The following is a 72,089-nucleotide window of genomic DNA, read 5'->3' on the forward strand; positions in this document are numbered from 1 at the left end:
CCTAAAATATGATGCTGTTTAAGTGATGCACTCAAGATGCCAGTGAATTTGGAAAACTCAACAGTGACCACAGGACTGGAAAAGGTCAGTTTCCATTCCAATCCCAAAAAGGGGCAATGTCAAGGAATGTTGAAACCACCTCACAACTGCTCCCATTTCACATTTTAGCTATGTAATGCTCAAAATCCTTCAAGCTAGGCTTCAACAGTACCCAAATTAAGAACTTCAAGATGTACAAGATGGATTAGGAAAGTCAGAGGAGCCATAGATCAAATTGCCAACATCTGTTGTCACCCTGATTATTCAACTTATGTGCAGAGTACATTGTACAGAATGCCAGCCTAGATGAGGCACATGCTGGAATCAAGATTGCTGGGGGAAATATCAATAACCTAAGATATACAGATGATACAACTCTAATGGCAGAGGGTGAAGGGGAATTAAAGAGCCTCTTGATGAAGGTGAAAAAGGAGAGTGAAAAGCTGGCTTAAAATTCAGCATTTAAAAAATTAAGATCATGGCATCCCATCTCATCACTTCATGGCAAATAGATGGGGAAAAAGTGGAAACAGTGACAGATTTTATTTCCTTGCCCTCCAAAATCACTGTGGATGGTGACTGCAGCCATGAAATTAAAAGATGCTTACTTTGGAGAAGAGAAAAGCTGAGACAAAACTCTACAGTATATAAAAAAGCAGAAACATCACTTTTTGACCAAATTTTTTATTGTCAAAGCTATGATTTTTCCAATAGTCATGTACAGCTGTGAAAGTTGGACTGTAAAGTAGGCTGAGTGCCAAAGAATTGAGTTTTGAGCTGTGATGAAGACTCTAGAGAGTCCCTTGTACTTCAAGGGGATCAAACTAGTCAATCCAAAAGAAATCAATCCTAAATATTCATTGGAAGGACTGATACTGAAGCTGAAGTTCCAATACTTTGGCCACCTAATGCAAAGAGCTGACTCTTTGGAAAAGCCCCTGATGCTCGTGATAGCTTACAATGAAAGGTGTTGGATTCATGCTCGCCAAAAGATTTAGCTTCGGGATCAGGGACCAGGCTTGATAACTCAGAGTTTCCGTGGGGCAGAGTTTTATTACAGTGACAAAGGACAGAGAAAGCTTCTGACATAGATATCAGAAGAGGGACAGAGAATGCCCCCCGGCTAGTCTGATCAAGGCCCTATATATTTTCACCAGTAAAGTGAAAGTGAAGTTGCTCGGTCGTGTCCGACTCTTTGCGCCCTCATGGACTGTAGCCCCCCAGGCTCCTCTGTCCATGGGATTTTCCAGGCAAGAATACTAGAGTGGGTTGTCATTTCCTTCTCCAGGGGATCTTCCCAACCCAGGGATCGAACCCAGGTCTCCTGCATTGCAGGCAGACGCTTTATCCTCTCACCCACCAGGGAAGCCCCTAATTTTTACCAGACCCATTCCCAAATATATGGCTTAAATTAACAAGATTAGAACTAATAATATGAAGGTCTTACCGAACCCACTCCCACATAAAATAACAGGATTAGTCAGAAGGTTCTAGTTAAGGAGTAACATGTCCTTGAGCAAGATGAATTGTTTTGTTGTGTAATCATTAGCTGTGTCCTCAAAGAAAACTAGTCTTAAAGATTGTTGTCATAGAAACTCAGAGTTTAAGAAAAAAAAATCTTATGTGAATAAGACAACAGTGTAGGAAAAAATGTTTGTCCTTTCTCTCCCTCAAAGCCTTGGACCCTTTTCTCCTCCTCGAGAGCCATGGATCCCTTACTCCTTGAGGGCCCTGGACTCCTTATCAACCTACCTAAGAATTAACTCTCTCACTGGGAAGACGGAGGACAGGAAGAGAAAGGGACAACAGAGGATGAGATGTTTTGATGGCATCACCAACTCAGTGGACATAAGTTTGAGCAAGCTCTGATAGATAGTGAAGGACAGGGAAGCCTGGCATATTCCATGGAGTCACAAATGGTCACAAGTGCCTCATGCACTTCCTGACATACAAAACTGTTTTCAAGGAAATAGTTCTGTAAAATAAAGATTAGTGTTTCTAGCACAATTCCCTTTACATTCAAAGCATTTTATCCAGCTATCTGCATTTGTAATGCTGGTGAGTTTTTCTGTGTAAGACCCAACTGTAATACCTTTCAATATTGTATCACCAGCAACTAAACTAAAAGAGTGCAAATTGATATTTAGCTAGTTTTCACTAGACATATTTCTTCCCTTTTCAATAGGATTGAAATCAATATACATAGTGATAAAATAGGCATCATAAGCATATTAAATTGTCAAATGATTTAGGTTCTAGAGTACATTGAGAAGTTCATCTCTTGATTTACTTAATCACTACTGTCCATTTGTAAATATGTATTTCTTTTATGAATACATTTTCTACCCAAGTACTTGTGTGCTGCTTCTTGGTGTAGTTACAAAACCCTTTACTGATAAAAGCAAATGAGGATTATTTCTTTAATCATACTACCAAATCAAAGAGAAGACATTTAGAGCATTTTTCCCCTAAAATATGGCAGAAAGCAAAATTATTTTGCAAAAAGATTTAATTCTTATACATTGAAAGGAGGGAGGCCGAGCATGAAGTCAATTTTATTAGTGTACAGAAAATGTTATTTTCATTTTTACAACTTTTATGTGCTATTTACTATGTGTTGTGATGTACAAGTCGAAAGTTTTCTACAAACAGACCTTCATCAGAGAGCTTAACTATTCAACCACACCTTCCTATGGGAGATGTTGAATTGAATTTTGCAATAATTTTTTTTTTTTCATTTAACAAATATATATTGTGTTCTCATTAGGTAATAGGTACAAGGCTATGTGAAGCAGTTACAGGGTTACATAGGAAAATCTTAAACTTAAGGAGCTCATAGTCTTAGACAGATTGGGACTAGTTTATAAATTTCAAGGCTCAAAGCAAAACAAACAAAAAAAAATGCTGAGACCTTTGTTTAAAAAACAGGAAAGAGGTAACATTAAATGTAATAAAATATAAGGTGTCTTTCTTGACCCATTTTTTTTTAATTAGTTATTTCTTATGTCCTTATTTCCAGTGGCTCACTGACCTAACCCCCAAGGGATATCCTACAGTCAGGAGCTTGTGATCTATTCAAGCACTGTTTGATTTCTGGACCAGCAATGAACAAATCACTCTCTAAATGCACAGTGATATGCCAGCCTAGGGTGGAGACTTCCCAACTGAGACACTCTAGAGCCATACACCTGACCCAGAGTTGCCAGCCTCACCTGGAGCACAGTGTTGCAGTCATCACTGAATAGAAGGAGGAGAAGAAGATGGAGTGGGGCCCAGGGAACAAGCCCAGGGAAAGAGGTGGCAGAGGAATGGGGACAGAGAACCCATTCAGTGGAGGTAGAAGGCAATAGGAGTCCAGGTACCTGTTAGCCAAGGCTCCAAACCCTTCCCCACAACACACACACACACACACACACACACACTCACTCCATTTTCCTATTAGACTTCATTATAAAACATAAATTCAAGATACAATTATTAAAATTTTCAGAGTAATAATTGTATATCATTGAAACCCAGATGTGGAAACCTTCTGAGAATTGAGCATTATGCAGCTTCATCAGTCATATTCTTGTGAAGCAAGCAAGAAAGCATAAACTTTAAAATGTAATTAAAATGTATTGTGATTAGTGAATGGCAGAGTATCATGGAGACCCAGAATAGGAACATGCATCTCAAAAGGGGTATGCCTTTGTGTTTGCGTATCCAGATGGGCAGTCAGGAAAATTTTCTTAAGTGTGACTCCTGAGCTGAATCTTAAAAATGAAAAAGAATGGGCCAACTGAAGAAGTAAGATAAAACTATTTCAAGTAGAAAGAGAAAAATCAGCAAAGACATAGATTCAGTAAAATATTGTGTTTTCAACTTGAAACAGTTCAGTATTTCTGGATAGAAACTGAAGCAGAGAAATAAAGAAAATGAGAAGGTAGAAGAAAGCTGGTCAATGTTGGATTGAATGTGTCCACTTAAGGAGCTTAGATGTAATTGTGTATAAAATTGAGTCACCAAAGTTATGAAATATGGAAGTATCATGGCCAAAATAATAGCATGCGTTTCATCTGATGACAGTCTGATGAAAGAATACAAACTAGGACTGGACAGACCTTTCTCAATGCTGTTTTAATGAAATATAGAATCAGTCTAAAGTGGGGTAAAGAAGAGGGAGTAAATTAGATTCGTATTAAATAACTAAGATGTCCATAATGTAACAGATGTAACTCAGATTAACCTGAATAGAGTGATTAACAGTGATTAAGTTTGCTTAAGTGTGTTTCTGTTTGTGTGTATTGTCATTTGTCCAAGTCTGAAGTTAAGAGTTATGATATAAATAAGTTTTGCATTTATATATTCCACTTATTTATTTAGAATAAAAATTTGAAATATTCCTTATCTAACCCAAACTTTTGCATTGGTGAACTTGATAATATTATCATTGCTACTTAATATTTATGATAAACTTCACAAGTGATTTGGAGATAAGACCATGAACCATATTTGAACAGACTAGCTTGGTTGTACCATGTGAAGTCAAAGAGCTCTCCAACATATGGTAGGACTGTTTGGGACTGTTTCTTGCTCGGTTGTAGACCTGTCCTAAAAATGACTGGAGAATGGTATGTTATTTCATCCATGTTTGAGTCTTAAGAAGTCTCTGGCTTTTTTTTTTTTTTTTTAAGTTTGTCTGTTAATATTTTTATCCTAGCATTGAAATACTGAGTTCATGAACTCATAAAAAAATGAAAATGGTAACATTAAGTATTATTATTGAATCCTAATTCTGTGTCTCACTCTATGGTAGGCACTTCCTAAGCCTCATCTTCTTAATCCTTGACCTCAAATCCTTGGGTTATACAGAGCAAACCTAAACCTAAGTAAGTTTGTAACAGGTTCAAGGCCACAGATCCCAGAAGTACCTGCTGTAGGATTCTGCCTTCAGAATACCTACCTATAAACTCTACTAAGGCCTCAAGGACAAAGTGGATAGCCTGTTTGTTTGTTTTTTTTTTTTTTTTTCAAGAAATGAATCTTAAAATCACTTATTGTGCTCATATGTGGTTCAGCCTAACACTCCTTGGTTATGAGTTCCCAAAGTTTAATAGAAATAAAATGGCCTTTTGCCCTGAGTGTCTCTTCCACACATTTCTTTCAGGAACCTGAAGTATCTGGAAAACGGGTTGGAATTTGACCATTCAAAATCACAGAATTTATTTATTTATTTATTTTTCTGAAACAGCAAGAACAGAAGATTCCAAGGTCATTAAAATTTTACTGACAAATTTGGAAAACTACTCATTTATGAATCATTGTCTTGTTTTTTTGGGTCCTTGAGATTCCAATGTGTGTATTAGGGGGAAAGGAGGTTCCCTGTAAGAAAAAGCAATTATCAGATACCAATGGAGTGCCCTCCATTAAACTCAATTCTAAAACTATCTACCCAGAGATAGCATCAATTTCTATAGGCTGAGAACTCAGTCCTACAAGACTACCTGCCCCTCTGACCCCCACTTCCACTGCCAGTGACAAACCCAGGTATTTATTACCAGTGCTTCTGACTGGCAAGCTACAGATTGGAAGTTCTAAGACCTTGGGTTAGATTAATTTGCTAGAGTGGCTCACAAAACTTAGAGAAATATTTTACTTACTAGATCAGCAGTTTATTATAAATGTATCTAACTCAAGAACAGTCAGATGATAGAGATGAATGGGGCATGGTATATGGGACAGAGTACGAAACTTCTATGTTCTAAGTATGCCACTCTCCCCAAATCACCACGTGTTTAGCAACCCAGAAGCTCTCTAAACCCAGTACTTTTGGATTTCTATTGACACTTCATTACACAGGAATCATTGATTACATCATTGTCCATGAGGAATAAATTCAACCTCCAGCTCTGCTCTTTCTGAAAGGTCAGAGTGGGTGAGACTGGAAAGTTCAACCCTCTAATCATTTGACTGGTACTCCTGGTAACCAACCTTCATCCGTGGGTGCTGTTCAAAAGTCACCTCATTAACACATCCAAAAGCAACTTAGTAACTGTATCACTTAAGAAATTTCAGTTTAGTCCCAAGAAGGAACAAAGACTAGCAATATATGTCTTACTAAGAATCATGATATCATATCTATACTTGGTAGCTCAGATGGTAAAGTGTCTGCCTACAATGTGGGAGACCTGAGTTCGATCCCTGGGTTGGGAAGATCCCCTGGAGAAGGAATAGATATCATTTATCAAGGCACTTTAAAAACACATAAGTTTTATAAGAATTTACCCTTTAAATTATCTTTTTTACATAAGAAATATGGGACTCAGTCAGAATTACAAATATTTTAATAATGCTAATATAGAGGGGAAGCATAAAGAAAATGGTTGTACACCTTAGGAAGGAAGAAATTAAAACATGACTAAGTCACCTGAACTCTTGTCTCTAAGAATTTCGTTTCTAGTAAATATATTCACAAATATTTATCATCTGTAAATTCCTGAATTTACTAATTTAAATTTGAGGTATAAGAAGCTATATTATATTAATTGTTTCACTTTTTCAGTGTATCAAGATTCTTCAAATGGATTGCATAATTTTAGAAATAGGTACCATTTTTTCCTCCAGGAAACAATTATTAATATTCTGTAATATTTATGAAGTTGGAAAATATAAATATAAGCACCATTTAAATTATATAGCTGAACAATTTCTTAGTACAAACTGGGTATCAATCAACTGGGAGAGAATAAATTCTGTAGTAGTAATGGATGGTGGTGGTTATATTTTTTATATATATTTTATATGTGTGGAACTTGGATCCAGGAAGGATTTTGCATGTCAGTGATGTTGCAGCTAGTTAATTTGAAATGCATTATTTATAGAAACATGGTCTACTTTTACGCATAGAAAATGCTGTAGCTCCTATTCTTAACATCCTTGATATTAATGCTTATAAAAAGAATGGAAACAGACAATATAAAGTGAGTAATTCTGAAAGAATCAAGCACAATTCTATCCGTATTTCAGTATTTCTAGTAATAGAACTTATATTGTAGTTCCTTTTTTCCAGCTACTTATAACTTTTCTACCCAAGGGAGGCATTACATTAAAACTTAGGAAGCAATAAATTAGAAAATCTATTTTTATTTTATATGTTTTCTTCAGCAATATAGGTTAAAAAAAAAAGAAAGGAAAAAAAAAAAAAAACCTACTAATATTAAGAGACCCAGAGAAGAAAATTTCTATCCAAGGTAGTATGCTAGTTAAGCATATATCATACAAACCAGGATAAACTAACAGAAAAAACACTGGATTCTCAGCATGATTTCTGAAATATGACCTTGTATTCAAATCCATTGATATACCTAAATGCATTTAGATAGGAAATCTAAAGCAGATTCAGAGTGTGTAGTATTAAACCAGAGGGATTTGAATCACAGAATCTTAGACTATTGGAAAGAGTGCTGATACCCTTGAATGCTACAAAGCAGAGATCCTGGGTCATATTTTTGGCTTTGCCCCTTTCTTGTTGATGTATTTATTCAGATCACTTCACTTCTTTTTGCCTCTCCTTCCTATATGTAAAATTAGAAAATGATCTCTTGATTTCACTGGTCTCTTCAATGCTATAAATATTTATCAATTCATTCATTGTAACTCACATTCTACATGGGTCTTATATCCTCCTTCCCATTTGAGATCCAGATATGATTGGCCTAAATGGAAATTTTCATGCTCTGGAATTCCAGAATTGGCCCTAAGCATTTTGAAGTGGCTTGAAATATGGTAAAAGTGATTCATATTCTCATGATTTCTTTACTTCATTGGTTTATATGCTTTCTTGCCATGCAATATATACAGAATCTGACCAGAATACTGTCAATCAGGACTTGAAAATGAGTCACCCTTTCAACTGAGGAAAAATAAAGCAAAACAAACCACCACCTGCAACACACGCAAAAATACACACACCACTTTAACCCAAGACACGCAGTTGTTTGTTAAATGTTATTGAAGATTTGGAAAAAGATAGGAAGGAGAATGTGATATCAGAGCAATATAAACACATTCAAATTAAGTATTAGCAAACCTGTTTCATTAAGTTCCTGTGGCCACTGAGGGCTTATGTGTGGTAAGTCGCTTACATGGTAAGAATTACTTACATGGTAAGTTGCTTCATTGGTGCATAACTCTTTGCAACCCTATGGACTGTAGTCTGTCAGGCTCTTCTGTCCATAAGATTCTACAGACAAGAATATCAGAATGGGTTGCCATGACCTCCTCCAAAGTATCTTCCTGACACAGGGATCAAACATGCATCTCTTGCATCTCCTGCTTTGGCATGCATGTTCTTTAGCCCTAGCATCACCTGGGAAGCTCCTGAGGACTTCTAATACCTATTTAAACCTCTGTAGTCTGAAATTCTGGAGATGGAAATGGCAACCCACTCCAGTACTCTTGCCTGGGAAATTCCATGGACAGAGGGGCCTGGTAGGCTACAGTTCATGGAGTCGCAAAGAGTCGGACACAACTGAGTGACTTCACTTTCACTTTTCACTTTCATGCATTGGAGAAGGAAATGGCAACCCACTCCAGTGTTCTTGCCTGGAGAATCCCAGGGACGAGGGAGCCTGGTGGGCTGCCATCTATGGGGTTGCACAGAGTCAGACACGACTGAAGTGACTTAGCAGCAGCAGCAGCTTGAAATTCACTGGATTGTTTCATGCTTCTATTTTCCCTTCTTGTCAGTTCTTCTTTATCTTTCTCATGGGAACACCAAATCTCTCATTTTATCCTGCTGATAACTGTGACTTTTCTTGGCGCCAACACACACCCACCTCATGGTCCACCTTCCTTATTTTTACCCCATTATAGAAAGTTGCCGCTAGGTTTAAATGCTTGTACTTTCTTTAACACTAGTACAAAATTTACCAAACATTATGCTGGATATGGGTCATATCATTTACAAAGTAGAAATAATTAATATTTGACCATGTCAAACACTTGGAAGAAGTAGATAGGTGATTAACCACACTTTTACTCACGCTGAGTGAAGAGAATATGGTAGAGTTATTAAAAGTTTTTCTCTTAGGAACCAGCACATTGGAAAATGTATTACTGGAAAGTATGTATGACTTAAAGGTAATTATTAAAACTAATAAATACTTTTATATGGAAAATGTGACTGACGTTTGTAAACTTTCAAGCTGCATTCCACAACAGATGTATTCCTAATTTCAACCCTACCTAAATGATATGCTTGTTAGAACTAAACTTCACTGTGCATGATCACCTTAGGATCCTTTGGTTCTTTCACTTTCTATGCAGTTGTTTTTTAAGAACTTCAGGCAGTAAATTCACGTAGAAATAAAGGTATTTGTTAGGATATAGGGACAAAGCTCTAGCTACTAGAAGAATCAATGGTTGAGAAATAGATGACTGACTGCCCAGTTATCTCTTTGGTACAGACTCTGAGTGACTGAACTAGATATCAGGAAGAGGCAGAAAAATGAAGTGGCACCCATTTTCCTTTCAGTCTAGCAGACGTTTTATGGTGGGAAACCCTGTGTTCATCACTGAGAATTCTGACTCCAATACCATTGTCCTGTAGTTAGTGAAAATACCACTCATAATCAGGCATTATGTTGGTTTTCAGCCTTCCCTTTTGGAGTTATCAATTTTAATTGATTTCTTATTTTTAATAGTTTAATAAGAATTTGAGAGACAATGCCACAATTTTCTAGCTGGATGATGTTTTAGACTCAAAATGGCTTTAAACATTATAAAGATTATATGTTATGTTAATAGTGACATCAATAGTGTAGGGATAGCTTTTGAAATATAACAATCATCATAATAACTTAAAAGGATAATGACAACAAAATAACTTTATTATCTGAGAAATATTTTTGAGATTCATTTCCAAGCCCCAACAGGAAAGAAGATGAGTCTTTATTAAGCTTACTAGTGACACTATATGTTATAGTGTAAGAGAAAAGTTATTTGGTTTTCTGAGTGAACTCCGGGAGTTGGTGATGGACAGGGAGACCTGGCGTGCTGCGATTCATGGGGTCGCAAAGAGTCGGACACGAATGAGTGACTGAACTGAATTGAATGGTTTTTAAATTATTGCTAGGATCTGAATATGTTTCCTTAAGATTCATATATGTTGAAATCCTAATACTCAAAAATGATAATATGTGGCATCTTTGAGGGTGATTAAGTTATGAAGACAGAGTTCTGATGATTGGAACTATTGCCCTTATGAAGGAGACCCCAGAGAGTTAGCTTATCTTTCTGTCATTTGTAAATACGGTGAAAACTGAGAACCAGAAGTGGTCCCTAATGCAAGCATGCTGGTGACTTGATACTGGATTTCCACCCTGAAAAAACTTTCAAAAATAAATGTTTTTGTTTATATGCCACCCAATCTATGATACTTCTGTTATAACAGCCCAAACGGGTAAGATGTGTTATTAGATTATTAATGAATTCATGCATTCACTCATCATCAGTTCATTCATTCAACCTGAGTTCACCATTTGCTTCTAGGTGAAATGTTGCAAAATTGTCAAACAATGTCATGTAAGTGTTGTACTTTTTGTCTTTTTAAGCTACAAAAAGTCTATCTAAAAATTAGTGAAATATTGAAGGGGACTGATCCCATTCCTTGACCTTTATGATGTAATGTTGGCACCACTTATAATTATGAAATTAATGCTACTACATAGTGATAATTATAATATGAGTTAGAGTGCTTTTGCACTAATTTATAGGTTATTCCCATAAAGAAGACCAAGCGCCAAAGAATTGATGTTTTTGAATTGTGATACTGGAGAAGGCTCTTCAGATTTCCTTGGACAGCAAGATGAAACCAGTCAGTCCTAAAGAAATAAACCCTGAATATTCACTGGGATGACTGATGCTGTAGCTGAAGTTCCAGTTCTTAGGCCACCTGACGCAAAGAGCCAACTCATTGGAAAAGACCCTGATGCTGGGAAAGATTGACGGCAAGAGGAGAAGGGGGTGACAGAGGATGAGATGTTTGGATGGCATCAATGACTCAAAGGACATAAGCTTGAGCAAACTCAGGGAGTTACTGAAGGAAAGGGAAGCCTGGCATGCTGCAGCCCATGGGGACACAAAGAGTCAGACATGACTTAGCAACTGAACAATGTGCCTATTTTACTTAATACTTACCTATATGACACTCGGATTTTGTAATTCTTATTTCTGAAATGATGACTTTCATTTTCATATAAGATTCCTAGTCCTAAAGTTCATTTACATTTCTTATTTGAATCTATAAATAAATAATTTTATAAGGTTGCTCCTTGCTTAAAAATCCTTCAGTAATTTCCAGGTTAAAAAAAGCAGCACTTTTAGAAAGCACTATCAAGTGACTAAACAATGTGGATACCCTAATATATGGAGAAATATGCCAACATGATACAAACCTCTCAAACATTTTGAGAGAATCAAACACATGTTTAAATCAGAACTTAGTAGTGTCTAGGACATTGCATTAAGCACAGATATACTACAGTATTCCAGATGTCCAACTTCCCTTTAATGTCATCATTCATAGGTTCTTGTTTTGCAACTAAACCAAAAACATGCTTCCACAGAAGTCTAATTTAGTGACCATAGATTCCTTTGTCAGTAATCAAATTACTCTTGAATACAGCATCTGTTTTCATAAGAAGTAGTGATAGCCTCACATAATTAATGCACAAGTGTTAGACACTCAGTCATGTCTGACTGTTTGCAACCCCTTTGTAACCCTTCAGGTATCTCCATCCATGGGATTTTCCAAGCAAGAATATGGGAGTGAACTACCATTTCCTTCTCCAAGGGATCTTCCTGCCTCAAGGATCAAACCCAGGACTCCCTCATTGAAGGCAAAATCTTTACCATCTGAGCCACCAGGGAAGCCCCAGTTAAAACACAAAAATATAGTAAAAGATGAACAGAGTGCTTCTGAAGAGTCTCTTGTAAAATGAGTGTCTTTATGGCTTACAGGTAAACATGCATACACCAAAAAATATATGTGTCTGTGAATATGTATATGTGTGTGTGTATATATATATATATATATATATAAAATGGGCATCCATCTCAGTTTAGTTCAGTCGCTCAATCATGTCTATTTGTGACCCCAGGGACTGCAGCATGCCAGGTTTCCCTGTCCATAACCAACTCCCAAAAACATGTTCAAACTCATGTCAGTTGAGTCAGTGATGCAATCCAACAATCTCATCCTCTGTCATCCCTTCTCCTTCTGCCTTCAATCTTTTTAAGCATCAGGTTCTTTTCCAATGAGTCAGTTCTTCACATCAGGTGGCCAAAGTATTGCAGTTACAGCTTCAGCATCAGTCCTTCCAATGAATATTCAGGAGTGGTTTCCTTTAGGATGGACTGGTCCTTGCAGTCCAAGGGACTCTCCAGAGTCTTCTCCAACACCACAGTTTAAAAGCATGATTCTTTGGCACTCATTTTCTTTACAGTCCAACTCTCACATACATGCATGACTACTGGAAAAACCATAGTTTTGACTAGATGGACCTTTATCAGCAAAGTAATGGCTCTGCTTTTTAATAAGCTGTCTAGGTTGGTCATAGCTTTTCTTGCAAGCAGCAAGCATCTTTTTTAACACCATGGCTGCAGTCACCATCTGCAGTGATTTTGGAGGCCCCCAAAATAAATTCTGTCACTGTTTCCATTGTTTCCCTACCTATTTGCCATGTAATGATGGGACTAGATGCCATGATCTTCATTTTTTGAAAGTTGACTTTCAAGCTAGCTTTTTCACTCTCCTCTTTACCTTCATGAAGAAGCTTTTCAGGTCCTCTTTCCTTCCCACCATAACTAGTCAATCTAATCACACTAGGACCACAGCCTTCTCTAATTCAATGAAACTAAGCCATGCACATGGGGCCACCCAAGATGGGCGGGTCATGGTGGAGAGGTCTGACAGAATGTGGTCCACTGGAGAAGGGAATGCAAACCATATGAGTATTCTTGCCTTGACAACCCCATGAATAGTATGAAAAGGCAATATGATAGGATACTGAAAGAGGAACTCCCCAGGTCAGTAGGTGTCCAATATGCTACTGGAGATCAGTGGACAAATAACTACAGAAAGAACAAAGGGATGGAGCCAAAGCAAAAACAATATCCAGCTGTGGATGTGACTGGTGATAGAAGCAAGGTCTGATGCTGTAAAGAGCAATATTGCATAGGAACCTGGAATGTCAGGTCAATGAATCAAGGCAAATTGGAAGTGGTCAAACAAGAGATGGCAAGAGTGAACATAAACATTTTAGGAATCAGTGAACTAAAATGGACTGGAATGGGTGAATTTAACTCAGATGACCACTATATCTACTACTGCAGGCAGGAATCCCTCAGAAGAAATGGAGTAGCCATCATGGTCAATGAAAGAGTCTGAAATGCAGTACTTGGATGCAATCTTAAAAACGACAGAATGATCTCTGTTCGTCTCCAAGGTAAACCATTCAATATCACAGTTATCCAAGTCTATGCTCCAAATAGTAACGCCAAAGAAACTGAAGTTGAACTGTTTTATGAAGACCTACAAGACCTTTTAGAACTAACACCCCAAAAAGATGTCCTTTTCATCATAGGGGACTGGCATGCAAAAGTAGGAAGTCAGGAAACACCTGGAGTAACAGGCAAATTTGCCTTGGCATGAGGAATGAAGCAGGGCAAAGACTAATAGAGTTTTGCCAAAAAAATGCACTGGTCATAGCAAACACCCTCTTCCAACAACACAAGAGAAGACTCTACACATGGACATCACCAGATGGTCAACACCAAAATCAGATTGATTATATTCTTTGCAGCCAAAGATGGAGAAGCTCTATACAGTCAATAAAAACAAGACCAGGAGCTGATTGTGGCTCAGATCATGAACCCCTTATTGCCAAAATCAGACTGAAATTGAAGAAAGTAGGAAAAACAGCTAGCCATTCAGGTATGACTTAAATCAAATACCTTATGATTATACAGAGGAAGTGAAAAATAGATTTAAGGGCCTAGATCTGATAGATAGAGTGTCTGATAAACTATGGAATGAGGTTCATGATATTGTACAGGAGACAGGGATTAAGACCATCCCTATGGAAAAGACATGCAAAAAAGTAAAATACCTGTCTGGGGAGGCCTTACAAATAGCTGTGAAAAGAAGAGAGGAGAAAAGGAAAGATATAAGAATCTGAATGCAGAGTTCCAAAGAATAGCAAGAAGAGATAAGAAAGCCTTCCTCAGTTGTCAACGCAAAGAAATAGAGGAAAACAACAGAATGGGAAAGACTAGAGATCTCTTAACGAAAATTAGAGATACCAAGGGAACATTTCATGCAAAGATCGGCTCGATAAAGGACAGAAACGGTATCGACCTAACAGGAGAAGATAGTAAGAAGAGGTGGCAAGAATACACGGAAGAACTGTACAAAAAAGATCTTCACGATTGGATAATCATGATGGTGTGATCACTCATCTAGAGCCAGACATCCTGGAATGTGAAGTCAAGTGAGCCTTAGAAAGCATCACTACGAACAAAGCTAGTGGAGGTGATGGCATTCCAGTTGACCTATTTCAAATTCTGAAAGATGATGATATGAAAGTGCTGCACTCTATATGCCAGCAAATTTGGAAAACTTAGCAGTGGCCGCAGGACTGGAAAAGGTCAGTTTTCATTCCAATCCCAAAGAAAAGCAATGCCAAAGAATGCTCAAACTACTGCACAATTGCACTCATCTCACATGCTAGTAAAGTAATGCTCAAAATTCTCCAGGCCAGGCTTCAGCAATACGTGAACCGTGAACTTTCTGATGTTCAAGCTGGTTTTAGAAAAGGCAGAGGAAGCAGAGATCAAATTGCCAGCATCTGCTGGATCATGGAAAAATCAAGAGAATTCCAGAATAACATCTATTTCTGCTTTATTGACTATGCCAAAGTCTTTAACTGTGTGGATCACAATAAACTGGAAAATTCTGAGAGAGATGGGAATACCAGACCACCTGATCTGCCTCTTGAGAAATCTGTATGCAGGTCAGGGAGCAACAGTTAGAAGTGAACATGGAACAACACACTGATTTCAAATAGGAAAAGGAGTCCGTCAAGGCTGTATATTGTCACCGTGCTTATTTAACTTCTATGCAGAGTACATCATGAGAAACGCTGGACTGGAAGCAGCACAAGCTGGAATCAAGATTGCCGGGAGAAACATCAATAACCTCAGATTATGCAGATGACACCACCCTTATGGCAGAAAGTGAAGAGGAGCCAAGGAGCCTCTTGATGAAAGTGAAAGAGGAGAGTGAAAAAGTTGGCTTAAAGCTCAACATTCAGAAAACGAAGATCATGGCATCTGGTCCCATCACTTCATGGGAAATAGATAGGGAAACAGTAGAAACAGCATCAGACTTTATTTTATTTATTTATTTTTTTTGGCTCCAAAACCACTGCAGATAGTGACTGCAGCCATGAAATTAAAAGACGCTTACTCCTTGGAAGAAAAGTTATGACCAACCTAGATAGCATATTCAAAAGCAGAGACATTATTTTGCTGACTGAGGTCCGTCTAGTCAAGGCCATGGTTTTTCCTGTGGTCATGTATGGGTGTGAGAGTCGGACTGAGAAGAAGGCTGAGGGCCAAAGAATTGATGCTTTTGAACTGTGGTGTTGGAGAAGACTCTTGAGAGTCCCTTGGACTGCAAGGAGATCCAACCAGTCCATTCTGAAGGAGATCAACCCTGGGATTTCTTTGGAAGAAATGATGCTAAAGCTGAAACTCCAGTACTTTGGCTACTTCATGCGAAGAGTTGACTCATTGGTAAAGACTCTGATGCTGGGAGGGATTGAAGGCAGGAGAAGGAGACGACCAAGGATGAGATGGCTGGATGGCATCACTGACTCGAGGGACGTGAGTGTGAGTGAACTCAGTTGGTGATGGACAGGGAGGCCTGGCGTGCTGTGATTCATGGTGTCGCAAAGAGTCAGACACGACTGAGCAACTGAACCGAACTGAACTTGATAGTGTGTGAGATGAGCGCAATTAAGCAGTAGTTTGAATATTGTTTGACATTGCCTTTCTTTGGGATTGGAATGAAAACTGACCTTTTCCAGTCCTGTGTCCACTGGTGAGTTTTCCAAATTTGCTGACATATTGAGTGCAGCACTTTCACAGCATCTTCTTTTAGGACTTGACATAGCTCAGCTGGAATACCATCATCTCGACTAGCTTTGTTCATTGTGCTGCTTTCTAAGGCTCACTTGACTTCAGACTCCAGGATTTCTGGCCCTAGGTGAGTGATCACACCATCTTGGTTATCTGGGTCTTTAACATCATTTTTTGTATATTTCTTCTCTATATTCTTGCCACCTTTTCTTAATATTTTCTAGTTCTGTTAGGTCCATACCATTTCTGTACTTTATTGTGCCCATCTTTGGAGGAAATGTTTTTCTTGGTATCTCTAAATTTCTTCAAGAGATTTCTAGTCTTACCTGTTCTATTGTTTTCCTTGATTTCCTTGCATTGATCACTGAGGAATGCTTTCTTATCTCTCCTTGCCATTCTTTGTAACTCTACATTCCAATGGGTATATCTTTCCTTTTCTCCTTGGCCTTTATATTCTCTTCTTCTCTCAGCTATTTGTAAGGCCTTCTCAGACAACCTTTTTCCTTTTTTTTTTTTTTTCACTTGGGGATGGTTTTGGTAACCACCTCTTGTACAATGTTATGAACTTCCATCCATAGTTCTTCAGGCACTCTATCAGATCTTATCCCTTGAGTATATTCACCACTTCCACTATAGAATCATAAGGGATTTGATTTAGGTCATACTGGAATAGTCTAGTGGTTTTCCATACTTTCTTCAATTTGTGTTCTGAATTTTGCCATAAGGAGTTCATGATCTGAGTTACAGTCAGCTCCTGGTGTTCTTTTTGCTGACTGTATAGAACTTTTCCATCTTTGGCTGCAAGAATATACTCAATCTGAGCTTGGTATTGACAGTCTGATGATGACCATGTGTAAAGTCATCTCGTGTGGTTGGAGGAGGGTGTTTGCTATGAGCAGTGCATTCTCATGGCAAAACAGCCTTTTCCCTGCCTCATTTTATACTCCAAGGCCAACCTTCCCTGTTACTCCAGGTATTTCTTAACTTCCTACTTTTGCATTCCTGTACCCTATAATGAAAAGGACATCTTTGGGGGGTGTTAGTTCTAGAAAGTCTTGTAGGTCTTTATAGAACTGTTCAACTTCAGTTTCTTTGGCATTATTGTCTGGGGCATAGACTTGGATTTCTGTGATATTGAATGCTTTGCCTTGGATACAAACAGAGGTCATTCTGTCATTTTGAAATTGCACCCAAGTATTGCATCAGACTCTTTTATTGACTCTGAAGAGTACTCCATTTTTTCTCAGGGATTCTTGCCCACAGTAGTAGATAATAGTCATCTGGGTTAAATTCACCCATTCCCATCCATTTTATTTCACTGATTCCTAAAACATCAGTGTTCACTCTTGCCATCCCCTGTTTGATCACTTCCAATTTACTTTTGATAGCTTACAGTGAATGATGTTGGATGCATTTACTCTGAAAAAGATTTAGTTCAGGACAAGGGACCTGGCTTAATCACTCAAGAGCTTCTGTGTAGCAGTTTTATTAAAGTATAAAACGTACAGAGAAAGCTTCTGACATAGACATCAGAAGGGGTACAGAGAGTGCCCCCCTTGCTAGTCTTAACAAGGGAGCTATATACTTTTAACAGTCCCATCCCACAACAAGTGCCTTAAATTAACAAGATTAGAACTAACAATAGAAGAGTCTCCCACAATATATGTCTTAATAAGATTAGTCAGAAGGTTCTTGTTAAAGAGAAGCATTTCCTCAAGCAAGGTACTTTTCATATTGACTAAGACAAAACATGGTCCACTGGAGAAAGGAATGGCAAACCACTTCAGTATTCTTGCCTTAAGAATCTCATGAACAGTATGAAAAGGCAAAAAGATAGGACACTGAAAGATGAGCTCCCCAGGTCAGTAGGTGCCCAATATGCTACTGGAGATCGGTGGAGAAATAACTCCAGAAAGAATGAAGAGATGGAGCCAAAGCAAAAACAACACCCAGTTGTGGATGTGACTCGTGATGGAAGTAAGGTCTAATGCAGTAAAGAGCAATACTGCACAGGAACCTGGATGTTAGGTACATAGTGAAAGTGAAAGTCACTCAGTCGTGTCAGACTCTTTGCGACCTCATGGACTGTATTATACAGTCCATGGAAATTTCTAGGCTAGAATATGACTTTCCCTTCTCCAGTGATCTTCCTGACCCAGGATTCAAACCAGGGTCTCCTGCATTGTAGGTGGGTTCTTTATCAACTGAACTATCAGGGAAACTGAATCAAGGCAAATTAGAAGTGGTCAAACAGGAGATGGCAAGAGTGAACATCAACATAACCATTATATCTACTACTGTGAATAAGAATCCCTTAGAAGAAATGGAATAGCCATCATAGTCAACAAAAGAGTCCAAAATGCAGTACTTGGATGCAATCTCAAAAATGACAGAATGATCTCTGTTCAGTTCCAAGGCAACCCATTCAATAACACAGTAATACAAATCTATGCACCAAGCAATAATCCTGAAGAAACTGAAGTTGAAAGGTTTTATGAAGATCTCCTAGAACTAACACCCAAAAGAGATATCCTTTTCATTATAGGGGACTGAAATGCAAAAGTAAGAAGTCAAGAAACACCTGGAATAACAGGCGAATTGGCTTTAGAATACAGACCTAAGCAGGTCAAAGGTTCACAGAGTTTTGCCAAGAGAACACACTGGTCATAGAAAACAGCCTCTTCCGACAACACAAAAGAAGACTCTATACAAGGCCATCACCAAATGGTCAATACCAAAATCAGATTGACTATATTTTTGCAGCCAAAGGTGGAGAAGCTGTATCAGTTCAGTTCAGTCACTCAGTCTTGTCCAACTCTTTGAGACCCCATGAATCGCAGCACGCCAGGCCTCCCTGTCCCTCACCATCTCCCGGAGTTCACTCAGACTCATGTCCATTGAGTCCGTGATGCCATCCAGCCACTCATCCTCGGTCGTCCCCTTCTCCTCCTGCCCCCAATCCCTCCCAGCATCAGAGTTTTTTCCAATGGGTCAACATTTCTCATGAGATGGCCAAAGTACTGCAGTTTCAGCTTTAGCATCAGTCCTTCCAAAGAAATCCCAGGGCTGATCTCCTTCAGAATGGACTGGTTGGATCTCCTTGCTGTTCAAGGGACTCTCAAGAGTCTTCTCCAACACCACAGTTCAAAAGCATCAATTCTCTGGAGGTCAGCCTTCTTCACAGTCCAACTGTCACATTCATACATGACCACAGGAAAAACTATAGCCTTGACTAGACGGACCTTAGTCGGCAAAGTAATGTCTCTGCTTTTGAATATGCTATCTAGGTTGGTCATAACTTTTCTTCCAAGGAATAAGCGTCTTTTAATTTCATGGCTGCAGTCACGATCTGCAGTGATTCTTGAGACCAAAAAAATAAAGTCTGACACTTTTTCCACTGTTTCCACATCTATTTCCCATGAAGTGATGGTATCAGATGCCATGATTTTCGTTTTCTGAATGTTGAGCTTTAGGCCAACATTTTCGCTCTCCTCTTTCACTTACATCAAGAGGCTTTTAAGCTCGTCTTCACTTTCTGCCATAAGGGTGGTGTCATCTGCATATCTGAGGTGATTGATATTTCTCCCAGCAATCTTGATTCCAGCTTGTGTTTCTTCCAGTCCAGCCTTTCTCATGATGTACTCTGCATAGAAGTTAAATAAGCAGGGTGACAATAGACAGCCTTGACATACTCCTTTTCCTATTTGGAACCAGTCTGTTGTCCCATGTCCAGTTCTAACTGGTGCTTCCTGACCTGCATACAGATTTCTCAAGAGGCAGGTCAGGTGGTCTGGTATTCCCATCTCTTTAAGAGTTTTCCACAGTTTTTTGTGATCCACACAGTCAAAGGCTTTGGCATAGTCAATAAAGCAGAAATAGATGTTTTTCTGGAACTCTCTTGCTTTTTCCATGATCCAACGGATGTTGGCAATTTGATCTCTGGTTCCTCTGCCTTTTCTCAAACCAGCTTGAACGTCAGGGAGTTCATGGTTCACGTATTGCTGAAGCCTGGCTTGGAGAATTTTGAGCATTACTTTACTAGCATGTGAGATGAGTGCAATTGGGCGGTAGTTTGAACATTCTTTAGCATTGCCTTTCTTTGGAATTGGAATGGAAATTGACTTTTTCCAGTCCTGTGGCCACTGCTGAGTTTTCCAAATTTGCTGGCATATTGAGTGCAGCACTTTCACAGCATCATCTTTCAGGATTTGAAACAGCTCAATTGGAATTCCATCACCTCCACTAGCTTTGTTCATAGTGATGCTTTCTAAGGCCCACTTGCCTTCACATTCCAAGATGTCTGGTTCTCGATTAGTGATCATATCATCATGACTATCTGGGTCGTGAAGATCTTTTTTGTACAGTTCTTCCGTGTATTCTTGCCACCTCTTCTTAATATCGTCTCCTTCTTTTAGGTCCATACCATTTCTGTCCTTTACCGAGCCCATATTTGCATGAAATGTTCCCTTGGTAGCTCTAATTTTCTTGAAGAGATCTCTAGTCTTTCCCAATCTGTTGTTTTCCTCTATTTCTTTGTATTGATCACTGAAGAATGCTTTCTTATCTCTTCTTGCTATTCTTTGGAACTCTGCATTTAGATGCCTATATCTTTCCTTTTCTCCTTTTCATTTCACCTCTCTTCTTTTCACAGCTATTTGTAAGGCCTCCCCAGATAGTCATTTTGCTTTTTTGCATTTCTTTTCCATGGGGATGGTCTTGATCCCTGTCTCCTGTCCAATGTCATCATCCTCATTCCATAGTTCATCAGGCACTCTATCTATCAGATCTAGGCCCTTAAGTCTATTTCTCACTTCCTCTGTATAATCATAAGGGATTTGATTTAAGTCATACCTGAATGGTCTAGCAGTTTTCCCTACTTTCTTCAATTTCAGTCTGAATTTGGTAATAAGGAGTTCATGATCCGAGTCACAGTCAACTCCTGTCTTATTTTTGTTGACTGTATAGAGCTTCTCCATCTTTGGCTGCATAGAATAAAATCAGTCTGATTTTGGTGTTGACCATCTGGTGATGTCCATGTTAGAGTCTTCTCCTGTTTTGTTGGAAGAGGGTGTTTGCTATGACCAGTGCATTTTTTTGGCAAAACTCTATTAGTCTTTGCCCTGCTTCATTCCTCATGCCAAGGCAAATTTGCCTGTTACTCCAGGTGTTTCCTGACTTCCTACTTTTGCATGCCAGTCCCCTATAATGAAAAGGACATCTTTTTGGGGTGTTAGTTCTAAAAGGTCTTGTAGGTCTTCATAAAACCATTCACCTTCAGCTTCTTCAGCATTACTGGTTGGGGCATAGACTTGGATAACTGTGGTACTCAATGGTTTGCCTTGGAGACAACCAGAGATCATTCTGTCATTTTTGAGATTGCATCCAAGTACTGCATTTTGGACTCTTTTGTTGACCATGATGGCTACTCCATTTCTTCTGAAGGATTCCTGCCCGCAGTAGTAGATATAATGGTCATCTGAGTTAAATTCACCCATTCCAGTCCATTTTAGTTCACTGATTCCTAGAATGTTGACATTCACCCTTGCCATCTCTTGTTTGACCACTTCCAATTTGCCTTGATTCATGGACCTGACATTCCAAGTTCCTATCCAATATTGCTCTTTACAGCACCAGACCTTGCTTCTATCACCAGTCACATCCACAGCTGGATATTGTTTTTGCTTTGGCTCCATCCCTTTGTTCTTTCTGTAGTTATTTGTCCACTGATCTCCAGTAGCATTTGGGCACCTACGGACCTGGGGAGTTCCTCTTTCAGTATCCTATCATATTTCCTTTTCATACTGTTCATAGGGTTCTCAAGGCAAGAATACTCAAGTGGTTTGCCATTCCCTTCTCCAGTGGACCAAGTTCTGTCAGACCTCTCCACCATGACCCGCCTGTCTTGGGTTGCCCTGCAGGCATGGCTTGGTTTCATTTAGTTGAGAAGGCTGTGGTCCTAGTGTGATTAGATTGACTAGTTTTCTGTGAGTATGGTTTCATTGTGTCTGCCCTCTGATGCCCTCTTGCAACACCTACCATCTTACTTGGGTTTCTTTTACCTTGGGCATGGGGGTATCTCTTCACGGCTGCTCCAGCAAAGCACAGCTGCTGCTCCTTACCTTGGATGAAAGGTATCTCCTTACTGCCACCGTTCCTGACCTTCAACGTGTGATAGGTCCTCTAGGCCCTCCTGCGCCTGCGCAGCCACCATTGGGTTGCTCCTCCCGGCTGCCGTCCCTGACCTCGGGCATGGGTGGCTCTTTCCAGCTGCTGTCCCTAGCCTCGGGCTCGGGGTGGCTCCTCAGGGTCGCCGCCCCTGGCCTCGGGCGCGAGGTGGCTTCTCCCGGCTGCCCCTGACCTTGGACGCGGGGTTTCTCCTACTGGCCGCCATTGGCCTTAGACGTGGGGTAGCTCCTCTCAGCCGTCACCCCTGACCTCGGACGCAGTGTGTTTCCTCCCGGCCACCCCTGACCTCAGATGTGGGGTTTCTCCTCCCGGCTGCCACTGGCCTTGGATGTGGGGTAGCTCCTCTCAGCCATTGCCCCTGACCTCAGACACCAGGTAGCTCCTCTTGGTCATATCTGTGCCATTGCTGCCTCTCACTCTAAGCCGCTGCCCCTGACCTCGGACATGGGTAGCTCCTCTCGCAGCCACCCGCGCTTATTGAGCCGGCTCTCATAACCACAGCAAAAACAAGACCAGGAGCTAACTGTGGCTCAGATCATGAACTTGTTATTGCAAAATTCAGACTTAAGTTGAAGAAAGTAGGCAAAACCAGTAGACCATTCAGGTATGACCTAAATCCAATCCCTTACGGCAATACAGTGGAAGTGATAAATAGATTCAAGGTATTAGATCTGATAGACAAAGTGCCTGATGAATTATGAACCGAGGTTTGTGACATTGTACAGGAGGCAGTGATCAAAACTATCCCAAAGAAATAGAAATGCAACAAGTCAAAATGGTTTTCCTAGGAAGCCTTACAAATAGCTATGAAAAGAAGAGAAGTGAAAGGTCAAGGAAAAAAGGAAAGATATACCGATTTAAATGCAGAGTTCAAAGAATATCAAGTAGAGATAAGAAAGCCTTCCTCAGTTATCAGTGCAAAGAAAGAGATGAAAACAATAGAATGGGAAAGACTAGAGATCTCTTCAAGAAAATTAGAGATACCAAGGGAAACTTTCATGCAAACATGGGCACAATAAAGGACAGAAATGGTATGGACCTAACAAAAGCAGAAGATATTAAGAAGAGTGGCAAGAATACACAGAAGAACTATACAAAAAAAAAGATTTTCATGATCCAGATAATCACAATGGTGTGATCATTCACCTAGAGCCAGAAATCCTGAAGTGCAAAGTCAAGTGGGCCTTAGGAATCATCACTACAAACAAAGCTAGTGGAGGTGATGGAATTCCAGTTGAGTTATTCCAAATCCTAAAAGATGATGCTGTTTAAGTGATGCACTCAATATTCCAGCAAACTTAGAAAACTCAGCAGTGGTCACAGGGCTGGAAAAGGTCAGTTTTCATTCCAATCCCAAAGAAAGGCAATGCCAAAGATTGCTCAAACTACTGCAAAATTGCACTCATCTCACACACTAGCAAAGTAATGCTCAAAATTCTCCAAACCAGGCTTCAAAAGTCCTTGAACTGTGAACTTCCAGATGTTCACACTGGATTTAGAAAAGGCAGAGGAACCATAGAACAAATGGCCAACATCCGTTGGATCATTGAAAAAGCAAGAGAGTACCAGAAAATCGTCTACTTACTTCTGCTTCATTGATTATGCCAAAGCCTTTGATCACAACAAACAGGAAAATTCTCCAAGAGATGGGAATATCAGACCACCTGACCTGCCTCCTGAGAAATCTATATGCAGGTCAAGAAGCAACACTTAGAACTGGAGTTTGGAAGAACAGACTGTTTCCAAATTGTGAAGAAATATGTCAAGGCCATATGTTGTCACCCTGTTTATAACATATATGCAGAGTACATCATGAGAAGTACTGGACTGGATGAAGCACAGTCTGGAAACAAGATTGCCGAGAAACATATCAATAACCACAGATATTCAGATGACACCACCCTTATGGCAGAAAGTGAAGAAGAACTAAAGAGATAAAAATGAAAGAAGAGAGTGAAAAAGCTGCCTTAAAACTCAACATTCAAAAAACAAAGATCGAGGGGTCTGATCCCATCACTTCATGGCAAATAGATGAGGAACCAGTGAAGACCCTGATGCTGGGAAAGATTGAAGGCAGGAGGAGAAGGCAATGACAGAGAATGAGATGGTTGGATGGCATCACTGACTCTATGGACATGAGTTTGAGTAAACTCTGGAAGTTGGTGATGGACAGGGAGGCCTAGTGTGCTTCAGTCCATGGGATCACAAAGGGTCAGACACAGCTGAGCGACTGAACTGAACCTAACTGAAGACAAAGCAAAGTAGGAAAAAAATGTTTGTCATTTTCTCCTACTTGAGACCTCCTTTTTCCTCCTTGGGGAGCTGTTGATGGGCAGGGAGGCCTGGCGTGCTGCGATTCATGGGGTCGCAAAGAGTCGGACATGACTGAGCGACTGAACTGAACTGAAGAATTTACTCTCTCAACTTGATTCATAGACCTAACATTCCAGGTTCCTATGCCATACGTTTCTTTACAGCATCAAACTTTACTTGACTTCACCAGTCACGTCCACAATTGTGTGTCACTTTGGTTCTGTCTCTTCATTCTTTTTGGAGCTATTTCTCCACTCTTCTCCAGTAGCATGTTGGACACCTACTGACCTGGAGAGTTCATCTTCCAGTGTCATATCTTTCTGCCTTTTCATACTGTTCACGGGGTTCTCAAGGCAAGAATACTGAAGCGATTTGCTTATCCCTTCTCCAAAGGACCACATTTTGTCAGAACTCTCCAAAATGACCCCTCTGTCTTGGGTGGCCCTACACAGCATGGCTCACAGTTTCATTGAGTTAGACAAGGCTGTGATCCATGTGAACAGTTTTGTTAGTTTTCTGTGACTGTGGTTTTCATTCTGTCTGCTCTCTAATGGATAAAGATATGAGTACTCAGTCTGCCCGCTGATGGATAAGGTTCCTTTACTAACCCATTTGTAATTATATATGTTTCTCAGTTTGATAATTGATAAAATGAAAGCTTATCATTAACTTTATTTTGTTTCAGTTACTAGTGATAATAAATATTTTCATATGTGTTCTGGATAAGCAGATAGTTGTATTTAGATCTAATGGGTATATGGTTAAACATCAATGATTTCCTTCTTTCCTCCCTTCACTCACAAGAATTTATCACATATCTAGTGTGAGCCAGGTTGTGCTCTCTTTGTTGGACTTATAACATTGAACCCCCAGGTGAAAAATCCTTGCACTCAAAAGTTTTTACTTCTGTGGACAAGATGATGATAATCACAGTAAATAAGTGAAAGATATCTGTTAGATGGTAAAACCTGCAAAGAAATGAATATGGAAAGAATTTAGGGTATGATGGTGACAGTGTACTTTGCAAAAGAGTAGTCAAGGTGACCATATAGAGAAAGTGATTTGTGAAATAATGCCTGATGTAGATGAGGAAGCTTGCCTCTCTAACAGAAACCTAGTGTTCCAACCTGAGAGAACAGCAAGTGCAATAGCCCTGAGTCATACGCTTGTTTAGTCAATTTAATCAATAGGTAATGCAATGAAAGTAGACAGAGTGGAATGTAAAAAGGAAAAATGCTAGAGTCCGATGGGACAGCAAGGAGTCTTTGGCAGATGCCCAATCCTGGATGAAGCCTAAGGGGGTAGAAAACTTATAACTTGTAATAAAACTGACTAAAAGCAGTTTAGCTTTCAACTGTCATCACGTATCTGTACACAATGTCAGTGACAAAACTTACCTCTCCTCAGGGCAGACCACTTCCACCACTCTTACTTTGGTATGACAAAAAGTTAATGGGGAAATCAGATCATGTAAGTCCTTAAAACCTATGCAAAGAACTTTGGGGGTGACTCTATGTGAAACAGACAGTCACTGGAAGATTTCAAGAAGCGTAACATGATCTGTTTTGTGCTTTAAATGCTGGCACTAGATGTTTTGTAGGGAGCTGCATGAAGTGACCAAGGACAGAAATAGAAAAATCAGTGTGGGTCAAGTACAAAATTTTGGATTAAGGATGAGAGTGACTTGGAGTAAGGAAGTAAATGATGAAATGGGGAGAAGTGGTGTTTTAAAATTTGTTTTGTAGAATGGAATCCATAAAATGACTTTTGGGGGGCAATTATTTTGTGGTAAAACATACATAATACAAAATTAACCATTTTAAACATTTTTTAAGTGTACAGCTTATTGCCATTAACTACATTCTTAATGTTGTGCAGTCATCGCCACTTTCCATTTCCAGAAACTTTTCATCATCAAACAGAAGTCCTGTAACCATTAAACAGTAATTCCCATTACCCCTGACCAGTCCTTGGTAATATGTACTCTGCTGCTGCTGCTGCTGCTAAGTCGCTTCAGTCGTGTCTGATTCTGTGCGACCCCATAGACGGCAGCCCACCAGGCTCCCCCAACCCTGGGATTCTCCAGGCAAGAACACTGGAGTGGGTTGCCATTTCCTTCTCCAAAGCATGAAAGTGAAAAGTGAAAGGGAAGTCGCTCAGCGACCCCATGGACTGCAGCCTTCCAGGCTCCTCCGTCCATAGGATTTTCTAGGCAAGAGTACTGGAGTGGGATGCCATTGCCTTCTCCTTGTACTCTGCTACCTACCTCTATAAATTCACTATTCTTTGCAGTTGATATACGTGGAAACATGCAATATTTGTCCTTAGGTTTTAAGTTAACATAATGTTTTCAAGGTTCCTTCATATTATAGTGGTATTGGAAAAGCTTTATCAGAAGTCCAAGCTCTTGCTCAACTTGTTCTAGAGTCTGGGCAAGAAACACAAGATGCAGGAGTTAATGCAGCTTAGAGGAGAGACCAGTGCATAATAAGTAGTCCATAGTCACTATTTTTATTTCCTAGACAATGGACTTTTCAAAACTGTTTGTTGAAGGTTTCATATCTAATGTGTGACCTAGTTAATATTTTCAGTATGATCTATTTGAACTTCAAAATGTATGCTCCATTTGAGCCGCATTCTAAAGGTAGTAGCATAGCTATTGACCCACTTGAAAAGCAAGAAAAACTGTAAGAAGAAAGAAGTTAAACACCTAGAAAATTCATAAACTGGGTAATCTGTTTCTAAATAATCAGTGGGGATATAAGTTATGCTTGAGAAAAGAGACAGTTCAGTGGATTTCGTGCTGCATCCAAGAAAAAAAAAATTTTTGTAAAAGGTTCCTGTTGGACTTATTTGTAGGATTATATTTAAAATACGCAATCTGAATTGTGACAGCATTTTTCTGTTAGAGCTTGGTACATGGACATAAATATTTTTTTTTCTAAGAATATCTTTGAAGGTAACAAAATGACATAGAGGATTTAAATATTTTTGTTGTAAACAACAAATACCCTATAGCTCTTCTACTTAACAGAAATACACACACATAGAATGGAATTCATAAGATGTGTGTGCATATGTATGTCTGTGTGTATGTTCTTCTGGATGATCAGTTAGTTCTTTCCAACAGATTTACAAGTGTAATACCTATCAAATAGCATTTAAAGCAGCTGCAGATCTGTAAATTAAATGCTTTGATCTGTTCTTCTGTTTACCTTGTTGGTTTCCCAATAGAGTCACCTACTTAGGATTTTCTTTGTCTTCCTTGTTTGAAGATTAACATACAGCATGAGAAAAGCCGCTTTTAGATTTGAGGTTCTGCTCTGTGTTTTGAAAGGATACTTGTTAATGTTGTGGCATTTCTGTCCCAATCATACTTAATTAACATTGAATAAGAGATAAAAGTTTCAAAAGGGTTATCTTAATCAGAATTCTTTTTAGAAAGTATTTTGCAAGAAGATTAATAATTTTACTTCCTTCTGTAGTTGTAGAACCTGCCCAAAACTTATTATAAAATGAATATTTTCATAATAAGCATGCCTGGATTCTCCAAGTAAAATCTTTGGTTTAATACAAATATTTGTGATTTGAATCCTTTCCAATATTTGATATGTATGTATTCTTCTGAGATACTGCATATAAAATGAAAGTCTCTACATATACATAACGACATACATAAAATGTGCTATTTACAACATTTTGTTTAATGCTGTGTTCACTTTCTCACATTGATGGATAAATTACGACACATTTCAAACCCTAATTTATTGCATTGTTTTCAACTAACAGTGTTCTTATAAGAACATCTTGATTTATCCTATACTATTACTGTTAAAAATAATGCTGTTATGAGAATTTTTAATCATGATAGGAGAGATCTATATACTATTATTTATTTGCATGTTTAATTATTGATGTGACTGAGCAACTTTTTATATATTATCAGCCATTTCTGGTTTTTTTCTTTATATTTCATGTCCAATACATGGATCATTAGGGTTTTGTTTTGTTTTGATTTTTTTGTTGAAGCTTCTTGTGTGTTATGTCTACCACATCCAATTAGGACAAAATCAGGCATAAATTAAAACACACAAATTGTCAGTTAACTAATTTTATATGTTTTACATATATTATGTCTTAGTTTACTATTTGTCTTCAGTTCTGTTTGCTGTATTAACTGGCATAAATTTCCATTTTCTTTATACAGTCATGACTAACATTACATTAAAAAAAAAAAGCTATTCCTTTGATTGTATATATGGAAATATATATCCTTGTGAAAAGTAAAAGTATTAGTCCTTCAGTTGTATCCAACTCTTTCCACTACATGGACTGTAGCCTGCAAGTCTCCTCGGCCCATGGAATTCCCCCAGCAAGTATAATGGAGTGGGTAGCCATTCCCTTCTCCAGGGGATCTTCCCAACTCAGGGACAAAATCCAGGTCTCCTGCAATGCAGGCAGATTCTTGACCATCTGAGCCACCAGGCAAGCCCAAGGTATATCCTGTCAATTTCAAAGAAATAATTTTATGTGTTAGATTTCAGTGGTTTCATTTTCATGTACTTTTTATATTTTAATTAACTCACTGGCTTAGTAATAATTACAATACTCCCTTTTTATAAATATTACTCATAATACAACAAGGAGAGAACAATGAGTGGATGATTAGTTGAAAAATATTTTTGGAGAAGTACATTTATTTATTAAAGGTTATTTGGTAAAAGTCAACATTAAAAAAACAAAGATCATGGCATCTGGTCCCATCATTTCATGGCAAATAGATGTGGAAAAGTGGAAATAGTGACAGATTTTATTTTCTTGGTCTCCTAACTCATTGTGGATGGTAATGCAGCCATGCAATTAGACAATGCTGCTTCTTGGAAGGAAAGCTATGACAGACCTAGACAGTGTATCAAAAAGCAGAAACATCACTTTACCGACAAAGGTCCTTATAGTCAAAGCTATGGTTTTTCCAGTAGCCATATACATATGTGAAAGTTGGACCATAAAAAAGGCTGAGCACTGAAGAACTGATGCTTTCAAATTGTGGTACTGGAGGAGACTCTTGAGGGTCTCTTGGACTGCAAGGAGATCAAACCAATCAATCCTAAAGGAGATCAACCCTGAATATTCCTTGGAAGGACTGATACTGAAGCTGAAGCTGCAATACTTTGGCCACCTGATGTGAAAAGGTGACTCAATGGAAAAGACTCTGATGCTGGGAAAGATGGAAGGCAAAAGGGGAACAGGGCAGCAGAGGATTAGATGGTTAGATAGCATCGGACTCAATGGACATGAACTTGAGCAGACTCTGGGAGATAGTGGAGGACAGGGAAGCCTGGCATGCTGCAATCTGTGGAGTTGCAAAGTCAGATATGACTGAGTGACTGAACAATTTGATAATTAAAGAAACAATGTGTATAAAAAGTGCTTTTTAATTTTCAGAGTACTCTTAAATGTTAGATATCACTATTATTGATCCTACTAAATATGTATTGTCTTCTCATATCATACTTGGAGAAAGCAATGGCAACCCACTCTAGTACTCTCGCCTGGAAAATCCCATGGATGGAGGAGCCTGGTGGGCTGCAGTCCATGGGGTCGCTAAAAGTTGGACACAACTGAGCGACTTCACTCTCACTTTTCCTTTCGTGCACTGAAGAAGGAAATGGCAACCGACTCCAGTGTTCTTTCCTAGAGAACCTCAGGGATGGGGGAGCCTGGTGGGCTGCCGTCTATGGGGTCACACAGAGTTGGACACGACTGAAGCGACTTAGCAGCAGCAGCAGCAGCATATCATACTAATGAGGGCCTACAACACTAAATTATAATCAGATTTCTGTAAAAAAGATCAAGCAAACAAACAAACAAACAAAAAGTTACAGAGAGTAATGGAAAGGAATGCCAGGCATTTGTAGAAAGGTCTGTTCTACTTACTTTCCTGGAATATATACCTGTAGCCCAGATTAATGGCTTTTCTTTATTTAAATAGTTTCATTTGTTTGTCCTTGCTCTTCTCCATGCATCACTTCTTTGAAGGGAGAAGACTCAATGAATTATGTGGAAGATTTTTCATTAAGAATGTTTATGTATTGATATCTTACCTTGAATCTATTTACTGCCTTTGCTATTGATAAGCAAAGTGCAACTCATAGCCAATAAGGGTTGCATTTAATTAAAAATAAAGGATATATTATATAATCAAAATATACTAGCAATAAAATTATATCTTAAATATATAATCCTTAAAAATGTACTTCATAAATATTTATGTTTAATCTCAAAATAAGGTTGAGTAAATTGATTCTTTTACAACTCTATTTTAGCCAATATTGAGACAGAGGTTTGCTTTATATTAATATGATCGTGATATGATAAAAAGCAGAGTGAATTTTTTAATACTTATTTTATTTTATGCTTATGCTTATTTTAAATTCCTAGAAAATAAAGTTTATATGTGGCTCTGTGTCCTATAGTACACCTCAACAACTAGGAAATAAAGCCTGTTGAGAAAGATGATTTTGCAAAATTACTGTTTTCATCTTTATCTGTTTATCTCCTCTTTCCCAGGGCTTATGCTCCTCCAGGAATCTGAGAGTCTAGTTAATGTCTAAGGTATCTGTAATTGTCAAACACCTTGTTGCTTAGAAAATAACTAAAACTTCCGTTCAGTTCAGTTCAGTCGCTCAGTCGTGTCCAACTCTTCGCGAACCCATGAATCACAGCATGCCAGGCCTCCCTGTCCATCGCCATCTCCCGGAGTTCACTCAGACTCACGTCCATCTAGTCAGTGATGCCATCTAGCCATCTAATCATCGGTCGTCCCCTTCTCCTCCTGCCCCCAATACCTCCCAGCATCAGAGTTTTTTCCAATAAGTCAACACTTCTCATGAGGTGTCAAAGTACTGGAGCTTCAGCTTTAGCATCATTCCTTCCAAAGAAATCCCAGGGCTGATCTCCTTCAGAATGGACTGGTTGGATCTCCTTGCAGTCCAAGGGACTCTCAAGAGTCTTCTCCAACACCACAGTTCAAAAGCATCAATTCTTCGGCACTCAGCCTTCTTCACAGACCAACTCTCACATCCATACATGGCCACAGGAAAACCCATAGCCCTGACTAGATGGACCTTAGTCGGCAAAGTAATGTCTCTGCTTTTGAATATGCTATCTAGGTTGGTCATAACTTTTCTTCCAAGGAGTAAGCATCTTTTAATTTCATGGCTGCAGTCACCATCTGCAGTGATTTTGGAGCCCCCAAAAATAGTCTGATACTGTTTCTACCGTTTCCCCATTTCCCATGAAGTGATGGGACCAGATGCCATGATATTTGTTTTCTGAATGTTGAGCTTTCAGCCAAGTTTTTCACTCTCCTCTTTCACTTTCATCAAGAGGCTTTTTAGCTCCTCCTCACTTTCTGCCATAAGGTTCATGTCATCTGCATATCTGAGGTTATTGATATTTCTCCCTGCAATCTTGATTCTACCTTGTGCTTCTGCCAGCCCAGCATTTCTCATGATGTACTCTACATAGAAGTTAAATAAGCAGGGTGACAATATACAGCCTTGACGTACTCCTTTTCCTATTTGGAACCAGTCTGTTGGTCCATGTCCAGTTCTAACTGTTGCTTCCTGACCTGCATACAAATTTCTCAAGAGGCAGGTCAGGTAGTCTGGCAGGTCAGATGGTCTGGTAGTCCCATCTCTTTAAGAATTTTCCACATTTTATCGTGATCCACACAGTCAAAGGCTTTGGCATAATCAATAAAGCAGAAATAGATGTTTTTCTGGAACTCTCTTGCTTTTTCCATGACCCAGCAGATGTAGGCAATTTGATCTCTGGTTCCTCTGCCTTTTCTAAAACCAGCTTGAACATCAGGGAGTTCACGGTTCACGTATTGCTGAAGCCTGATTTGGAGAATTTTGAGCATTACTTTACTAGCATTTGAGATGAGTGCCATTGTGTGGTAGTTTGAGCACTCTTTTGCATTGCCTTTCTTTGGGATTGGAATGAAAACTGGCCTTTTCCAGTTCTGAGGCCCCTGCTGAGTTTTCCAAATTTGCTGGCATAATGAGTGCAGCACTTTCACAGCATCATCTTTCAGAATTTGAAATAGGTCAATTGGAATTCCGTCACCTCCACTGGCTTTGTTCATAGTGATGCTTTCTAAGGCCCACTTGACTTCACATTCCAGGATGTTTGGCTCTAGGTGAGTGATCACACCATCATGATTATCTGGGTCATGAAGATCTTTTTTGTACAGTTCTTCTGTGTATTCTTGCCACCTCTTCTTAATATCTTCTGCTTCTGTTAGGTCCATACCATTTCTGTACTTTATTGTGCCCATCTTTGCATGAAATGTTCCCTTGGTGTCTCTCATTTTCTTGAAGAGATCTCTAGTCTTTCCCATTCTGTTGTTTTCCTCTATTTCTTTGCATTTATCACTGAGGAAGGCTTTCTTATCTCTTCTTGCTATTCTTCAGAACTCTACATTCAAATGGGTATATCTTTCCTTTTCTCCTTTGCTTTTCACTTCTCTTCTTTTCACACCTACTTGTAAGGCCTCCCCAGACAGCCATTTTGCTTTTTTGCATTTCTTTTCCATGAGGATAATCTTGATCCCTGTCTCCTGTACAATGCCACGAACCTCAGTCCATATTTCATCAGGCACTCTATCTATCAGATCTAGACCCTTTAATCTATTTCTCACTTCCAGTGTATAATCATAAGGGATTTGATTTCAGTCATACCTGAATGGGCTAGCGGTTTTCCCTACTTTGTTCAATTTCTTTCTGAATTTGGTAATAAGGAATTCAGGATCTGAGGCACAATCAGCTCCTGGTCTTGTTTTTGTTGACTCTATAGAGCTTCTCCATCTTTGGCTGCAAGGAATAGAATCAATCTGATTTCGGTGTTGACCATCTGGTGATGTCCATGTGTAGAGTCTTCTCTTGTGTTGTTGGAAGAAGGTGTTTGCTATGACCAGTGCATTTTCTTAGCAAAGCTCTTTTAGTCTTTGCCCTGCTTCATTCCATATTCCAAGGCCAAATTTGCCTGTTACTCCAGGTGTTTCTTGGCTTCCTACTTTTGCATTTTGCATTATGTCTCCTACTCCACTCCAATATCAGGAGCATTTGCAAACTGAATACTACATTGCAAAATGCTTATGCCTAGATCAGGTAGATAGATATGATAAATGGTGTACAGGAAACTTTTTTTTTTTTTCCCTAACTCAGAAACTTGAAATAATTTGGCTTTGCTAAACTTGGTAATATTTTACAGGAATATATTATTAACAGTGATATTAATTATGTAAAGCAATACATGTTACATTCTGACTAATATTCATGTTTTTAAAACTGGAGTCCCTTTAAAATAGGAAATGCTCAATACAAAATTTTTGAATAGAACACTTTAAACTTTTGAAATTAAAAATAATGATATTACATTATTTTTTGATACCCATCTTTTGTTTATTATATTCATGCCTTAAAGTTAGACTTTCTAAAGAGCCCTGCAAGAATCAGTCAGCTCAGTTCAGTCACTCAGTCATGTCCTACTCTTTGCGACTCCATGGACTGCAGCATGCCAGGCCTCCCTGTCAGTCACCAACTCCTGGTGTTTACCCAGACTCCTGTCCATTGAGTCTGTGATGCCATCCAACCATCTCATCCTGTGTCATCCGCTTCTCCTCCTGCCTTCAATCTTTACCAGCATCAGGGTCTTTTCAAATGAGTCAGCTCTTCGGATCAGATGGCCAAAGTATAATTCATATGAATTAATGGTATATAAGAGCATGTGTGTTTGATCCTTGGTTTGGGGACATCCCCTGGAGAAGGATATGGAAACCCACTACAGTATTCTTGCATGGAAAATTCCATGGACAGAGGAGCCTGGCAGGCTACAGCCCATAAGATTACAAAGAGTTAGGCATGAGTGAGTGACTGAATGCACACACACAATGTTATATAAACCTACACAGACTATCCTATACAGATAATCAGTCATTAAACACCCAATTTCTTTGGCCTACCTCTCTCAAGAAGGAAACAAAGTCATGATTGTGCCAAAACATACTCCGTTGAAGAGTTTATTGTAAGCTGTTTGCCTGAGGTGGCACTTAAACATATCCATGTTTTCTTCCCCAAGTCACAGGAATGCAGTTTGCTGGCATCTCAATTGAGAAGTCACAGCAAGCTAGATTTCAAAAAGCCAAAAATCATTCCTCCTCAGTAATTTGCTTGACTGCAGTATTTAAATGAAACTAACTATAAGTTTTATTTTTATTTTGTGTATTAATGGGAAGCCTTTAAGGGAAACTTTAAAACCACTCAGATTTATGTTTTAGAAAGGTAAGTCAGTTTGGCTACAGTACAAGTAAGGAGGGCACTCATAACTAAAAGAAAATGAGGTCCAGCCTGAGGCAGTCATTTTGGGAATAAGAAAGAATTGGATGGATAAGAGACTTCCTGGGTGATAATAGGGAAGCAGAAACCCACAGTAAGAACCAGGTCTTGGCTTTGCTTATTATTTACATATGAGAAACAGCACACAGTATGGGGCAGAGAATTGATAGAATATATGATAAAGTTCAATTTCAAAATGTTTGTAGACTTTTCTACATTGTATATAATGGCATAATATTTCAATTAAAACCAAGAACAATCACACACAACCTCACAACCTGCTTTTCATGTAGATGCATTCATATAAAATAATGCTGTATGTATATAGATTGAAAATAAAATGGTGATCATGCTATATACATAGGCTTATTAAATGCTCTTCTCACTTAAATTATATCATAAACATTGCATTGGAAAGCTCAGTTTTCCATAACAAAATCCATGACCTGAGAGACTTAACAGAAATTTATTTTCTCACAGTTTGGAAGCTGGAAGTCTGATATCAGAGTGCCATCATAGTCAGGTTCTGGTGAGAGCAATTCTCCTGACATGCAGATGGCTACTTTCTCACTTTATCCACACATGGCTGAGAGAGAGTGCCAACTCTCAAGTGTCTCTTCTTATCAGGGAAAGTGAAGGTTGCTCAGTTGTGTCTGACTCTTTGCAACCCTATGGACTATACAGTCCATGGAATTCTCCAGGCCAGAATACTGAAGTGGGGAGCTGTTCCCTTCTCCAGGGTATCGTTGCAACCCAGGGATCAAATCCAGGTCTCCTGCATTGCAGGCAGGTTCTTTACCAGCTGAGCCACCAGGGAGGCCCTCTTATCTGGGAATGTATACCATTCCAAAGGTCCACACTCATAACCTCATCTCCAATTACCTCTGATAGACCTCATCCCCAAACACCATCACTCTTGGGGTTGGGTTTCAAATGTGAATTTTGGCATGGGAGGACATAAATATTTAATTTGTAATGAATATTTTAGTTAATGAAAAATATTCTAAGTTGAATTTTTAATTTTGAACTAATTATCAAAAGCATCAGATGCCAGAGATGCTTGCATACTATTTTATACCCCAGACCTTGGAATGTTTGCAAGCTAAATAGAATACAATTTGTTCTTCAGTTCAGTTCAGTCACTCAGTAGTGTCTGACTCTTTGTGACCCCATGGCCTGCAGCATGCCAGGCTTCCCTGTTCATCACCAAATCCTGGAGCTTGCTCAAATTCCTGTCAATTGAGTTGGTGATGCCATCCAATCATCTCATCCTCTGTCATCCCCTTCTCCTCCTGCTTTCAATCTTTCCCAGCGTCAGGGTCCTTTCCAACGAGTCAGTTTTTTGCATTAGGTGGCCAAAGTATTGGAGCTTCTGCTTTAGCATTAGTCCTTTTTATGAATATTCAGGACTGATTTCCTTTAGGATTGACTGGTTTGAAATCCTTGCAGTCCAAGACTCTCAAGAGTCTTCTCCAACACCACAGTTCAAAAGAATCAATTCTTCAGGGCTCAGCTTTCTTTATGGCTCAACTTTCACATCCATACATGACTACTGGAAAAAACAGAGTGTATATAAAAATATTTATATTCATATACCAAAGTATGTATACCAAAAGTAGGACTTTGTTTTCTGTGAACAAATTAGAGTTAATTATTCTTAAATCCTGTTAGCCAGAGATAATGAGAAACATGTTTTTCAGTCAAACAAACTAAATTTTATTAAAGTACTTTAGCAAGGGAGAAATAATACCAGAGAAACCATGAAATGTTTCAAAATGTGGCAACCAAGGACAGTAATTGCAAGGTTTGGGAGGAAGAGGCCTAGAATTAACTGTATGAATCTTTGTGGAGTTATTCCTAGATCAGTCTATCTGTATCTTGTACCTTGGCATGCTTAATTACTGACTACAGTGTATTCTGATGTGTATATACATGCTACTCTGAAAATGTCTATACATGTAACATACATACCCATCAGACTTTAAATGTTCAAATAAGTCTAATGCTTTTAAATCTTAACTAATGTGAGTGTTTCCAGTACACATGAAGCATACATTCTAAAAGGGAGGGAAAAGGAACAGTGAGAAAACAGACTTCTAGATTTATAGAAATGCTTGCTATTTTGAGACCAGAAAAATATGTGAAACCACATTTTTTTCAGACACTGGAAAACAGGCAGGACAACATTATGATTTCAGATAGAAGAGAAATAAATGATCACTTTGGATTACTAGCTGAAGGCAGTTTCCAAACTGTAGAGTAGGGAAAGAGAATACAAAAATAGGATGTCAGTCAGGTGAATTTGAGAAGACAGAGACCAGAATTCAAGGAGGGAAAAGTTGTGAAAATTTCGGGGGGGAAAGTGCTAAAGAAAATGGAAGTTCCTGACATAGGCAGAGTAATCCTCTTCAGTTTTTGGATAAGTGCTGATTTGCATGCACATGAGGTAAAACTCCATAGGGCCAAGAAAATAAGTACAACAAAGGTTATGGAATGTCCTGTGCTCCCACAAGGCTGTGAAGAATTTGTGTTCCTATGAAGTAGAAGTAGGGCAAAGGCTAACAGAGTTTTCCCAAGAGAACTCACTGGTCATAGCAAACACCCTCTTCTAACAACACAAGAGAAGACTCTACATATGGAAATCACCAGATGGTCAACACCAAAATCAGACTGATTCTATTCTTTGCAGCAAAAGATGGAGAAGCTCTATACAGTCAGCAAAAAGAAGACTGGGAGCAGATTGGTTCAGATCATGAATGCCATATTGCCAAATTCAGGCTTAAATTGAAGAAAGTGGAGAAAACCACTATACTTTTCAGGTATGATCTAAATCAAATCCCTTATGGCTATACAGTGGAAGTGAGAAATAGATTTAAAGGGCTAGATCTGACAGAAAGAGTGCCTGATGAACTATGGATGGAGGTTCGTGACATTGTACAGGAGACAGGGATCAAGACCATCCCCAAGAAAAGGAATGAAAACAAGCAAAATGGCTGTCTGAGGATGCCTTACAAATAGCTGTTAAAAGAGGGGAAGCAAAAAAGCAAAAGAGAAAGGAAAGATGTACCCATTTGAATGCAGAATTCCAAAGAATAGCAAGGAGAGATAAGAAACCGTTCCTCAATGATCAATGCAAAGAAATAGAGGAAAACAATAGAATGGGAAAGACTAGAGGTCTCTTCAAGATAATCAGAGATACCAAGGGAACATTTCACGCAAAGATGGACTCAATAAAGGACAGAAATGGTATGGACCTAACAGAAACAGAAGATATTAAGAGGTGGCAAGAATACACAGAAGAACTGTACAAAAAAAAATCTTCACAACGCAGATAATCTCTATGGTGTGATTATTCACCTAGAGCCAGACATCCTGAATGTGAAATCAAGTGGGCCTTAGGAAGCATCACTATGAACAAAGCTAGTGGAGGTGATGGAATTCCAGTAGAGCTATTTCAAATCCTAAAAGATGATGCTGTGAAAGTGCTGCACTCAATATGCCAGCAAATTTGGAAAACTCAGCAGTGGCCACAGGACTGGAAAATGTCAGTTTTCATTGCAATCCCAAAGAAAGGCAATGCCAAAGAATGCTCAAACTACTGCACAAGTGCCCTCATCTCACATGCTAGTAAAGTAATGCTCAAAATTCTCCAAGCCAGGCTTCAGCAATATGTGAACTGTGAACTTCCAGATGTTCAAGCTGGTTTTAGAAAAGGCAGAGGAACAAGAAATCAAATTGTCAACATTCACTGGATCATTGAAAAAGCAAGAGAGTTCCAGAAAAACATCTATTTCTGCTTTATTGACTATGCCAAATTCTTTGACTGTGTGGATCCCAATAAAGTGTGGAAAATTTTGAAGGAGATGGGAATAAAAGACCACCTGACCTGCCTCTTGAGAAATTTATATGCAGGTCAGGAAGCAACAGTTAGAACTTGACATGGAACAACAGAATGGCTCCAAATAGGAAAAGGATAAAGTCAAGGCTGTATATTGTCACCCTGCTTATTTAACCTATATGCAGAGTACTTCATGAGAAATGCTGGGTTGGAGGAAACAAGCTGGAATCAAGATTGCCGGGAGAAATATCAATAACCTCAGATATGCAGATGACATCACCCTTATGGCAGAAAGCAAAGAAGAACTAAAAAGCCTTTTGATGGAAGTGAAAGAGGAGAGTGAAATAGTTGGCTTAAAGCTCAACATTCAGAAAACTAAGATCATGGCATCCAGTCCCATCACTTCACGGGAAATAGATGGGGAAACAGTGGAACAGTGGCTGACTTTATTTTTCTCGGCCCCAAAATCACTGCAAATGATGATTGCAGCCATGAAATTGAAAGACAGGTACTCCTTGAAAGGAAAGTTATGACCAACCTAGACAGCATATTAAAAAGCAGAAATGTTACTTTGTCAACAAAGGTCCGTCTAGTTAAGGCTATAGTTTTCCCAGTGGTCGTGTATAGATGTGAGAGTTGGACTGTGAAGAAAGCTGAGTGCTGAAGAATTGATGCTTTTGAACTGTGGTGTTGGAGAAGACTCTTGAGAATCCCTTGGACTGTAAGGAGATCCAACCAGTCCATCCTAAAGGAGATCAATCCTGGGTGTTAATTGGTAGGAGTGATTTTGAAGCTGCAACTCCAATAATTTGGCGACCTGATGAGAAGAGCTGACTCATTTGAAAAGACCCTGATGCTGGGAGGGATTGGGGGCAGGAGGAGAAGTGGACGACAGAGGATGAGATGGTTGGATGGCATCACCAACTCAGTGGGTTTGAGTTTGGGTGGACTCCGGGAGTTGGTGATGGACAGGGAGGCCTGGTGTGCTTCAGTTCATGGGGTCACAAAGAGTCAGACACGACTGAGTGACTGAACTGAACTGAACTGAGGTAGAAAAATGTCCTTGTAATGTTCTTCTACAAAAGGATTTACAGCTTAATAATGGGGCTAAGTCGGTGGGACTGTACAGCTGCTCTGAATCTATTATAACAGGTTTGATAGAATCACACTAGTCACAAGTGATTTTTCAGTGTGCCAGATCAAAACCCAATGCACGCTGAAGGAATGCAATAAAATCTAAAATTGAATCAACAATCTAAATTTTAACCCTCTTGTGAAAACATCTGCAAGCAACTTGACAAGAAAATTGCATCTGTAAAGTCTAAAGTTAACCATGGGAGGAAACACACACACACACACACACACACACACACACTCAACTTAGAACGGAAAACCAGAGAAAATGTCTTTCAAATATTAAGGTAGAATAAAAACCCATAAGACACGCAAAAGATGAAAGAATGAATTGACAACAGATATGTACTTGATGTTAACAGAAGCTCTCCAGGCCGAGGAAAAGACATTAAATAGAAATTTGGAACACATTTCTGTGCTTCTCTTTTATTGATAGAAGAATAGACAAAAAAATCAGTAAAGATTTAATGGACTTGAATAATGCTAGGAACAAATCAACCCACTCAACATTTATAGAACTCACAACTGCAACAGGATACATATTTTTTCAAGAACATATGGATAACTCATGAAGACAGACAATATTCTGGCCCATAAAAATAAATCTCAAGAATTAAAAATATTAAAATTATATAAACTATAGTATCTGGCTAAAATGTCATTAAGCTAGAAGCTGATAGCAGAAGGGTAACTAAAAATTTTCTTACATTATTGAAAATTTAATAACTTTTTTTATAAATGGCATTAATCAAAGAAGAGATCTAAAGGAAGTTAAAATTATTTTGAAGTGAATTAAAATGAAAATAGAAGATATCAAAATACGTGGGCAATAGTTAAAGAAATACTTATAGGGACATTTATAGTATTGAATGCTAATAGTGAAGAAGAAAAGTCCAAAGTCATTGAGAATCTAGACAAAGAAAGCAAAGTGAACAGAAAGTAAGCCGAATGAAAGTAATAAAAATGTGAACAGAAATCAGTGGAATAGAAAAATAATAGAGAAAACCATTGATGCTAAGTAGGAATTATTAAAATGGTCACTGAAATTGACAAACATCTAAGCAAAGAGATAAAGAAAAAAAAAAGTAAAGTCATGTAACTAAAACAGGAATAAAAAAAATGAGGTATCACTATATAGAACAGTGACATTAGAAATATAATAAGAGGATATTATTTAAAAGCCAAATCCATAGATTATACAATGTAGATGTGATTTAAAAATTATTTTAAAAATATAAGCAACCAAGGCTTGCTCAAAAATAATGTGAAAAACCTTATATTATAAAAATAAAATAAAATAAAGGAACAATAAGTTTTCCCAAAAAGCATCAAATCCAGATGCCTTTACTGGTGGTTTCTATTTAATGCCTCATGATGAAATAGTAAAATTTTACATGAATTTTTCCCGAGAGCAACCATCCCCAACTTATTTTATGAGGTCAACATTAACCTGATACTAAAACATTACAAAAAGAAAAGACTAGTGCTAATCAGTAATCCTCAAAAATATAGGTGCAAAAATCATTAACAAACATTAGTAAATCCTATCCAGAAATATACAAAAAGAAAATACTTCATGACTAAGTGTGATTTACTCAAAATTAGAAATCAGTTTGCCATTAAAAAATCAAGCAATATGATTCACTACATTAAGAAAATAAATGGAAAACCAAATGATTTTCTCAATTGATGTTTATGAAATATCTGACAGTATTTACCATTTCATAATAAAAACTGTCAGCAAACTAGGAATATCAGAAAATTTTCACAACCCAATATAGGTCATCCATGAACAACCCACAGTTAATGGCAAACTTAACTGTGGTGTTGGAGAAGACTCCTGAGAGTCCCTTGGACTGCAAGGAGATCCACCCAGTCCGTTCTAAAGGAGATCCAACCAGTCCATTCTAAAGGAGATCAGCCCTGGATGTTCTTTGGAAGGAATGATGCTAAAGCTGAAACTCCAGTACTTTGGCCACCTCATGAGAAAAGTTAACTCATTGGAAAAGACTCTGATGCTGGGAGGGATTGGGGGCAGGAGGAGAAGGGGAAGACTGAGGATGAGATGGCTGGATGGCATCACTGACTCAACGGCCGTGAGTTTAAGTGAACTCCGGGAGCTGGTGATGGACAGGGAGGCCTGGCATGCTGCGATTCATGGGGTTGCAGAGTCAGACACGACTGAGCGACTGAACTGACCTGAACTAAACAGTGAAAAATTGAACAGTTTCTCCTTAAAATTAGGATAAGGCAGAGATGTTATCGCTATTCTCTTTTATAATATAGCCCCTTTCTCTATTATAATGATAATAATAATGAGCAATATAAGGAAACAAAATACAAAAATATTAAAAATGAAAAATTCAAACATATAACAAATGCAATGATTTTCTGTATAGAAATTCTTATAGAGTCTATGACAACACTACTAGAATAAGAATTAGCAAGGTCACAATACACAGGGCTAACATATAAAAATTAAGTATATTTCTGAATATTAGTTAAAACAATTAAAAATTTAATCTTAAAATAGCATATTAAATAATGTTAAAAGGCATGAAATACTTAGAAACAAATTCACTCAATTATGTGCAACAAACATATAAAACCTTTCATTTCTGTTGAGAACTATAAAATCTTGATGAGAGGGATTAAAGAAGACATTAAAAAGGAGATCCTATTTTCATAATTGAGGAGACATCAAATTCTCCTAACCTTTAGATTTAATGCAAACCTAATTAAAATTGAAAATTTATGTGGAAATTCAAAGGGATCTAGAATAATGGAAAAATTTGAAGCAGAAACCGTTCTAAAAGACTTCTACAACTTGATTTTAAGACTTGATATACAACCACAGTAATCAGTAAAGGAGTACATCAAGGCTGTATATTGTCACCCTGCTTATTTAATTTCTATGCAGAGTGCATCATGAGAAATGGTGGGCTGGAGAAAGCACAAACTGGAATCAAGATTGCTGGGAGAAATATCAATGACCTCAGATATGCAGATAACACCACCCTAACGGCAGAAAGTGAGGAGGAACCAAAGAGCCTCTTGATGAAAGTAAAAGATGAGAGTATAAAAGTTGTCTTAAAGTTTAACATTCAGAAAATGAAGTCATGGCATCTGGTCCCAACACTTCATGGCAAACAGATGTGGAAACAATGGAAACAGTGGCTGACTTTGTTTATTTGGGCTCCAAAACCACTGCAGATGGTGATTGCAGCCATGAAATTAAAAGACGCTTACTCCCTGGAAGGAAAGCTATGACCAACCTAGACAGCATATTAAAAAGCAGATTATGTTGTCCACAGAGGTCTGTATAGTCAAGGCTATGGTTTTCTGGTTCATGTATGGATGTGAGAGTTGGATTATAAACAAAGCTGAGCACTGAAAAATTTATACTTTTGAGCTGTGGTGTTGGAGAAGACTCATGAGAGTCCCTTGGACTGCAAGGAGATCCAACCAGTCCATCCTGAAGGAGATCAGTCCTGGGTGTTCATTGGAAGGACTGATGTTGAAGCTGAAACTCCAAAACTTTGGCCACCCGATGGGAACAGCTGACTCATTTGAAAAGACCCTGATGCCTGGAAAGATTGAGGGCAAGTGGAGAAGGGGATAACAAAGGATGAGATGGTTGGATGGCATCACCGACTCAATAGATATGGGTTTGGGTGGACTCCAGGAGTTGGTGATGGACAGGGAGGCCTGGCGTGCTATAGTTCATGGGGTTGCAAGGAGTCGGACCTGACTGAATGAAAGAACTGAAGTGAACCAGTAAAATGTTAGGTTAGGGTAAAATGAGATATATAGATAAATGATATAATAGATTGGGAACAGATTTACACATATAAGATCATTGATACTTGTTTTTGATGTAAGTTCTTTTATTGTTATTTTCCTCACAACCACGAAGACTATATGTGATCCAGTCTTAATTTCTCAGCTTTCTAACCCTATCCACCTTCCAAAAAATAAGTGCTATCTCTATCTTCCCAGTTAATTTATTGTACTAAGGAGTTCAATTAGATTTTCCTTCACTCAGCCTAGATTCAGGGAGAGTGTGGTGACAAATGATCTTGAACAGAGAGGTACATGGATGAGTTGAAGAAGATCAACGTGGGAAGAAAACAAGAAGAGCTATTCAGATCCAACCTCCTCTTTCCACCCTAGCCTCCTGGGCTTTAAGAAGATGAATGGCTGTCCATCAAAGTCAAGGTTTTATCCACCTGGGACAGAATCTTGGCCACGTAGTAACCCAATAAGTATTTCAGATGTTTGGCCTGTTTGCTGCTTGATTTTGAGAGTGCTATGTCTGTAGACACAGTATTGACTTTGATATTCTTGTCCACAAACCCTTAGTCAAGGACTTGGATTAGTGGGAAAGGGATGGAACAGAGGATTGTGCCCTCCCTGGGGAGCTGTTACATAATATTGCAGGAGATCAGTCAACTGAATTTGGGAGTAAACATTTCCCTGGAGTGATATGAGAATGGCTAATTCACAGATGCTTTTATTGAGGGGCATCCTCTGGTACTTTCTCCAGAGTAGTGGAGAAGGAGAGACATGTAAGTTTTGGGCAACCCCAGTATGCAACCCCTGGGTGGTGCAAAGACCATGGAGAGTGCAGCTAGTGACTAGGGTTGTTACTATGTTGAAGCTGTAATGGGATAGTTGGAAGTAAGCAAAGCCTTATGCCCACCTACCAAACACCTGCCCACCATACCCTGAAACATTTTTTGAGGAGCCTGGCCCAGGGCTCAAGATCAAGACGGGTATGGACCCAAAATACTCCTTAATTTTCCCTGAAATCTAAGCTGTCCAAAAGAATGGGAAGAAGGTGGGGAGGGATTAGATCTTCTCATAGGACAGCAAAGGCTGCAGGGGAACTGATTCCACCTCATTTCCATGCTGTCCAGAGAAAGGCTTGTGGACAGGCATCAGAAAATTCCAGAATGCCCCTTTCTTGAGCATATCTTTGATGCTGCAGTTCTCACTGGGCAGTTACTGCAACCTCAGTCACCAGTCAGATTAATACTGTAGGATGTAATTCCTGAAATCCTGGCAGTGATACTGTGTACCTCTGCTCTTTATATATATACGTGTGTTGGCTGTGATTAGGCTCATGTCAGCTGACCACTGATTTCACTTTAGTCCTTCTTAGTAATCTTGGGCATTTTGGCACAGCAGCAGATATATGGGAGGGTACAGAAATGGAGTGTTTCCAAAACAAATACATTCTTGAAGATAGAGTACATGGCTTAGACTTAAAAGATAATTTGGGCCAGCTTCTGCCTGAAGGAAGGGCAAGTGGATCACCAGGGTAGAAATGGCTGAGCTTATCATAATTCATGTATTGTTTCTTCCTCTTTTTGGAGGACCAAGCTAGGTGCAAAGAGAGGACAACAATGGAATGTGAAAGATTAGAGATCTCTCCAAGAAAATTAGAGGTACCAAGGGAAAATTTCATGCAAAGATGGACACAACTGAGGACAGAAATTGTATGGACCTAACAGAAGAAAAAGAGATTAAGGAAAGGTGGCAAGAATACATAGAACTATGCAAAAAAGATCTTAAAGAAACAGATAACCACGATGGTGTGATCACTCACCTACAGCCAGACACCCTGGAGTGTGAAGTCGAGTGGGCCACAGGAAGCAAGGAACAAAGTTAGTGGAGGTGATGGAATTCCAGCTGAACTATTTCAAGTCCTAAAGCATGATGCTGTGCAAGTGCTACACTCAATATGCCAGCAAATTTGGAAAACTCAGCACTGGCCACAGGACTGTGAAAGGTCAGTTTTCATTCCAATCCCAAGGAAAGGCAATGCCAAATAATGTTCAAGATACTGAAAAATTGTAATCATCTCACACGCCAGAAAAGTAACGCTCAAAATTTAACAAGCGAGGCTTCAACAATATGTGAAATGAGAACTCTGAGATGTGCTAGCTGGATTTTAAAAAGACAGAGGAACCACAGATCAAATTACCGATATCCATTTGGATCATATAAAAAGCAAGAGATTTCCAGAAAAAAAAAACATCTATTTCTGCTTTATTTACTGTGCCAAAACCTTTGACTGTGTGGATCACAACAAACTGTGGATAATTCTTAAAGAGATGGGAATACCGGACCACCTACCTGCCTCCTAAGAAATGTGTATGCAGGTCAAGAAGTAGCAGTTAGAACCAGACATGGAACAACAGACTGGTTCCAAATTGGTAAAGGAGTATTTCAAGGTGTCACCCTCCTTATTTGATTTGTATGCAGAGTACATCATGCAAAATGCTGGACTGCTTGAAGTACAAACTGGGATCATGACTGCTGGGAGAAATATCAATAACTTCAGATATGCAGCTGACACCACCTTTATGGCAGAAAGCAGAGAGTAACTCAAGAGCCTCTTGATGAAAGTGAAAGACGAGAATGAAAAAGCCTGCTTGAAACTCAACATTCAGGAAACAAAGATAATGGCATCTGGTCCCATCACTCCATGGCAAACAGATGGAGAGACAATGGAAACAATGACAGACTTATTTTCTTGGGCTCCAAAATCACTGCAGAGGGTGACTGCAGCCATGAAATTAAAAGATGCTTGCTCCTTGGAAGAAAACTATGACAAAACAAGATGGTATATTAAAAAGCAGAGACATAACTTTTGTGACAAACATCAGTCTAGTCAAAACTATGTATTTTCCAGTAGTCATGTATGGATGTGAGAGTTGGACCGTAAAGAAAGCTGAGCACTGAAGAATTTGCATTTTGAGCTGTGGTATAGGAGAAGACTCTTGAGAGTCTCCTGGACTGCAAGGAGATCAAACTAGTTATTTAAAAGGAGATCAGTCCTGAATATTCTCTGGAAAGACTGATACTGAAGAGGAAGCTGCAATACTTTGGCCACTTGATTCAAAGAACTAGCTCCTTGGTAAAGACCCTGATGCTGAGAAAGATTGAAGGCAGAAGGAGAAGGGGAACACAGAGGATGAAATGGATGGATGGCATCCCCAAATTAATGGACATGAATTGGAGAAAACTCCAGGAGTTAGTGATGGACAGGGAAGCCTGGCATGCTGCAGTCCATGGGGTGGCAAGAGTTGTACATGATTGAGTGACTTAAATGAAGTGAAGTTAGGTGATGGACGGAGAGAAGCGGAGGGTGTGATTTGTCTTGGGGCCCCAGTTAAGTGTTTTGGAAGCACCCATCCAAGGGGATGAAAACAGAGTGTGTGTGTGAGGAGGCATGGGGAAAGTTGGCAGGGTCTAAGCTCATAGTGAAATAATAAAATACAAAAACTTATTCTTATAGGACTATAAAGGGAGACAAGGTCAGGGCCAGAGATTGGCTGACCAACTGATCTTCCACAAGTATGGTATTGATCATCTTTTCAAGAAAATGTGCTAAAATAACTGCATGTTCATTTAAAAATAAATAAGCCTCAAAACTTATCTCACACTATGTACAAAAAGTAAAGTTTGTCAGTAATCATAATCCTGATATAAGAACTCTAATTCCAGTTGAGCTATTTCAAATATTGGAAGATGATTCTGTGAAAGGGCTGCACTCAATATGCTAGCAAATCTGGAAAACTCAGCAGTGGCCACAGGACTGGAAAAGGTCAGTTTTCATTCCAATCCCAAAGAAAGGCAATGCCAAGGAATGCTCAAACTACGATACAATTGCACTCATTTCACATGCTAGTAAAGTAATGCTCAAAATTCTCCAAGACAGTCTTCAGCAATATATGAACTGTGAACTTCCAGGTGTTCAAGCTGGTATTAGAAAAGGCAGAGGAACCAGAGATCAAATTGCCAACATCTTCTGGATCATTGAAAAGGCAAGAGAGTTCCAGAAAAACATCTACTTCTGCTTTCTTGACTATGCCAAAACCTTTGACTGTGTGGATCACAATAAACTGAGGAAAATTCTGAAAAAGATGGGAATACCAGACCACCTGACCTGCCTCTTAAGAAATTTGTATGCAGGTCAGGAAGCAACAGTTAGAATTGGACATGGATCAACAGACTGGTTCCAAATAGGAAAAGGAGTACGTCAAGGCTGTATATATGTCACCGTGCTTATTTAACTTCTATGCAGAGTACATCATGAGAAACGCTGGGCTGGAAGAAGCACAAGCTGGAATCAAGATTGCTGGGAGAAATATCAATAACCTCAGATATGCAGATGACACCACCCTTATGGCAGAAAGTGAAGAACTAAAGAGCCTCTTGATGAAAGTGAAAGAGGAGAGTGAAAAAGTTGGCTTAAAGCTCAATATTCAGAAAACCAAGATCATGGCATCCGGTCCCATCACTTCATGGCAAATAGATGGGAATACAGTGGAAACAGTGGCTGACTTTATATTTCTGGGCTCCAAAATCACTGCAGATGGTGACTGCAGCCATGAAATTAAAAGACACTTACTCCTTGGAAGGAAAGTTATGACCAACCTGGACAGCATATTCAAAAGCAGAGACATTACTTTGTCCACAAAGCTCTGTCTAGACAAGGCTATGGTTTTTCCAGTGGTCATGTATGGATGTGAAAGTTGGACTATAAAGAAGGCTGAGCACCAAAGAATTGATGCTTTTGAACTGTGGTGTTGGAGAAGACTCTTGAGTCCCTTGGACTGCAAGGAGATCCAACCAGTCCATCCCAAACGAGATCAGTCCTGGGTTTTCATTGGAAGGACTGATGTTGAAGGTGAAACTCCAATACTTTGGCCACCTGATGTGAAGAGTTGACTCATTGGAAAAGATTCTGATGCTGGGGAAGGTTGGGGGCAGGAGGAGAAGGCTTAGATCTGCTTTAAAAAGAACTGTTAAAAAGCAATGTTATAAATTGAGCATTATCAATAAACATTTGTTTTCCTATTTGAAAGATAAGAGAAAAGAAAGAAAGAAATGAAAAGGCAAACCTCAGACTGGTGACAGTATTAACAAAACATGTATTTGGTAGGGGTCTTATATCTAGAATACATAAAGAGCTCTTGCAACTGAAAATAAGTCAAACCATCAATTTTTTTATTAATAAGAGAAACATTTAAAAGGAACTTTTAAATAAAGATATATGAACAATAAGCACATTAAAATATATCTAAAGAAGATATCTAAAATGTAGTCATCATTGTTCAGTCACCCAGTCATGTCTGACTCTTTGCCACCACATGGACTGAAGCATGCCAGACTGTCCTGTCTCTCATCATCTCATGAAGTTCGCCCAAGTTCATGTCCCTTGCATCGGTGATGCCATCCAGCCAGCTCATGTTCTGATGCTTTCTTCTCCTTTTGCCCTCAATCTTTTGGAGCATCAGGGACTTTTCCAATGAGTTATCTTTTTGCATTAGATGACCAACATACTGGAGCCTCAGCCTCAACATCAGTCCTTCCAATGAGTATTCAGGGTTGATTTCCCTTATCATTGACTGGTTTGATTTCCTTGCTGTCCAAGGGACTTTTAAGAGTCTTCTCTGGCACCAAAGTTTGAATGCATCAATTCTTCGGTGTTCTGCCTTCTTTACGGTCCAGCTCTCACACTCGTCCATGACCACTGGGAAGACTACAGCCTTGACTACAGGGACCTTTATCAGCAGAGTAATGTCTCTGCTTTTCAACACTCTGTCTAGGTTTGTTACAGCTTTCCTGCTAAGAAGCAATCATCTTCTGATTTCATGGCTGCAGTCACCATCCACAATGATTCGCGAGCCCAAGAAGAGCAAATCTGTCACTACTTCCACTTTTCCACTTCTTTTGGCATGTAGTAATGGGGCCTGACGAAGAAGGCAATGGCACCCCACTCCAGTACTCTTGCCTGGAAAATCCCATGGACAGAGGAGCCTGGTAGGCTGCAGTCCATGGGGTCACTAAGAGTCGGACACAACTGAGCGACTTCACTTTCTTTCACTTTCATGCATTGGAGAAGGAAATGGCAACCCATTCCAGTGTTCTTGCCTGGAAAATCCCAGGGATGGGAGAGCCTGGTGGGCTGCTGTCTATGGGGTCACACAGAGTTGGACACCACTAAAGCGACTTAGCAGCAGCAGCAATGATCTTAGTTTTTTGTTTTGTTTTTTTTTTTTTTTTTTTAAATGGAGCCTGATGCCATGATCTTAGTTTTTGTGTTTTTGTTTTTGTTGTAATATTTAGTTTTAAGCTGGCTCTTTCATTCTCCTCCTTCACCCTCATCAACAGGCTCTTTTGTCCCTCTTTGTTTCCAGTCATTAGAGTGGTATTATCCATATATCTGAGGTTGTTGCTGTTTCTCCTGCCTATCTTGATTCCAGCTTGTAACTCATAGAGTCTGGCATTTCTCATGATGTACTCAGCGTATAGGTGAGAAAAACAGGGTCACAGCAGACAACCCTGTCATACTTCTTTCTCCATCTTGAACCAATCAATTGTTCCAGACATGTAATCTAACAGTTGCTTCTTGACCCACATACAGGTTTCTCAGGAGACAGGTAAGATTGTGTGGTATTCCCATCTCTTTAAGAGCTTTCCATAGTCTGTTGAGACCCACACAGTGAAAGGCTTTAGTGTAGTCAATGAAACAGAGGTAGACATTGCTGTTGCTGCTGCTAAGTTGCTTCAGTCGTGTCCAACTCTGTGTGACCCCACAGACGGCAGCCCACCAGGCTCCCCCGTCCCTGGGATTCTCCAGGCAAGAACACTGGAATGAGTTGTCATTTCCTTCAATGCATGAAAGTGAAAAGTGAAAGTGAAGTTTTGCAGTAAGTGTCCAAATCTTCATGACCCCATGGACTGCAGCCTACCAGGCTCCTCCGTCCATGGGATTTTCCAGGCAAGAGTACTTGAGTGGGTTGCCATTGCCTTCTCTGGAGGTAGACATTAGATAACTGCAAATTAAAATCACAAGAAGTTACAACTACACACCAACTAAAATGGCTAAAATAAAACATAATGACAATAACAATTATCATAGAGGATCTGGAATAACTCATCCTCATACTTTGCCTGCTGTGCTAAGTCACTTCTGTTCTGTGTCTGACTGTTTGAGACCCCATGGACTGTAGCCCACCAGGCTCCTCTGTCCTTGGGATTCTCCAGGCAAGAATACTGGAGTAGGGTGATATGCCCTCCTCCAGGGGATCCTCCCAATCCAGGGATTAAACCTGCATCTGTTATGTCTCCTGCATTGGTAGGCAAGTTCTTTACCACTAGCACCACTTGGGAAGCCCACCATACATTACTTGTGTGAATAAAAAATATGCGCATGCTCAGTTGTGCCAGACTCTGTGTGACCCACCTAGACTTCAGCCTGCCAAGCTTATCTGTCTGTGAGATCTTCCAAGAATAATACTGGAGTGGGTTGCCATTCCCTCCTCCAGAGGATCTTCTAAACCCAGGGATTGGGTCTGTGTCTCCTGTGGCTCCTGAATTGGTAGGCAGATTCTTTACAGCTGAGCCACCTGGGAATTCCAATGTGAATGTGTGTGTGCTCATTTAATAAGTCATGTCCAACTCTTAATGACCTTCTGAACTGTAGCTTACCAGAATTCTCTGTCCATGAAATTTCCCAGGAAGAATACTGGAGTGGGTTGCCATTTCCTTCCCCAGCCTAGTATGAATACAATATGGTATTACCAATTTGAATCACATTTTGACACTTTCATTAAGTATACCTAGCAACAACGGTCCTATGTATCTACCAAAAAGGAAATGAAAATGCAAATCCACACAGAACTTTTACACTAATGTTATAGCAGCTTTATCCACAATCACCAAAAAGTAGTAATAACCAAAACACCCACAGACTAATGAATGGACAAGCAACGTTTGGCCTGTTGTTACAATGAAAATACTACTTGGCAACTTAAAAGGAAAAAAATCCTATTAATACATATAACAACATGGATGACTCTCAAAAGCTTTATGATGTTTTATAGAAGCCAAACTTAGAAGTATACCTACTATATTACCCCTTGTATTTCATATTCTTGAAAATGTACAACAATGGTAATAGAAAAAATATTGGTGGTTACCTCAGGCTAGTTGTGATAGCTGGGAATTTCCTTCCAAGAAGCTTGAAGAACCTTTGGGGGTGTGGGAGTGTGATGATGGTTTCCTGGTGGTACATGGCCACCAAAACTTATTGAATTGTGAAAGTAAAATAGGTGAATTATATCATATATAAATTAGCTCGATGACTTAATTAAACATTTTAAAAATACAAAACAAAGAACAGCTCCATGTATTTATAAATTTCCAATCCTGAGTATCATGATGACATACTGCCAAGGAAGGGAGACTAAGAACTTGTAGTCTGGGAGCACTATATCATCCTGAAAGAGGGGAGTATATGAAACAAGGACTGGCTTATTATTTTGTTATATTTAAATTTCGTAACTCATTCTTCATATCTTTTACTCCCCCTCTTCCTCCTCTCCCTTTTTCTATTTGCTTATTTTCACACAACAAGATTTCAGTGATCTTCATTTAATTTTTATATTGAAGTGCAATATACACAAAGCAACATGAATAAGTATTTGAATATGGCTCAATAAATTTTCATGAAGTGAACATACAAGTGTCAATGAGACTGCAATTATGAAATGTGATTCACCTATATCACAGAATCTCTCATGATCCAATTCTAGCTATTAAAATCTCCACTGACTTCTAACTGAATTAATTCATTTTGTCTGTTTTATTTTACCTGATTGGAATCATAAAATATGTATTTTATGTAAAGTTTTGCTTAGGATATTCACATTATCTTTGCACATTTTGTAGGATCTATGTTCTCATTGGTGTATGCAAGACCAACTACATAATTTACAGAAACTCTTGCTAAAAATTATTAAGAATTTGTAATAATGGCAACATAATGTTAAAACAAGGCTATGGTTTTTCTAGTGGTCATGTATGGATGTGAAAAATGGACTGTGAAGAAAGCTGAGTGCCTAAGAACGGATGCTTTTGAACTGCGGTGCTGGAGAAGACTCTTGAGAGTCCCTTGGACTGCAAGGAGATCCAACCAGTCCATTCTAAAGGAGATCAGACCTGGGTGTTCATTGGAAGGACTGATGCTAAAGCTGAAACTCCAATACTTTGGCCACCTCATGCAAAGAGTTGACTCATTGGAAAAGACTCTGATGCTGGGAGGGATTGGGAGCAGGAGGAGAAGGGGACAACAGAGAATGAGATGACTGGATGGCATCACTGACTCAATGGACATGAGTTTGGGTGAACTCCGGGAGTTGGTGATGGACAGGGAGGCCTGGCGTCCTGCAATTCATGGGGTCACACAGAGTCGGACATGACTGAGTGACTGAACTGAACTGAATGTTAAATCAAGAAAGCACAGAGCCTTTCGAGAGAAGGGCTAGAGTCGGATTTTCTTCTCAAACAATAGCTGCTGCTGCTAAGTTGCTTCAGCCGTGTCCAACTCTGTGTGACCCCACAGACGGCAGCCCACCAGGCTCCACCGTCCCTGGGATTCTCCAGGCAAGAACACTGGAGTGGGTTGCCATTTCCTTTTCCAATGCATGAAAGTGAAAAGTTAAAGTGAAATCACAGTCTTGTCTGGCTCTTCACGACCCCATGGACTGCAGCCTACCTGGCTTCTCCATCCATGGGATTTTCCAGGCAAGAGTACTGGAGTGGGCTGCCATTGCCTTCTCCACAAACAATAGCTAGGTTAGAGTTTACTTCCCAGGCCTTAGGTTTCCAGAATATTTTCACTGTCTCTTCAGGAGACAACCTGTATACTAAATCTCTCTAAAATTTAAAAAACTTAGAATATGTGGAAAATTCTTTTTTCTCAGTATGCACTGCTAACAACAGTGGTCTCACATGAAACCCTTTAGTAATTTGGGCTAAAGTATCTGTTTTGAATATGCTGCATTTAAGACTCCTGTGAATTTTATCAATAGTAATTTCACATTCTGCCTAAGAGAAAAAGACATCAACTGACAGTGTTTGGAAAAAGTGGGAACAGAGGAATCATTATGGCTGACATTAAAGAAAATAGTATCACATATAAGTGAAATGAGAGTGTTAGTCACTCATTCACGTCTGACTCTTTGCAACCCCAGAGACTGTAGCCCTGCAGGCTTCTCTGACCATGGGATTCTCCAGGAAAGAATATTGAAATGGGTAGCCATTCCCTTCCCCAGAGATCTTCCCCACCCAGGGATTGAAACTAGGCCTCCCTATTTGCAGGCAGATTCTTTATTGTCTGAGCTACCAGGGAAGCCCTATATAAAAGAGAAGTGGTATTATAAGAAATGGCATTTACCAAGGGTTTATATGCACAAAAAATATATATTTAATGATGATTCCTTTCATTAGCCTTGGAAGAAAGATGCTTGTATTTATACCTTACTGATGAGAAAACAGAAGTGTAGCAAGTTTAAATAATATGACCAAGTTTCCTCAGGTAATAATGAGCAAAGAAAATATTTCCCAAATATTTTTTTATTCAAAAGTCAGGCATTTTAAGGTTCTTAATATATAACAAGATAACATTTTCATCAGGGTGCTCGCAAATGAACCCAATAAAAATATCAATATCCATAAAGTCAAGGTTCACAAAATGCATATATATTTTTTTAATTAAAATATGGTTAGTTTATAAAATAACCCAACAGTTATTTGGTTTATCAAACTTTTTAAAATCACTGATTTCATGATGAGAATACATTTACTTGTATATATGTATTTCAAAAGAAGAAAATGTTAGAAGACTAGAAGGTGATGTGAAATTAAATTATGATCTTGTATTTCTGTTTTTCACAACTTATGGCGAGATGAGAGCATCAAGCAGAATGAATCTTGATTTCCAGAGGTAAGTCGAAGAGGCATGTGATCTTACATTATTGAGCACAGAACAGCTTATGATGACTAATGTTTTTATACAACCACCTGAAAGTACTAAAATATGAATTAAAATGTCTAGTGTTTGATATAATGTCACACTTTAGCACTGAATGCATGACTTTAATTGGGCCGTGCTTAGTTACAGAAACTACAATCTACATCATTCAACACAAGCAAAGTTAATATGACATGTCCTTTTATTTCTCAAAATCAGTTGTGAAATGTGAGTGAAAGGATGACAACCCAAACTCTTCAAACCTTTTATTTCCCCAAAAAATGTTATCTTTATGAAAGCAGATAATTGTTTGAAATAGCAGCATGGGAAGTACATTATAATTGGGATTTGTTTTCTTCAGTTATCCTAAGGGCTTTTATAAATATTTAGTGAATATCTCATAATAGAAATTGTAACATCTGAGTGTCCAAAGGTCATTTACTATAACATCTTACCATCTAGATCAATCTCAGAATATACCAGATGGCACATTTTTTCAGCCAACCTTAAACACAGCATTGGTCCAACTGCAGAAATGATGTGTGAAAAGACCTAGCTGATTCACAACATTCTCTAACATTCTCTCTATGGACAAAAGGACAAATGACACAAGGTCATTCAATTGATGGACAAGACTAATCAAAAGATAGGTGGATACAAATCACAATTACTCTTTATAACTACTCTAGTCTTAGGCAAGTTTGTGTTTTCATTCATTATCAAACATTCATGAGGCAGAAATTTTAGTATTAGTTATTCTATGATAGAGTGATTCTCAACTGGGACAACAGCTCCCTTTAGAATTATTTTAAAGATTTTTAGGTGCAGTGATTGTGGTGCAATAATGACAGTTTGTAATTAAGTGCCAAGGACATTAGACAGATGAAAAAGTCAGAATATTCTTTCTGGATTGGGAAAATACCTTGGAGAAGGGAATGGCTACCCACTCCAGTAATCTTGCCAGGAGAAATTCATGGACAGAGGATCCTGGTGGGATACAAGTTCCTGAGATCTCAAAGAGTCTGAAATGACTTGAGTAACTAACAGTTTCACTGAATTTCACTCCACACAATTTTTCATTGTCTCACTACACATTCATTTGGATGAAGATAAATTGTTGGTAATTATCTGATTTCTTATCCTAATGTACATCACTGTTGTTGTTGTTCAGTCCCTAAGTCATGTCTGACCATTTGCAACCCCATGGACTGCAGCATGCCAGGCTTCCGTGTCCTTCGCTATCTCCAGGACCTTGCTCAGCTTCACGTCCATTGAGTCAGCGATGCCATCAAACCATCTCATCCTCTGGTGCCCCCTTCTCTTGCTCTCAGTCTTTCCCAGTATCAGGGACTCCAGTGAGTCAACTCTTCACATTAGGTGGCCAAAGTATTGGAACTTCAGCTTCAGAATTAGTCTTTCCAAAGAATTTTCAGAGTGGATTTCCTTTAGGATTGACTGGTTTGATCACCTTGCAGTCCAAGGGACTCTGAAGTTTTTTCTCCAGCACCACACATTCAAAAGCATCAGTTCCTTGGTGCTCAGCCTTCTTTATGGTCCAGTTCTCACATCCATACATGATTACTGGAAAAAAGCCTAGCTTTGACCATACAGAACTTTGTGGGCAAAGTGATGTTTCTGCTTTTCAAGATACTGTCTAGGTTTGTCATAGCTTTTCTTCCAAGGAGCAAGCATTTTAATTTCATGGCTGCAATCATCACCTGCAGTAATTTTGGATCCAAAGAATATAAAATCTGTCACTGTTTCCACTTGTTCCCTATCTATTTGCCATAAAGTGATGGAACTGGATGCCATAATCTTAGTTTTTTGAATGCTGAGTTTTAAGTCAGCTTTTTCATTCTCCTCTTTCACTCTCATCATGAGGCTGTTTAATTCCTCTTCATTTTCTGCCATTTTTGCTGTTGTTTAGTCACTCTGTTATGTCTGACTCTTTGACCCCATGGACTGCAGCTGGCCAGACTTCTCTGTCTTCCACCATCTCCCAGAGTCTGCTCAAAATCATGTCCATTGAGTCAGTGATGCCATCCAACCATCTCACCCACTGTTGCCCCCTTCTCCTGCCTTCAATCTTTCTCAGCATCAGGGTCTTTTCCAGCGAGTTGGCTCTTTGCATCAAGTGGCTAAAGGATTGTAGCTCCAGCTTTAGCATCAGTCCATCCAATGAATATTCAGGGTTTAATTCTTTAGGATCGACTGGTTTGATCTCTTTGCAGTCCAAGGGACTCTCAAGAGTCTTCTCCAACACCACAGTCCAAAAGCATCACTTCTTCAGTGCTCAGCCTTCTTTATGGTCCAACTCTCACATCCATACATAATAATTGGAGAAACCATTGCATTGACTTTATGGACTTTTGTCGGCAAAGTAATGTCTCTGCTTTTTAATATGCTGTCTAGGTTTTAGTACTAGTGAATTAGTATTACTGTATATCATCTGCATATCAGAGGTCATTGAGTTTATCCTGACAATCTTGTTTCCAGCTTGTGAAACATCCAGCCTGACGTTTCACGTGATGTACTCTGCATATGAAGCAGTAAACAAGGTTACAATATACAGTCTTGATGCACTCCTTTCATAGTTACTAAATATTTTTCCTGACTCTGAAGTCTATATACAAGACATTAGACTGCAATAGATTTATAAAAATAATAATGATGAAACTCTCTGTGGAAAGATCTGCAATGTTTATTTTATATGAAAATGTTAGATATAGAACAGTATAAATACTAGACTTCATTTGGTATTCAATAAGAAAATATACTGTATATAGAAATTTCATGTATGATATATAAATATAAAATGCTAGAAAGATACATAAGAAACTAATAACAAGGATTACTTGTGGATCACATAGGGAGACCTAGGCAAATGGATAATAGTGGGCATGAGATAAAATAATGTGTGTGTATATTTGTACAGAAAATGTGACTGCACTGCCTATTAAAATTACATGAAATCTCTGTGCATCAAACTATTTTTCAAAACTTGTTATATGTTTTGTTGTCTTACTAAGTAATCTAGAAATAATGATGAATATCTGGGTTTTGTCAGTCTTCTCAGTAATACTGAACTTCATAAGAGCAGTATCTGTAGCATGTTGATGAAAGATGTTAACCCTCAAATATTTCCTTATACAAGTATTCTCTTACATGTAAAGACAACCAAAAGGAAGTATTCATAGGTATTCAAAGACTTAAAAATATAATTTCTGAACCAAAGCAAAGAATGTTAACTGTCTCAGCTGTTTAAGAGATCAAGCAAACTCTTGTCATTCGGTTGCTCAGTCATGTTCCACTCTTTGCGACCCCATGGACTGCAGCATGCCAGATTTCCCTGTGCTCCAGTATCTCCCTGAGTTTACTCAAACTCATTTTCACTGTGTCAGTGATGCCATCCAACCATCTTATCGTCTGTCACCCTCTTCTTCTCCTGCCCTCAATCTTTCCCAGCATCAGGAAAGACTGGGTCAGCCCTACATATCAGGTGGCCAAGGGATTGGAGCTTCAGCTTAAGCATCGGTCCTTCCAGTGAATATTCAGGGTTGATTTCCTTGAGGAAATTAAAAATAGAAATTCAAAACAGAAGTTGTGATTTAGATGGAATTATTTTTATTACATCACCAATTTATACCAAATTGTCTCAGATGGTAAAGGATCTGCCTGCAATGCAGGAGACATGGGATAGATCCCTGGGCTGGGAAGATCCCCTAGAGAAGGGAATGGCTACCCACTCCAGTATTCTTACCTGAAGAATTCCATGGACAGAGAATCTTGGTGTGCTATATAAACCATAGGTTCACAAAGATTCAGACACGACTGAGCAAATAACACTGTCACAATATTATTAAAATAAAAAGCCCAAATGTTTAGAAAAAAATAAAATTAGAAATTCAAATTGTCTGGATTTGGTTCTTCTTACTCTGTTTACGGAAGGCAGTCTAGTAAAGAATAATTCAATTTCTTTCTTGTCTCAATTGATTTCATTAATTAAAATAGTTAATGAGAGATACTTCATAGTTATGCTTTTAGAATATAATGAGTTGTGAAAAGTTTTGAAAATTAGCTGGATAATCTTCTTGCCATCCTGTGCCGATCATATTTCTAATTCACCTTTTTTGCCTGACACTTAGTTACAACCTACCTAAATTAGTACCCTTTCCTGTACCTTGCAAAGCCATCTCAAATTCTGACTAGCCAACTAGTCATCCATGATGATATTAAACATCATTAATGATTTATAACTACCTTTTTATGTTATGTATATGTTGCCATATTGTGTGTGTGTGTAATCTAATTATTACTTCAGCCACAGGACTGGAAAAGGTCAGTTTTCATTCCAATCCTAAACAAAAGCAAATCCCAAAGAATGCTCACACTACCACACAATTACATTCATCTCACATGCTAGGAAAGTAATGGTCAAAATTCTCCAAGCCAGGCTTCAACAGTATGTGAACTGTGAACTTCCAGATATTCAAGCTGGTTTTAGAAAAGGTGGAGGAACCAGAGATCAAAATGCCAACATCCACTGGATCATTGAAAAAGCAAGAGAGTTCCAAAGAAACATCTATTTCTGCTTTATTGACTATGTCAAAGCTTTTGACTGTGTGGATCACAACAAACTGTAGAAAATTGTGAAAGAGATGGGAATACCAGACCACCTGACCTGCCTCTTGAGAAATCTATATGCAGGTCAAGAAGCAACAGTTAGAACTGGACATGGAACAACAAACTGGTTCCAAATTGGGAAAGGAGTACATCAAGGTTATATATGATCACCCTTTTAATATAACTTAAGTGCACAGTACATCATGAGGAATGCTGGATTGGAAGAAGCACAAGCTGGAATCAAGACTTCTGAGAGAAATATCAATAACCTCATATATGCAGATGACACCACCCTTATGGCAGAAAGCAAAGAAGAACTAAAGAGCCTCTTGATGAAATTGAAAGAGGAGAGTGAAAAAGTTGGCTTAAAACTCAACATTCAGAAAGCTAAGATCATGGCATCCAGTCCCATCATTTTATGGAAAATAGATGGGGAAACAGTGGAAACAGTGACAGACTTTATTTTGGGGGGGCTCCAAAATCACTGCAGATGGTGATTGCAACCATGAAATTAAAAGATGTTCAATCATTGAAAGGAATGTTATGATCAACCTAGATAGCATATTAAAAAGCAGAGACATAACTTTGCCGACAAAGGTCTGTCTAGGCAAAACTGTGGTTTTTCCAGTAGTCACGTATGGATGTGAGAGTTGGACTATAAAGAAAGCTGAGTGGTGAAGAATTGATGCTTTTGAACTGCGGTATTGGAGAAGACTTTTGAGAGTCCCTTGGACTGCAAGGAGATCCAACCAGTCCATCCTAAAGGAAATCATTCCTGGGTGTTCACTGGAAGGACTGATGCTGAAGCTGGAACTCCCAGTACTTTGGCCACCTGATGTGAAGAACTTACTCCTTTGAAAAGACCCTGATGATGGGAAAGACTGATGATGGGAGGAGAAGGGGACGACAGAGGATCAAATGGATGGATGGCATCACCCAGTCAATGGACATGAGTTTGAGTAAACTCCAGAAGTTGGTGATAGACAGGGAGGCCTGGCATGCTGCAGTCCATTGGGTTGCAAAGAGTCGGACATGACTGAGTGACTGAACTGAACTGATTTGATTACTTCCTTATAATTTCCTCAATGAGAAAAGAATGTCCATGAAAATTGTCACTGATATGACCAAATTATATGACATAATATATTGAGAAAATCAAGTTTCAAAATTAAGGGCCTACTTTCAATTTTGTTCAAGTATATCCATGATTATTTTCCCAATATTTTATAGCATAATCTGATTATGATAAAACATCAGATGAAATCAAATTGAGAGACATTATTCAAAATATTTAAACAGTAGTATTCAAAAGTGTCAAGGCTATAAAATAGAAGATTGAGGCATATTATAAGCTGAAGAAGATTAAGAAGAAATAACAACTAAATATAATCTATCCTAGATAAAATCCTGGAATCATAATAGGACATTATCAGAAAAATTGATGACATCTGAATCAATTCTACAATTTAGTTAACAGCATCAAAACACCATCAATCTCATACTGTTGATCATTGTGCCATGGTTATGTAAGATGTTATCCTTAGAGGAATTTAGAATGAAGTGTATACTGAAATTCTCTGTAGTTCTTTTGAAACTCCTCATTAAGTCTAAACATATATCAAAATAATAAGTAAATAAATATAAAATAGTAAGTTTTAAATAAAATCTAGTGAGTTTAAAAAGAGGAAGTATTAAAGATAAATATGCTTAGTGTTACTCTTTAGTAGATGGTAGAATTGATGGTGAGTTTTCCTTACATTTTTATAGTTCCCATAGTTTCAAATAATGATTGAAATTATTTGATACAAAATTCTGTAATTATCCTTCAATTAAAAATAAATTAATTAAAAGATAAAGATTTACAAATAGGTAAAATGCAAATGCAAAGTATCTTGTGCAAAATAATTCTGTACCCACATATTCTTTTCCTTTAGAAAAAGATTGACTGAAACCAGTCTAATATATTATCTAGCATATACTGTATCTGATTGTTATGGTGTTTGATAATTTTTACACTTGAAATATCTTTTATATGATAGGGAACTATTTAAAAGACTGATGGGTTGACATAGAAGCCTCTCTTTCAATTAAGAATGGGAGAAAAATCATCCTGATATTCATAATTACATTATAATAGAAATACTTATAAATACTTTTTCATTTGTTCCTATAAAATTTAGTTTATTTCAAAGTCATTGTTTGAAAGTTACTGTAATTAAATAAACTTACTCTGTTGGATCACTCTTAGTTTAATTATTCTTTTTTAAAAAATCTCCAATATTCCAAATTATCCCTCAAAATATCATATCTAGCCTTTAATTTATCCTCACCCTAAAATTTTTCATCAATTTCCTGTATCAGTTGTATTTCTATACATATAAATTATTTATTGGTCTACTGTTGATATCTTTTATATTTTGGACATTTCCTGTGGATAAGGCATACTCTTTCCTTGCCATAATCATGATTTCTATTCCATTAAGTGTGATAATATCTACAGTATGACTTTTGGCAATTTTTGTAAATTACAGGTTCTTATGATCTCTGTGCATGGATATATAGGTATAGGATGATTTGAACTTGGCTTCCGAACTTCTTTTCAGCTGTTTCACTCCTGAAAGTTTTCAGACATCTGTTTTGTTTATTATCATAAAATTTTACCTCTGCATAGATTTTTTTTGCCATTATTAAAAGTCATTTCAACCTTCTAGATATAGTATTAAGTGCTTTACAAATCCACTAATTCTAGTTTCCATAAAAATTCATAAGATACATGCTATTGATTGTCTCTATGCTTTTTTGAGAAGTCTAGTCTCATACAGATAAATCAAATCATACTTGAATTTTTTTAAATATTTCAACTATTCATTTCCATTACCCTCCCTCAATCAAACCCAAATGTTTATTAAAGAAAAAATAAGAATAGTAGATATCTATGCTCTCAACACTTCCATAGATCCCAAATATATACTCATACTACCACTGTGCTATATTAAATGAACTATAGAAATAAGCAATAGTCAAGGACATTATTCACGATTTACTCAGTCCCACATTTAAAAGGCAAGAAAATCTGGTAAAATATTTGAAGCAGAGGGAAACTTGTATGCTTCCTCAGTATGAAAACTGATATTTTATATTTTTAGAGAGATGATAATGGTGGTATATAAGGCTGGAAAAATAGATATGGATGAAATATTACATTTTTTTTACTCAAAAACATATTAGTCTTTGACTATTTGAAATGTTAAAGATCACTGAGCACCCTGACAGCCTTTAATTATGTGGACTGTATCTATAAGTGTTGCCATATTAGAAATTAAGTCTTGGAGTTACAAATAGTTCATTTTAAAGTAACAATAATAAACAGCAGAATTAGCATAAATAATAATTTTATGAGAACAATCGTATTTTCCAAATCCAAAACTTAGTTTAAGGAATGACATTGTATTACATTTTAAAAATCTCTTTGAGATTTTTGGCTTAATAGAGAAAACAACTACATGATCACATAATCTTCAGTGTTTTGTTTATTTATATTCCTTGGTTGATAATACTTAAAGAGAATTTGATCTCACATAGATTTGTAGCTGGGAAATAAAAGAGTATTTTAATAGATATTTCAAATAATTGTGGATATTTGATACAAAATTTGATTAGTAATTTCATAAAAGTGAGTTTCAATATAAAACCTAAAATCATATAAATTAATTTTCTGCAAAGTTACATTAAAATACATTTTTGTCTTACTTCTTGATTTAATCTAATCTTTTGCCCACACATAATTTCATAACATTGCATGTCAGTTATTTGGAAAACATTGGTTCACTGACTCATTATGCAGCTCTTTCATGGAGACTCATTTTACTACACAATATTTTTTAAAAAGATAATCATTAATAACATCACGAGGCTTCACAGAACAGTCTTTATTATTTAAAAAGTATTAAGCTTGTGGTAGATACGTTTTCCAAAACTTTCTCTCTCTCTCTCTCTCTTTTTTTTTTTTTTTTTTTGCCTGAAAATCCAAATTCTATCTTTGGGAACATATTTTCAGTTGCCTTCCTTGAAATGATAGTTTTTGCTGATATATTTTTGAAAGCACACCTGCCATTTTTTAGAGCCCCACTCAGGATTAAATAATGATAGCTTTTCCTCTTAGTCATTCATCCAAGTAAAAAAAGATGTTTCATTAAAAAGCTACATAAAAATAGTGTTTGTTTGTTACATTTTTTAAAAGCCATTAATTCACTACAAAAGCTATAGTATCACACTTTGGTATACTGTAGTACTTTATATGAACTTCTATATGAAAGTGAAAATTGCTCAATTGTGTCCGACTGTTTGCATCCCAATGGAATATACTGTTCATGGAATTCTCCAGGCCAGAATAATGGAGTGGATAGCCTTTCCCTCCAGCAGATCTTCCCAACCCAGTGTTTGAACCCAGGTCTCCCAAGTGGCAGGCAGATTATTTACCAGCTGAGCCACAAGGGAATCTCAAGAATACTGGAGTGAGTAGCATGTCCCTTCTCCAGTGGGTTTTCCCGATCCCTCCCTGATTAAACTGGGGTCTCCTGCATTGCAGGCAGATTCTTTACCAACTGATCTATCTGGGAAGTCATCTCATAAGAAATGACATATACTAAAGGATTGAGATTTGGTACAATTAATAAATTTATTACTTTGTTAAGTACATTCTGAAGTGAAAGTTGATACTTTTTAAAACTTTTTGGCAAGTTCACGTGATGACGAATCCATTGATTACTTACTCTAGTTTGTCAGTGCTGTTGGAATTCATGCTAAGGCAGAAGGATTTTATATGTCCAGGTTGCTGAAGCATGACTGTAAATGTTAGGTCAATAAAAAGGGCAAATACTGTCTTTGTATTATTACGAAAATCGGTTTGACTGCTCAAATCTACTGAAAAGATTTTGAGAAAATGACATTTTGAGAATCACAATTGTAAAGCAACTTTTAACTTTATCCTATGAGCAATGCAGTTCATTTAAATATTTTAACCAGGGGAATACTATAGGCATAATTATATTTCAAACACCAATTCTAAATTTTTAGAAAAAAAAATAATCATAATCCTAAATATATTATTTTCAAATTGAATATGTAAGATTTAAATCGGTACCTGACAAACATCTCCTAAAACAGCTTCAATATTGCAACTACCAATGAAGGCATATCCATAATAACATTGAAAACTAAGAAGACATGATAACACATTACTTTGTTGAACAAGTGCACATAACTCAATAAATCAACTTTAAAAATACTAAAAGAAGTTTATTTCAAGATTGAAAGTCATAAATCTAACAGGGTGGATTCAGACATTCATAGCAAGGGAGAAGTCAATATTACTATACATAGGGTAAATGAACAAAATAATAAATGTGGTTCAGTTCAGTTCAGTTCAGTCATTCAGTCATGTCCGACTCCTTGCGACCCCATGAATCACAGCATGACAGGCCTCCCTGTCCTTTATAAACTTTCGGAGTACACTCAACTCATGTCCATTGAGTCGGTGATGTCATCCAGCCATCTCATCCTCTGTTGTCCCCTTCTCCTCCTACCCTCAATCCCTCCCAGCATCAGAGTCTTTTCCAATCAGTCAGATCTGTGCATGAGGTGGGCAAAGTATTGGAGTTTCAGCTTCAGCATCAGTGCCTCCAATGAACACCCAGGACTGATTTCCTGTAGGATGAACTGTTTGGATCTCCTTGCAGTCCAAGGGACTCTCAAGAGTCTTTTCCAAAACCACAGTTCAAAAGCATCAATTCTTCGGTGCTCAGCTTTCATCACAGTCCAACTTTCACAGCCATACATGACCGCTGGAAAAACCAAAGCCTTGACTAGATGGACCTTTGTTGGCAAAGTAATATCTCTGCTTTTGAATATGCTATCTAGATTGGTCATAACTTTCCTTGCAAGGGGTTAAGTGTCTTTTAATTTCATAGCTGCAATCACCATCTGCAGTGATTTTGGATCCCAAAAACGTAAAGTCTGACACTGTTTCCACTGTTTCCCCATCTATTTCCCATGAAGTGATGGGACCAGATGCCATGATATTCGTTTTTTGAATGTTGAGCTTTAAGCCAACTATTTCACTCTCCTCTTTCACTTTCATCAAGAGGATTTTTAGTTCCTCCTCACTTTCTGCCATAAGGGTGGTGTCATCTGCGTATCTGAGGTTGTTGATATTTCTCCCGGCAATCTTGATTCCAGCTTGTGTTTCTTCCAGTCCAGCGTTTCTCATGATGTACTCTGCATAGAAGTTAAATAAGCAGGGTGATAATAGACAGCCTTGATGTACTCCTTTTCCTATTTGAAACCAGTCTGTTGTCCCATGTCCAGTTTTAACTGTTGCTTCCTGACCTGCATATAGCTTTCTCAAGAGTCAGGTCAGGTGGTCTGATATTCCCATTTCTCTCAGAATTTTCCACAGTTTATTGTGATCCACACAATCAAAGGCTTTGGCATAGTCAATAAAGCAGAAGTAGATGTTTTTCTGGAACTCTCTTGCCTTTTTGATGATCCAGCCATTGTTGGCAATTTGATCTCTGGTTCCTCTACCTCTTCTAAACCAGCTTGAACATCTGGAAGTTCACGGTTTACGTATTGCTGAAGCCTGGCTTGCAGAATTTTGAGCATTATTTTACTAGCATGTGAGATGAGTGCAATTTTGCAGTAGTTTGAGCATTCTTTGGCATTGACTTTCTTTGGGATTGGAATGAAAACTGACCTTTTCCAGTCCTGTGGCCACTGCTGAGTTTTCCAAATTTGCTTGCATATTGAGTGCAGCACTTTCACAGCATCATCTTTCAGGATTTGAAACAGAGCAACTGGAATTCCATCACCTCCACTAGCTTTGTTCGTAGTGATGCTTTCTAAGGCCCGCTTGACTTCACATTCCAAAAAGTTTGGCTCTAGTTGAATGATCACACCATCATGATTATCTTGTTCTTGAAGCTCTTTTTTGTACAGTTCTTCTGTGTATTCATGCCATCTCTTCTTAATATCTTCTGCTTCTGTTAGGTCCATGCTATTTCTGTTCTTTATCCAGCCCATCTTTGCATGAAATGTTCCCTTGGTGTCTCTAATTTTCTTGAAGAGATCTCTAGTTTTTCCCATTCTATTGTTTTCCTCTATTTCTTTGCATTGATTGCTGAGGAAGGTTTTCTTATCTCTCCTTGCTATTCTTTGGAACTCTGTATTCAAATGTGTATATCTTTCCTTTACTCCTTGCTTTTCACTTCTCTTATTTTCACAGGTATTTCTAAAGCCTCCTCAGGCAGCCATTTTGCTTTTTTGCATTTCTTTTCCATGGGGATGGTCTTGATCCCTGTCTCCTTACAATGTCACAAACCTCTGCCCATAGTTCATAAGGCATTCTGTCTATCAGATCTAGTCCCTTAAATCTATTTCTCACTTCCATTGTATAATCATAAGGGATTTGATTTAGGTCATATCTGAATAGTCGAGTGATTTTCCCTACTTTCTTCAATTTAAGTCTGAATTTGGCAATAAGGAGTTCATGATCTGAGCCACAGTCAGCTGCCGGTCTTGTTTTTGCTGACTGTATAGAGCTTCTCCATTTTTGGCTACAAAGAATATAATCAATCTGATTTCAGTATTGACAGTCTGATGATGTCCATGTGTAGAGTCTTCTCTTGTGTGTTGGAAGAGGGTGTTTGCTATGACCAGTGCATTTTCTTGGCAAAATTCTATTAGCTTTTGCCCTGCTTCATTCAGTACTCCAAGGCCAAATTTGCCTGTTACTTCAGATGTTTCTTCACTTCCTACTTTTGCATTCCAGTCCCCTGTAAAGAAAGGACATCTTTTTTGGGTGTAAGTTTTAAACGGTCTTGTAGGTCTTCATAGAACTATTCAATGTCAGCTTCTTCAGTGTTACTGGTTGGGGCATAGGCTTGGATTACTGTGATATTGAATGTTTTGCCTTGGAAACGAATAGAGATCATTCTGTCGTTTTTGAGATTGCATCCGAGTACTGCATTTCACACTCTTTTGTTGACCATGATGGCTATTCCATTTCTTCTAAGGGATCCCTGCCTGCAGTAGTAGATATAATGGTCATCTGAGTTAAATTCACCCATTCCAGTCCATTTTAGTTCGCTGATTCCTAGAATGTCAATGTTCACTCTTGCCATCTCCTGTTTGATTGCTTCCAATTTGCCTTGATTCATGGACCTGATATTCCAGGTTCCTATGCAATATTGCTCTTTACAGCATTGGACCTTTCTTCTATCACCAGTCACATCCACAACTGGGTATTGTTTTTGCTTTGGCTCCATCCCTTCATTCTTTCTGGAGTTATTTCTCTACTGATCTTCAGTAGCATATTGGGCACCTATGGACCCAGGGAGTTCCCCTTTCAGTATCCTATCATTTTGCCTTTTCATACTTTTCAGGAGGTTCTCAAGGCAAGAATGCTGAAGTGGTTTGCCATTCCTTTCTCCAGTGGACCACATTCTGTCAGTCTTCTCCATCATCACCCATCCGTCTTGGGTGTCCCCACATGGCATGGCTTAGTTTCACTGAGTTAAACAAGGCTGTGGTCTGTGTGATTAGATTGACTAGTTTTCTGTCATTATGGTTTCAGTGTGTCTGCCCTCTGATTCCCTCTCGCAACACCTACTGTCTTACTTGAGTTTCTCTTACCTTGGACGTGGGGTATCTCTTCACAGCTGCTCCAGCAAAGCACAGCTGCTGGTCTTTACCTTGGATGAGGGGTATCTCCTCACGGCCACCCCTCCTGACCTTGAATGTGGAGTAGCTCCTCTGGGCTAAATGGGGTTAATAAAGCTAAATTGAGGCATGGTGTTTTGATAGAGTGACATCCTGGTAGTCTTTGTAACCATAAGGAGATACAGCTAATGTTAGGACAGAGAAGGTACATGTATTAAATATCTTGAGTTCTCTCTTCTCCCACCTTCTGTTCCTTGCTTATAATTTCCATGGACTGACTCCCATCAAAAGTTGACTCTAAAGGGAAGTCAAAGGAATTAATACTCCATAGAGCTTTGTCTTCATTTCACAAAGTGGGGGAGAGAAAATTAATAATGGATTCCTGGGGAAGGAGGTGATGAAAAATAATGAATATCATGCCTTCCCTAATTGTTATCCTAATTTTTTCATCTTCCCCTTTAACTGAATATTCCACCTTAAATATGGTGTTGATTTTGAATAGATTGGAATTTCTTTATATGGCAGAGCAGCACAGGTTTTGTAAGAGGGCTGAAATATAAGAGATAAGATTTTTTTAAATAGATTTGCTGAATTTAGGGAAATAGCAGGATTCTTCATGGGACTCTGTGGTGTCTCAGTTGGTAAAGGATCTGCCTGCAATGCAGGAGACCTGGATTCTGACGCTGGGTTTGGAAGATTCCCTGGAGAAAGGAATGTCTACCCACCCCAGTATACTTGCCTGGAGAATTTCATGGACAGAAAAGCCTGGCAGGCTACTGTCCATGGGATACGGACATAGGGAATAGGTGTCGTTTATGTAGAGAATTAGGTAATGTGTAGTCATCAACTTGCATTTCCTTACCGAGAGAACTGAGTTACCTGGGAAAATGTCTGAATTATCAAAGTCCACAGGTCATGTATTTGGTGTATGCAGCCTTTACATTTGTCTCTGAACTAACAATGCTGATAAAGAAGAAAGTTCTAAAATCTGAAGATACATAGTAAAGACTAGATTTAAATGAATTTGTGAATATAAGTCAATAATGATTTTTTTTTAATGTCTAGATTTAAGAAGACTTTTAAAGGATTGTTCTCAGAACAAAAAGGTAGAATTTTAGTAATTGATTTGTCTCCTTTAATGATAATATTCTCTCTGGGTATCCTCATCTCCATCCTCAATCTCAAGTCATATAACTTATATTTTGTTGGAACAGAATGGCAGTGTACTGAGGAGGTGAAGTCTGGCTTATAAAATCTTTGTGTAAGAATCACAGAGTCACGAGTGAACTTGAAAATTCCTAATAATGTAACAAGATGAAGTCAATAAAATCTCTTAAATATGTCTTCCATCAGTGTCTTTCTGTGTTCTTATGTGCCTAGGGGGCCATGCTTCATGTAAGTCTATTCTTGATAACACTCACCCTGAGCCTCCTCAAAATTGATCAAAAGAAATAGAACTGAGCATATTGAAATGTTGAGTTTCAAAAATTTAGAAAGTTTACTTTCAAAGACAAAATATATTCAGTTTAACTAAACAACAAAACAGCCTATGAGCTTCTGAACTGCACACATTACTTTGCCAAAAAAGATCTGTCTAGTCAAAGCTATGGTTTTTCCAGTAATCATGTGTGGATGTGAAAGTTGGACCATAAAGAAAGCTGAGTGCCAAAGAATTGATGCTTTTGAACTGTTGTATTGGAGACTCTTGAGAGTCCCTTGGACAGCAAGGAGATCAGACCAGTCAATCCAAAAGGAAACCAGTCCTGAATATTCATTGGAAAGACTGATGCTGAAGCTGAAGCTCCAATACTTTGGCTACCTGGTGTGAAGAACTGACTCAATGGAAAAGACACTGATGCTGGAAAGACTGAAGACAGGAGGAGAAGGGGAAGATGGAGGATGAGATGGTTGGATAGCATCACTGACTTGATGGACATGAGTTTGAGGAGTCTCCAGGAGTTGGTGGTGGACAGGGAGGCCTGGTGTGCTGCAGTCCATGGGGTCACAAAGAATGGACACCACTGAGTGACTGAATTTACTGACTGACTGCAGATTTAACCCAGCAGAATGATTTTCTAATCACAATACAAATAATTTTTTTTATTATTATTAGAGAACTGTTCAGGCATATTGTACTCCAATCTCAGATTAATCTTGCTGTAAGAATCCTATTGTGATGGCAGTTTTCAGATGCTGTTAAATATTTAATCGTTATCTCTAAAAAAATAAATCCATGCAGTATCATATTCCTTTTAGAACTTAGCTTGAATTGACTTTTGACAAGTCAGTGAATGAAATCAGTTATAAAAACAATTAGCACCTCAAAACTCTGAGCTGTGAAATGTTTTTCCTCTGAAGTTGACCTCTTTTGATATGATACCATTGTCAAAACTATATTTTGTTTTTATCAAATAAAGAATATTAATTTTAAAATAACTTTAAGATATAACATTGGTCTTATCAAAATATTAGGATGAAAACAAAACAAGTAAATAAAAATATCCTTATCTAAAAGCATCAGAATACTTTATCACATCACATTTAAAATTTTTCTATGCTTCTTTAAATTTATTTTCTTTTTTAATGGTGACCTTATTGAGATTTTAAAATCACATTTCATCACACTCACCTCAGTGCCTCTGAGGTTAATACAACATTTACCTCTAGAGAAAAATTTGAAACATAAATATCAAGTACTTGACTTTTATAGGAGATAATATTACCAGTGATCCTTAGTAATGTCTCAGACTCTCATAACCAGAATGGAAGGGGTAAATGGGCTGAACAATATCCTCTTGTAAGTCACATGGCATTACAGCATATATGTGTCGATTGGTTTTTTTTTTTAATATATATATATAAGGCTAAATAAGGCAGACTATTTCATTTGTTCTTTATGTGTATATGTGCATGTGTGCTTGTTTTGAGGTATACATAACTTTGAGTTTATCTAATGAAAAGAAAATGTATTTTATAAAATAGTCCTATAACTGGGCCTGGGAGTGTTTTGTATTAGTTAGTTCTCCAAAAATGACAACAACAAAAAGAAAAATGAAAAATAAAAACCTTGAGACACATTTGCACTTGAAAGACCAATTTGATTAAAAGTTACAGTATAACACAGAGCTTAATTCCTAGAGCATCTTCTGGTCAGTAGAAACCACAGAGACAGAAAGTCATTTAGATCTATTCCAAAGGCAGTCTTCTAATAGAAATACAGTCAGGCTGCTTCAATGACTTGGCTATTGTAAATAGTGCTGCTATGAACATTGAGGTGCATGTATATTTTCAAATTAGACACCTAAATATTCATCAACAGATGAATGAAGAAAATATGATAGATATATATACAATGGAATATTACTGAGGCTTAAAAAAGAATGAAATAACATCATTTGCAGCAACATGGATGAACCTAGATGTAATCATACTAAGTGAAGTAAATCAGGCAGAGAAAGACAAATATCATGTATCACTTATATGTAGAATTTAAAATATGATACAAATGAACCTATTTACAAAACAGAAACAGACTCACAGATATGGTTACCATAGGGAGGTGGAGGGATAAATTAGGAGTTTGTAATTAGCAAACACAAGTATATATTAAAACAGAAAACAAGGTCCCATGGTATAACATAGGGTAGTATATTCAGTATCTTGTAATTAACCATAATGGAAAACAATATAACTGAATTACTTTGCTATACACCATAAAATAACACAATGTTGTTAAATGACTATACATCAACTGATACAGGATACAGGATGCTTGGGGCTGGTGCACTGGGATGACCCAGAGAGATGATATGTGGAG

This window comes from Budorcas taxicolor, chromosome 8 (assembly GCF_023091745.1).
Source record: "Budorcas taxicolor isolate Tak-1 chromosome 8, Takin1.1, whole genome shotgun sequence".
NCBI lineage: Eukaryota > Metazoa > Chordata > Mammalia > Artiodactyla > Bovidae > Budorcas > Budorcas taxicolor.